Source organism: Cannabis sativa, chromosome 3 (genome assembly GCF_029168945.1).
Source record: "Cannabis sativa cultivar Pink pepper isolate KNU-18-1 chromosome 3, ASM2916894v1, whole genome shotgun sequence".
NCBI lineage: Eukaryota > Viridiplantae > Streptophyta > Magnoliopsida > Rosales > Cannabaceae > Cannabis > Cannabis sativa.
In genome coordinates, this window is record NC_083603.1 from 49,969,190 (window position 1) to 50,041,278 (window position 72,089).

The 72,089-nt window shown below is 35.4% G+C and overlaps 2 protein-coding genes and 1 non-coding gene across 3 annotated transcripts; all 3 read left to right on the plus strand.

Moving 5' to 3' along the window:
* Positions 1 to 8,085: 8,085 nt before the first annotated feature.
* LOC133036387 (small nucleolar RNA R71) lies at positions 8,086 to 8,192 on the plus strand. The gene has a single exon (XR_009687045.1). It is a non-coding gene; the product is annotated as a small nucleolar RNA R71 (small nucleolar RNA).
* Positions 8,193 to 30,526: 22,334 nt separating this feature from the next.
* Positions 30,527 to 31,816, plus strand: LOC115709646 (protein NUCLEAR FUSION DEFECTIVE 2). The gene is made up of 3 exons (XM_030637807.2): positions 30,527 to 30,903; positions 30,998 to 31,086; positions 31,227 to 31,816. Exons 1-3 carry the CDS (start codon positions 30,835 to 30,837, stop codon positions 31,627 to 31,629), a joined length of 561 nt encoding a protein of 186 aa, XP_030493667.2. The 5' UTR covers positions 30,527 to 30,834; the 3' UTR covers positions 31,630 to 31,816.
* Positions 31,817 to 46,534: 14,718 nt separating this feature from the next.
* On the plus strand, positions 46,535 to 52,817 carry LOC115704925 (uncharacterized). The gene is made up of 4 exons (XM_061112036.1): positions 46,535 to 47,115; positions 47,381 to 47,496; positions 52,297 to 52,365; positions 52,539 to 52,817. Exons 1-4 carry the CDS (start codon positions 46,963 to 46,965, stop codon positions 52,660 to 52,662), a joined length of 462 nt encoding a protein of 153 aa, XP_060968019.1. The 5' UTR covers positions 46,535 to 46,962; the 3' UTR covers positions 52,663 to 52,817.
* The last annotated feature ends 19,272 nt before the right edge of the window (positions 52,818 to 72,089 follow it).

The window sequence follows — 72,089 nt, forward strand, 5'->3', positions numbered from 1 at the left end:
TCCTTTGATAAATCAATTCCTAGTAGATTTGCCTTTTGGAATTTCAGATTCATCAACAATAGGTGCGAGTTAATGCAACTACCAGGATGCATTTTCACACTATTGAGTTCTTTTGCAAAGATACTAACTAGGAGTGGATCGGGATGAGGGTTATTCATATTGGCACTACAACATATCAATAAACAGAAGTAAGGTTTCGGTTCTATAAATTCATACACAGGTTCAGAAAACAAACAATCACTTATGTTATAAAAAATACTAAATCTAACATAGTTTATTTTCCAAGGTTTCCAACGAACTGATACAGTGTCCCGTTTAGGCGAGAGTCAAAGCATCATCCATTGAATAGAGTTGTCAATTCATCTAAAATATCAAACATTCTAGCAACCTTTTATTCGATCAAGATTGGAATTCAGCGTTGTCCCGTTTAGGCGAGAGTCAAGGCAATTCTATCTTATGAGCTTCTACCATTGTTTCGCATTCTTATAAGTCTTGCATAGTCGCCACCATTAGGGTGGTCATGAACCATGTAAATAAACCTATAAGAATACTTATCTTTCGAGATTAAACGGCGCTAACTTGCTAATGAACGTTCCTCCATTAGGGAGGATTACTCACTAAAACAATAGCTATGTAAAACCAACAATGGAGATCGAATTTCTCTTTGATTAAAGCTCATTATTTAAACATGTATTTTGTCTAATCATTTATATTCCATATCTCAATAATGAAATATTACAAATTAAAGTAAAAACTTTAATTAAATTTCAAAAATGGAATAATTTTGAAAAATATCTTATTTAAGTTGTTTAGAAAATCTAAATACCCAACTTAAAAATATTCCTCAAACAATGACTTAATTAAATATTACCAATTAAGTAGTAACCACTTAATTTAGAAGATATTCCACTTTTAAGTTCCCATATTTAGAAAATATCAACTTAAAAAATATCTAAAGAATCTTAATAACCAATTTCCAAAATTCCTCAACTTAATTTATAATAGGAAATTCAAAAATATTCAAATCTAAGTTGATTTGATAGATTTAACTAAATCTCAACTTAAATAGGAATATTTAATGAAATTATAAAATTAAGATTCTAAAAGAATTTATATGGTTATAATTCCATATTTAATTAAAACAAGAAAAATACATATAGCTTTCCAGAATATGACTATTCAAACTATGTTTTTCTTAAATTAATTTCAAGGAACAATGAAATTAATTATGTTGCTAATCAATCTTTTATTAGGTCAAACTAATATAATTAACCTATCACAGTTATCCAAATCAGGCAAATGGGCCTTCACAATTGGGGTTGTTCATGTGAGGGGGAGCTGGGTCCAGTATGTCGCACCCACTTCTAAGGCTCCCAACTCTCACACAAGGCCCAAAAGAGAGGAATTTAACCTTACAATGAATAACTGTTAGTAATTGAATAGGCTCACAACTAAATGAGCCTAAATAAAATCTATCAGTTATGATATTTTATTTAGCAACAACCACCTATATGTATCTATAATAGAAATTAAACATATAGGCTCACACAGGCATACACATTTGGATGGATCCTATCATGTTGCTAAGTCATACACAGATGAAAGAAGTTTGTAAAAATTACCTGTTACAAATTATTTACTTGATCTATCGTCAATTGAACCTTTGGTTAAAACTAGATCATCTGATCTATTATCAAGTTAACCAAGGCAATTTAGATCAAGCAATAATAGGTTTTAGAAAACTTACAAACAATCTAAAACACATACTCCTGCAACAAGGTTAGATTTGGATAGTTGGATGTAGGATTTATTTAATTTTAATCATTTATTTCGAAAAATAAAAATAAAATTAAACCTACCATTTTGAAAAATTAGGTTTTGGGTAACCTAAATGTCCTTTCAAAATAAATTGCTAACTTTCCTTTTAAATTTCATGTTATTTAATAAATTAAATAATAAAATAGAAAAAAAGTAAATACATACCCTTTTCTTGTTTTACAATTTAATTTAATTAAAAAATAACAAAATTTAAAAGTTAACAAAATTACCTTATTTCCTCTTTTAAAATTATCATGATTATTGTGATCTTATTTTAATTAAGGTCAAGTTACCAAAAAAATTAATATCTGACCTTAAAAAAAATAAAATAATCAAATTTTAAAGGAAATAAGAAAAAGGTAAGCAAAACTTGATTTTTTCTTATTTTCAAAATCAAATTACACTAATATCTAAAATTAATTTTAAAAAATAAAATTAATTTATTTCGGATAATTAGATTTGAAATTTGAAAAACAAAAATCAACATACAAAACTACACAAAAAATCGGAATTTAATTCCATGAAATAGCATGAAAAATCGAAAAAATTAGAAAATTGGATGAACTGTACGGATGTGTTGTGAAAATTATATACGCAAGTATACACAGTCACACCAGTAATAAAGTGATAAGTAAGATCGTCTCCACAGGGATTGCAAACAAAAATATCTTGTAAAACCAACTAATTACAACTTAAAATAAAAAGAAATAATATGCAAATGGTTGAGTAATGGTTCAAAATTAAAATTGACAAGAATTAAACCTGCTAAAATTAAAACTACTGCTGCTAGAAAAATTGTTTGCAAGATAAAAAAATATATATAATATGGCAAAAATGGCTTGAATAACTAATTCCTTCTAGTCAGGTTTTTTTACAGTCAGTACAGCATTGGTTCAGCATTACTCTAGCATTCTGCATAGAGATAACAACAAATTCCTCTAGGCTTGTGAGAATTTTCCAACACTCACAACTTTAATCCTACCATTAAGCTCAATATATTCCTATATCAAACCAGCAAGCAGGACACCATTCAAACATTCATTTGGTAAGTTATGCAAGGTAAATGAAATATTCCTATCCACTTACAAAGAAAAGCCTAAATCTAGGTTTTCACTTGCTTCATTCAAGTTGAACTACTAGATCTAGCCCTTCCAGTACAAGATCTAGCTTAGCAAATTGTTATTCATGGCCAAGAAACAACAATCAATTAAAATGAAACTCACTTGAATGAACAAAGGCAAACAAATGCTAAAGTAAGCTTAAAATTTAATCATACCCAACTTAGAAGTTCATAGTCATTCAAGCCTCAAAAGTTTAGCTCATATTCAAATAAGAAGATAAAATCCAAGCTAAAAACAAATCATCCATGGCTGCTGCCCAAATTTGCAATCTCAAGAAGTTTTTTTGATACTAAGTACAATCAACAATAAAAGAGAGTAAAGAAAGAAAACTAAAGAAAAGGGGTAAAAGAAAAGTCAAACACTAAGGCTTGGTCCCCTCTTCTTTCTTCTTTGTTGTACTTCCTGCTGCAATTAAAGCTCCTCCATAGAAAAAAATGGAAGCTGCCCCGTACTGTACATACAAGATGATGAAGATGACTCCCATGTACTTGCTCTTTTCTTTTCTTTTTGATGTTGGGTTTTTAGGGTACCAACCTCCTCACCCAAAATAGAAGCCCAAACTTTTCCACTTTGGCCCACTAGGGTGAGACCCCTTTCTTCCATGTCAGCTAGCTGATGCAATTTGAGTGATTGGACCGAAGTTGCTGAGGTGGATAAGTGAAATTCGTGTTTCCACGTCACTGCCAGGATGCTGAATTCACTTCAGCATTGCTTTAGCATTGCTTCAGCAACCAACCCAGTTCCAGCTTGTACTCCTTTTCTTCCTTGCTTCTTTTTCTTTTACCTATCAATTTAATTCCTCCTTTTTCAACAAAATAAGCACAGTTAATTGGAAAAACACACTCAACAATATCAATATTTACAAAACTTAAAGGTTAGATTACTAAATAGAAAATAACACTAAAACTAATTAAAATTAAGCAAAATAAACACATTTTCACTACTCTCCTCACAATACTTTAGTTTAAAAGCATAAAAATTAACTCTATAACATAGAGTTATCACACCCCAAACTTAGAGTATTGCTCGTCCTCGAGTAATGAAAAACACAAAGAACTAAACAATAAGAATAGAAAATGACAGCGACACTAACACGCTTGCAGTAGAGAAAATCTTGCTCTTTCACACTTGGTCTAGGGACGAAATTTGCTCTCAGAATTAGATGAAATGGAAGTGTAATTGGCAGTAGTGAATATGCCTCGAACTTGTGTGTTTCAACAGAATTTTGCATGCTATTTATGTCCTTAAAACTTATCAAGAGTAATTCGATCAAATAAGTGTGCAAATACTTCCCACCAACAACTTGAATTTCTATAACAACCACCTTTGATCCTCAAGTTTAAAGGTTTGCTTCCATAAGTTGAATTAGTGCAATCCTCTCCACTAATGTAGCTTAGCTTTACAACTTAGATCAAAAGGACTTGACTAGGCTTGAATGTTAGGCTTGGGTTATGGTATGGTATAGGATGTATTTAAGCTAGCTCAACACCTAACCACTTCACTTGTCAAAAACCGAGTCTCTTCCTTAAAAATTTTTTTTCTCTTGACCCTCTTCCCTAATTCAATACTCACAAGTACTTGATATTAAAATTGACTTCTCTTGCTATGTTTATTCTCTTCTTTTTTTTTTTTTGAACTAAAATGGGTGGAACACCCCAAACTTAGTTGCAAGCATATGTATTTTTTTGTTTTGTTTTTTTTTTTTCATATATTAGAAAGACATTTATTACTATATTATACTTATATAATAAATAGCAAGAGAAGGTTAATTGAAAGTTCATACTCATATACTTTGTGAGCTAATTCCCCCACCCCAAACTTACAACCCAACATTTTCCCCAATGTGGCTAAAAGTATAACCTTGAATTAGCTCGCCACAAGTTACACTCACCGCACTCACCCCAAACTTAATGTGAAACTTGGCTCTTGACAAGTGAGTAATTAAGTTAGGACATATGTGGAAATGCAAATTAAGATTGGCGTTAGATGTAGGATTGGGTTGCACAACAATAATAGGCTAAACGGCTCAAACTTGGGTGACTAGAGAAAAATTTATTTTATAGGGAAGGTTAGAAAGGCTCAAACGTCCAAAGATGGCCTAAATCATTTCTAAGTTATAAAGCTCGCTAGGATTTCGCCTCAAGGATTACACTAGCTAATTCTAGATGCTTAAACTCTCTCAAAGTGTTAGCTATTCCAAAAACTCAAGGTATGGTGGAATAACACAAGCACACAATTGTTGAAAGCATTCCTCATAGGCTAGCATTTGGACAAAAATAACACTTAAAATTAGCATTTTCAACACACAAACCAAGGCACTCCACAAATGGAGGGAAATGGATATTTTTCATCATCGAGCGCTACCCTAAATCAAGCTGAAAATACATGCAGTATTTTTCTCATTTGCAAGCTAAAACATAACATCACAAACATGACAAAACAACATGATTAATACACATCTAATCCACATAATATTTATTACTCACACAACTAAAGACGACAATAAAAGTAAACTAAGTAAACAATCAAACACAACCAGCAATAACAATTTAACTAAGGAGAAAAAGAAAACTCCCTCAAGATTTGAACTCTTCCCCACTAGAGTCTCTGCTTCAAAATGCTGAAGCGATGCTGATCCAATGCTGTACTGGGACCTACTGCTTCAACATACAAATTTGCTCACACCATATTGCAGCAGCCCCTTTTTTCTGTCATTCCTTGCTTTGCACCAGCAATAAAGATCACCACACTACAACAAAATCATTAGTAAATGTAGGAAATTAAAAGTTATATATATATATGTAATTATATAAGTATGTATACACTAATTTTTTTTTTTCTTTTTCTTCTTTTCCTCTTTTTTTTTTTCTTTTTTTCTTTTTTTTTCTTTCTTTTTCAAGGGGTGGCACACCCCAAACTTAATTGTAAATACATATATATTTTTTTCAAGGGGTGGCACACCCCAAACTTATTACATAGCATATATATAACTAAATATAATCATGTTCCTCCGCTCTTGGGTTGCCCAAATGTGATTCACTAAAGCCATGACAACCCGAGACCCTTCTTCCTCAACCCTCTTCCAATGTGATGGAGGTCTTTGCTCGATCAACCTCACCACTCCCAAACTTCACTCCTTGGCCTTTCACCAAAAATTTTCTTCTTGAAAGTGCATCACGTAGTTCTACCACCCCATCGGGGTACACTCTCACCACCAAGAAAGATCCATCACACCTTGAATCTAGTCGTCCATGAGTAGCCTTCGTTAAAGAGTTAGCAAAAATCACTTGTTGCCCAACTTCAAACATTTGAGACCAAAATTTTCTACTAAACTTCTTTTTCTTTCTCTTCTTTTTGGGTGGTTTTTTAGGGTCAAATGATGTTTTGTCTTTACTTTCTTGCGGCTCGTGATCCTTAGCAATTTCTTTAAGGGGAATCTTCTTTCTCACCTTCTTACTATTTTTGAATTTGGACTCCTCAACCATGTTAGGATCCATATCTCCAATTGCTAAGCATTCTCCTATTGCATCCGGAGCACGCATAGGATGAAAGACCTTGAATGTGGCTTGCTCATCTTGAGCTCTCATGGTAAGCTCTCCCTTTTCAACATCTATCAAAGTTCTTCCCGTGGCAAGAAATGGCCTCCCTAAAATGATTGGAACTTCCCTATCTTCCTCATAGTCAAGAATAATGAAATCGGCCGGAAAAATGAACTTATCCACTTGTACCAACACATCTTCAATTTTCCCTTCCGGATGAGCCATGGAACGATCCGCTAATTGCAAAGTGACGGTGGTTGGCCTTGCTTCTCCAATTCCCAACTTCCTAAAAATAGACATAGGCATGAGATTAATACTAGCTCCCAAGTCACAAAGAGCTCTTCCAACATCTCGACCCCCTATAGAAATAGGAATTGTAAAGCTGCCCGGATCTTTCAATTTGGGTGGAATTTTACTTTTCAACATAGCACTACATCCCTCCGTCAAAGCGACCGTTTCAAACTCGCCAAGCCTCCTTTTCTTTGTCAAAATATCCTTCAAAAACTTCACATAAGTTGGCATTTGCTCCAAAGCTTCCACTAAAGGTATATTGATGTGGAGCTGCTTTAGAACATCAAGAAATCTCCGGAATTGACCATCGTCTTGTTGCTTCTTGAACCGTTGAGGAAATGGTAGCGGTGGCTTTTGCAAAGACTTTTCTGCAGTAGAATGCTGAGTAGATGCTGTAACTACTGGGGGAATTTCAGCAGCTGAAGTTGCTGGTTTTTTCTTCATTTCCACCTCTTTTTGGATTGAAGAGGGCTCTTTACTGCCTGCTGCAGCCACATTTGACTCAATTATTTTTCCACTTCTCAAGGTTACCGCTTTGCAATGTTCTTTGCAATCTCTTCTTGGGTTTTCGGTGTCACTAGGCAAAGTGCCTTGTGGTCTATTCTTCAAATCATTGGCCAATTGCCCCAATTGAACTTCAAGATTCCGAAGAGATGCTGCTTGGCTTTGAATTACAGTGTCATTCTTGGCCATATAATCTCTCATTAAGCTCTCCAAAGAACTAGTTTGAGAGCCTTGAGGTTGGTGAGGTTGTTGAGGTCTTGGTTGTTGAGAAAAACCCGGTGGAAATGATTGCTTTCCTTGTGCTTGTTGTGCTCCACTTGAACTTTCCCCTTGACCTCCCCATGAAAAGTTCGGATGATGCTTCCATGCCGGATTGTAGGAGTTTGAGTATGGATTGTTGTTGCGGTTGAAGTTTTGATTACCCACATAGCAAACCGAAGCTGGATTTGAAGGGCAATTTTCAAAAGTATGCCCATCACCACAATACACACAAGAGATTTCTGCCCTTTGAATGGCAAATGGCTGGTTGTACACTTCCTCCCATATTCATATTCTTCAAAATGTTGGTCATTGAGGCCATTTGAGCGGTTAGAGCGGTCAAAGCATCTACTTCAAGGACACCCGCTACTTTTCGACTTGTCGGAGCTCTATTAGTTGACCATTGATAGTTGCTGCTAGCTATCCTTTCCAAAATCTCAAAAGCTTCATTGTAAGACTTGGAAAGAATGGCTCCATTAGCCGAAGTGTCCAACACCATCCTAGAAGCCGCATTGAGACCATTGTAAAAAGTCTCAAGTTGGATACAATGGGGAATACCATGGTGTGGGCACTTCCTCAACAACTCCTTGAATCTTTCCCATGCATCACTAGTAGTCTCATCTTCCAATTGTTGAAAGGACATGATCTCGCTTCGAAACTTTGCATTTCTTGTTGGAGGAAAGTACTTTCTCAAAAAATTTTCAGCCAAGTCATTCCAATTAGTCACCGAATCGGGAGGAAGAGTATTAAGCCATGCTCTAGCCCGATCCCTCAAGGAAAATGGGAACAACTTCAATCTTAAAGCCTCTTCACTTACTCCTTGTAGCTTGAAAGAATCACTCACCTCCAAAAATGAGCGAATATGGAGGTGAGGATCTTCCGTTGGCGACCCACCAAATTGACCAACCGTTTGGAGCATTTGAAACATGACGGGCTTGAGCTCAAAGTGAGGTGCTTGGAATTCGGATCTCACAATACCCGGATTTAGCTCATTGAACATAGGGGCTGCATACTCTCTTATTGCTCGGGCTCCATCATCGGCCAAAGCAATAGGATTGGCTTCATTATGAGCACCCCCAATTTCAAACCCATCGGCCATATTGCAGCGTTTTTTAGCCTTTTGTTCCTTCCTCCTTTGTCTAAAAGTGCGTTCAATTTCGGGGTCAATAGGAGCAAGTTCAAGGTCTTCTTCTTGCTCGTTCATGCACTAGATTAAATCTGAAAAAGAAAAAAAATTCAGCGCACCAGATAGGATTAAAACTTTAAACAAGAAAATAAATTGCACAATAGTTGATAATACACAATATTTAGTTTCAATCCCCGGCAACGGCACCAAAAACTTGTTGTGAAAATTATATACGCAAGTATACGCAGTCACACCAGTAATAAAGTGATAAGTAAGATCGTCTCCACAGGGATTGCAAACAAAAATATCTTGTAAAACCAACTAATTACAACTTAAAATAAAAAGAAATAATATGCAAATGGTTGAGTAATGGTTCAAAATTAAAATTGACAAGAATTAAACCTGCTAAAATTAAAACTACTGCTGCTAGAAAAATTGTTTGCAAGATAAAAATATATAATATGGCAAAAATGGCTTGAATAACTAATTCCTTCTAGTCAGGTTTTTTTACAGTCAGTACAGCATTGGTTCAGCATTACTCTAGCATTCTGCACAGAGATAACAACAAATTCCTCTAGGCTTGTGAGAATTTTCCAACACTCACAACTTTAATCCTACCATTAAGCTCAATATATTCCTATATCAAACCAGCAAGCAGGACACCATTCAAACATTCATTTGGTAAGTTATGCAAGGTAAATGAAATATTCCTATCCACTTACAAAGAAAAGCCTAAATCTAGGTTTTCACTTGCTTCATTCAAGTTGAACTACTAGATCTAGCCCTTCCAGTACAAGATCTAGCTTAGCAAATTGTTATTCATGGCCAAGAAACAACAATCAATTAAAATGAAACTCACTTGAATGAACAAAGGCAAACAAATGCTAAAGTAAGCTTAAAATTTAATCATACCCAACTTAGAAGTTCATAGTCATTCAAGCCTCAAAAGTTTAGCTCATATTCAAATAAGAAGATAAAATCCAAGCTAAAAACAAATCATCCATGGCTGCTGCCCAAATTTGCAATCTCAAGAAGTTTTTTTGATACTAAGTACAATCAACAATAAAAGAGAGTAAAGAAAGAAAACTAAAGAAAAGGGGTAAAAGAAAAGTCAAACACTAAGGCTTGGTCCCCTCTTCTTTCTTCTTTGTTGTACTTCCTGCTGCAATTAAAGCTCCTCCATAGAAAAAAATGGCAGCTGCCCCGTACTGTACATACAAGATGATGAAGATGACTCCCATGTACTTGCTCTTTTCTTTTCTTTTTGATGTTGGGTTTTTAGGGTACCAACCTCCTCACCCAAAATAGAAGCCCAAACTTTTCCACTTTGGCCCACTAGGGTGAGACCCCTTTCTTCCATGTCAGCTAGCTGATGCAATTTGAGTGATTGGACCGAAGTTGCTGAGGTGGATAAGTGAAATTCGTGTTTCCACGTCACTGCCAGGATGCTGAATTCACTTCAGCATTGCTTTAGCATTGCTTCAGCAACCAACCCAGTTCCAGCTTGTTGTGAAAATTATATACGCAAGTATACGCAGTCACACAAGTAATAAAGTGATAAGTAAGATCGTCTCCACAGGGATTGCAAACAAAGTTTGATATAAAATCAACTAATTACAACTTAAAATAAAAAGAAATAATATGTAAATGGTTGAGTAATTCAAAATTAAAATTGACAAGAATTAAACTTGCTAAAATTAAAACTACTGCTGCTAGAAAAATTGTTTGCAAGATAAAAAATATAATATGGCAAAAATGGCTTGAATAACTAATTCCTTCTAGTCAGGTTTTTTACAGTCAGTACAGCATTGGTTCAGCATTACTTTAGCATTCTGCACAGAGATAACAACAAATTCCTCTAGGCTTGTGAGAATTTTCCAACACTCACAACTTTAATCCTACCATTAAGCTCAATATATTCCTATATCAAACCAGTAAGCAGGACACCATTCAAGCATTCATTTGGTAAGTTATGCAAGGTAAATGAAATATTCCTATCCACTTACAAAGAAAAGCCTAAATCTAGGTTTTCACTTGCTTCATTCAAGTTGAACTACTAGATCTAGCCCTTCCAGTACAAGATCTAGCTTAGCAAATTGTTATTCATGGCCAAAAAATAACAATCAATTAAAATGAAACTCACTTGAATGAACAAAGGCAAACAAATACTAAAGTAAGCTTAAAATTTAATCATACCCAACTTAGAAGTTCATAGTCATTCAAGCCTCAAAAGCTTAGCTCATATTCAAATAAAAAGATAAAATCCAAGCTAAAAATACTTCATCCATGGCTGCTGCCCAAATTTACAATCTCAAGAAGTTTTGAATACTAAGTACAAACAACAATAACAAAGAGAAAAAATAAAGAAGACTATCAAGAAAGGGTAAAAGAAAATTCAAACACTAGGCTTGGTCCCCTCTTCTTTCTTCTTTGTTGTACTTCCTGCTGCAATTAAAGCTCCTCCATAGAAAAAATGGCAGCTGCCCCGTACTGTACATACAAGATGATGAAGATGATGATGTGTACTTCCCTTTCCTTCTCTTTTTGTTGTTGGGTTTTTAGGGTACCAACCTCCTCACCCAAAATAGAAGCCCTTACTTTTCCACTTTGGCCCACTAGGGTGAGACCCCTTTCTTCCATGTCAGCTAGCTGATGCAATTTGAGTGATTGGACCGAAGTTGCTGAGGTGGATAAGTGAAATTCGTGTTTCCACGTCACTGCCAGGATGCTGAATTCACTTCAGCATTGCTTTAGCATTGCTTCAGCAACCAACCCAGTTCCAGCTTGTACTCCTTTTCTTCCTTGCTTCTTTTTCTTTTACCTATCAATTTAATTCCTCCTTTTTCAACAAAATAAGCACAGTTAATTGGAAAAACACACTCAACAATCTCAATATTTACAAAACTTAAAGGTTAGATTACTAAATAGAAAATAACACTAAAACTAATTAAAATTAAGCAAAATAAACACATTTTCACTACTCTCCTCACAATACTTTAGTTTAAAAGCATAAAAATTAACTCTATAACATAGAGTTATCAGGATGGCATGCTGTGCATGGCCATCCGCGCGCAGATCTGGGTGCATGACCGAGAGATCACGGCGCAGGGAGGCTGCAAGCAGCCCTTCCGCGCGCGTGATCATGTTGCTCGTCACCCCGATTTTTCCAATTTTCAAAAATTCATAACTAGTTCAAATTAAATCGAAATCGAGTTCTGTAAAAAGGTAAATTGCTTAGAATTTTCCAAACTATCCAACAAAAATAATTACAGAATAAAAACAGTAACCATTTTTCCCAGAATTCACAAACAACATTCAAACATCAATATGACACTCAAAGCAACATGATACCATCCAAAAAACAAGCAAATCGTTTTAAGTCCAAATTTCTTGCAAGCAAATCAATTACTATGGCTCTGGTACCAGTTGTTGGAAGTTATTTTACCTGGAACTTAGATCTACTCACAAGTATGTTGATTTAACAATCTAAATATGAACTTCTAAAACGATATGAAATTAAACACATAAGAGTATGAGAAATCTTACAGTGATTGCAGCGGAATATATATGTCTCCTCCCACTCAGATCTCTAACCCTTGATTCCTTTCTGTAGCAGAGTATAATCAAGATCTGAGCCCGAAAGTCCTTCTTTGTTGTCTCTGAAATCTACACAGCCTTCCTCACTATGATTGAGGTATTACTTGATGTGTGTGGGCACTACTCTAGCACTCATACATTTTGAAACAGTGAAGGTATAGAGAGAGAGAGGGTGGGGGCTCAGAGAGAATTTTCTGAGAGAAAATTCTTTCAGAATAATGCTGTGAAAAGCTTGTACAGAGATATTAAAATCTGAAGCCTTTGCCTTCTATTTATAGAAGACCACCAAGGGCTATGATTGACATTTTGAACTGAGAAAATCAAGGGGAAAAGGAAGGTAAAGGGGCCGGCCTAGGCAATGTGGAAACAAGGCTTGCCTCTTTTCCAACTTTCCTTTTCCTACACTTGATAGTTTCCCTTTTTGTGAAATATTGCCAATTCCATTGTTCAACCATATTAATGATTAATCTAATTACTTAATAATTAAAAAATAATTATCAAATAATATATTATCATTTATTTTATTAATAATGAAACTAATTAAAGTTTCCTAATTAATAAATATGCCCTTCAAAATCTCTATTTACTGTTTTGCCCTTAATGAGTGCTAAATTCTCAAACTGACAAGTCTATCTTGAGAATTTTTAATTGATTAATTAAAATCAATTAAATGAGTCCTACAAGTAATATCATCTCAACTAGTGAGGGGACCATGGGTCTATATATCCGAGCTTCCAATAAGCAGATCTTGAATTTACCACTTAAATTCACTGACTTATTAATTCTTCGTTGAATCCACACATAGAACTCAGAATTGCACTCTCAGTATATAGAATGCTCTATATGTTCCACCATATAGACACATTATTAGTTATCCATTGTTATAATCCTAATGTGATCAATGATCCTCTATATGGATGATCTACACTGTAAAGGGACTTAGATTACCGTAACACCCTACAATGTATTTTATCCTTAAAACACTTAACCCTGTATAAATGATATTTCAACTAAGTGAAATGAGTACTCAATCATTTATCTCGTTTGGTTAAGCTCGAAGGAAATCACCCTTTGCTTACTATTCGCCAGATAGAAGCTATAGACTCCATATTTATGTTAGCGCTCCCACTCAATCGCACTACCGTGTTCCCAAAATGTATGTATTGCCCAGACTAAAGTTTTAGGCTTAACTAACAAATCAAAGAACACGAATAACACTCTTGAAATTAAGCCTAACCATATCAGGATTTAGATCATGTGATCTAGGATCAACTTCTGATATTGAATTGAATAGATGTTTACGGTAAGTTTCAAAATCTAATTCAAAGTTCAATATCGGTCCATTCCAATGCATACTCCATGCATCCAACCTGAGCTTTACTTTAACCTATGTTCTGGAAAGAACATAACATTTCTCCAAATGTAAGTAAACTCTGTTGTAGATTGTCATATCAGTGAAACCCAGTGTTCTAATAAATCTAGGAATACTTTATTCACATAGTCATGTTTATTTTCCACTGTGTTGACGACACAATAAACATGTTCAAGTATGTGAAAGGGGTTTGGATGAATTTATAAATCAAATAGACAAGCAATTGATTAAGTGAACCAAAACATACACAAGTGAATGAAAAATTACTTCTGTTACTTTATTGATATAGAATAATCTGGATTACATTGAAACAGAGTTTTATTTAGGGCATAAAACCCAACACAGGGTGATACGTACATTTTGGGAACATGATAGTATAATTGAGTGGGAGCGCTAACATAAATATGGAGTCTATAACTTCTATAGGAATTTAGAAGTGAAACGATGATATACTTCGAGCTTGGCTAAACAGAGATAAATGGTGGATATCTCATTTCACTTTGCTGAAATATCATTTATACGTAGCTAAGTGTTTTAAGGATAAAATACATTGAAGGTGTAATGGTAATTTAGTTCCTATTCAATGTAGATCATCTATTAGAGGGTCATTGATCAAATTAAGATTATAACAATGGATAACTAATGACGTATCTATATAGTGGAACATATAAAGCGTTCTATATGACGGAGAGTGCAATTCCAAGTTCTAAGTGTGGATTCAATAAGGAATTAATAAGTTAGGGAATTTACTTGGTAAATTCGGTTCGACTTATTGGAAGCTCAGTTTATATAGGCCCATGGTCCCCATACTAGTTGAGACCATACTGCTTGTAAGACTCAGTTAATTGATTTTAATTAATCAATTATAATTCTAAAGTTAGACTATGTCTAGTTTATGAATTTTCACTAAGCAAGGGCAAAATTGTAAGAAAAGAGATTCTAGGTTTTATTTATTAATTAAGAGACTTTATATGTCTAATTAATAAATATATTAAATGAAAATATTATTTAATAATTAATTTTCAGTTATTAAATAATTAGAATTGGCATTTAAATGGTTGAATTTGAAAATTGGCATTTTTGAGAAAATGAGATGCAGAAATGATAAAACAGCAAAATTGCCTAAGTGAGGCCCATTATCCAAAGCCCATGGCCGACCACTCTTATAGATTTTATCACTTATTTTTTCATTATTTTAATGTCAAATAATTCTAACTTAAACATAGGTGGTTACCTATAAATAGATAGTGATGGCTCACATTCACACTTAACTTTGTCAGATGAAATTTGAGCCTCCTATTCTTTCTATATAGCTGCCACTTCCTTTCTCTTTTCTTCTTCAATTTCAAAATCCTTGAGTGATAGAGTAGTGCCCACACACATCAAGTGGTATCTCAATCATAGTGTGTAAGACTGTAGGAGATTCCAAACAACAAGAAGGAGAATCAGCATCAAAGGAAGGAGAGAAAGAGATCCAGGTTCAGATCTTGATTATGTTCTGCTACAGAAAGGAATCAAGGGCTAGAGATCTGAACGGAAGGAGTCATTATATTCCGCTGCACCCAATGTAAGGTTTCCTGAACTTTATATGTGTTTATTTCATTGTTTTAGAATTCATATTAGGATGTTAATGAAACATACATGGTAGTAAATCTAGATCCTGGTAAAATATTTCCAACAATTTCCAGTTTCGAATTTAATAATTACGGTTCAAACTGCACCGCACTATATATTACAAAGTCACAAATTTTTACAATATGATTTTTATTCTTTTTTCATATAAGAATAAATATATATAATATATGTGTATATTACTTTATTATTTAGAGGCAATTTAATATAATGACTTGATGATTGTTGTACATGTTATGATGTTAAAACTCTAATAAGATTTTTTTGGTTTTGTATTGTTAAAGCTTTATTAGTTTGATTTTTAAATTTTTATTATAATATTTGATTATGATGATAATGTAAACTGCTCAAACTGTACCGCACCACAATGTATTTTTGTGGTGTGAATTTTGTGGTTTTAAGATCTCGCGGTTGCAGTTTGAGAAATTATAAAAATCACATATGCGGTTTGGTTTAAAATAATGGCTACAATCCGCATTACCCGCACTACGAACACTCCTAATAAAAAAGTTAATTAAAGAAAAATAAAAACCCTCATCACTTCTTCTCCTTCTCTCCTCTCGAGCAAGCCAAACCACCAACATAAACTTTTTTTTATTTCAATTTCTTATGTTCTAAATTAGTTTCCCAAGCCTTAGTAGCAGCTAGGAGTAAGCTACCTTGAAGAGGAAGCCTGAGGTAAGACTTTGGTTCTCTTTTATTTGAAAAGCTTAGGTTTTGAAAGTTGAGTTTTGGTTTTGTAGTGATTGGGGTACAAGTAAGCTTATGGTTTTGTTTTTGGGGTGTTTTGGGATTGGTTTTGATGTTCATTTGATAGTTTTGTTGCTGCTTTGAGGTGAGAGTCAAGTTTGAATTTTTAAGCTCAAAGCTGAAGCTCTCATGGCAAGTTTTGATTTAGGGCACATTTTGATTACTGCCATGTAGAGATTGTTGTATGATTGTTCTGGGAAGTTTAGAATCGATTAATTAGCTTTTGGTGGGGTTTGGAGAAGTTGAAACTCGGGATTTCACGTTTCCTATAAAAAATAGTAGACTATTTTTGGAAAAACGGTATACCATTTTCCCCGCCAAGAAACCCCAAAAATGGCTTACCATTTTGGTGATGTTTAGAACTCCCGTTTTTCATGTTTTCTAGATATTTAGGGTATTAGTAACCTAAGGACTGTTGGAAATTATAGGATCTAGATTTACTAACAAGTATATTGGATTAACAACCTAATATGAATTCTAAAACAATGAAAATAAACACATATAAAGTTAGAAAACCTTACAGTGGGTGCAGCGGAATAATATGACTCCTTCCGTTCAGATCTCTAGCCCTTGATTCCTTTCTGTAGCAGAGCATCACCAAGATCTGAACCTAGATCTTCTTTTCTCCTTCTTTGATGCAGAAATTCCATAGTCTTCCATACTATGATTGAGATACCACTTGATGTGTGTGGGCACTACTCATCTCACAAGGATTTCGAAATTTTCTCTCTTTTTCTCTCTTGAATTTCGTGGCTTATAGGCATCATATGATGTGCAAGAGAAGAGAACAAGGGCTGCTATATATAGGGAGAAGGGAGAGCACAACTTTCTAAATAAAACAGTTTCTTTAATTACTGTGTAATCAATTAACTGCCTTATTTAGTGTGATCAACCACTTTCCTATTTTTGCTAGGCTTTGATTAGCAATTACATGGCAATTAAAATTGAAAATAATAATTGGGAAACACACAAAGAGGTGCCGGCCATAGGGTGATATGGGCCTCACTTGGATTTTGCAGTTTCCTCAATTTTATTTCAATTTCTCCAAAAATGCCATTTTTCTAATTCTAATCATTTAAATGTCAAAACTAATTATTTAATAACTAAAATAGATTATTAAATAATATTGTCATTTAAAATAATTATTAATTAGACATACAAAGTCTCTTAATTAATAATTAAACCTAGAAACCCTTTTCTTTACGATTTCATCCTTAAACTTTGAGAATTCATAAAGTAGACATAGTCTAACTTTTAGAATTATAATTGATTAATTAAAATCAATTAACTGAGTCTTACAAGCAGTATGGTCTCAACTAGTATGGGGACCATGGGTCTATATAACCGAGCTTCCAATAAGTCGAACCGAATTTACCAAGTAAGTTCCCTAACTTATTAATTCCTCATTGAAACCACACTTAGAACTTGGAATTGCACTCTCAGTCATATAGAACGCTCTATATGTTCCACGATATAGACACGTCATTAGTTATCCATTGTTATAACCCTAATGTGATCAATGATCCTCTATATAGATGATCTACATTGAACAGGCACTACTGTTACCGCTACACCTTCAATGTATTTTATCCTTAAAACACTTAACCCTGTATAAATGATATTTCACCTAAGTGAAATGAGATCTCCACCATTTATCTTCGTTTGGTTAAGCTCGAAGGAAATCATCCTTTACTTCTATTTGCCAAATAGAAGCTATAGATTCCATATTTATGTTAGTGCTCCCACTCAATTGTACTACCGTGTTCCCAAAATGTAAGTATCACCCTAACCCAAAAGTAGGCTTAACTTACAAATCAAAGAACACGAATAACACTCTTGAGATTGAGCCTAACCATATCAGGATTTCGATCATGTGATCTAGGATCAACTTAGTGATATTGAATTGAATAGATATTACGGTAAATTTTAACATATCTAATCAAAGTTCAATATCGGTCCCTTCCGATGTATACTCCATACATCCGATACTACTAAACTTTGCCAATGTCCTGTAAAGGACATAACACTTTTCCAAGGTGTAAGAATACCTATCGCTGAATATACCATGTCAGTCTAAATCCAGTGTTCTGACAAATCAGGGAATAAAATTTTGAACATATAATAAAGATTATATTCCACTGTGCTGACAACTATAATCTTTAACAAACTCATATGTTCTGGACTTAAAAAAAATTCATACATTATGTACCTATAATCATGAAATAAATCATGTGAACCATGCAACATAAAATGTTATTTCTGATCTTTATTAATAAGTAAATCTGATTATATGAAATGAGTTTTATTTAGGGCATAAAACCCAACAAACTCCCACTTGCACTAATATAAAACAAAAAAGTGCATTTCAAATAATCATTAACACCTTGATACACAAATCAAGTGTAATAGTAGTAAACTCCTTGTAATTGGATCTGACAGGTTGAATTAAACACAATCTCTTCTCCACCATTACTCTTCCTTAATCACAAAATCCTTGATAATGTGAAATTCCTCTCTATATGTCTACTCTCTTGGGATACTGGATTCTATACTTTTGGGCAACTACTTCTTGGTTATTCAGGAAGTAACCCTAGTAGTTAAGGCAAGTTGGAACAGTGCCATAAATGTATAGAACTTTCCTTAGACTGAATAAGTATCTTTCCTGCAACTTTTATCATTCAGTCTCTTTCTGGTAGACCAAGAGATTTCAGATAGGTTTTTACACTTCTCCAAAATCGCTACTCCACCTCCAAAGTAATCACCATCTCATCAGCAGACTTTCTAGCACAAAGGCAAGTCTTGAAATCTGATGTGGTGTAGTCTAAGAGTTTTAAACAAACACCCTTATTGACTAACATATAGTTCCTCTTCTTAATATTAAGATTTACTTGATTGTCTTCCAATGTTCCTCTCCTGGATTAATCTGATACTTACCCATTACTCCCACTCAACAACAGGTGTCTGGTCTAAGGCATACTAAAGCATATCTGAGACCTTTCACTGTTGATTTAAGAAATTCTTTCATGGCTTTATCTTCTCTGGAATAGTTGAGACTTTTCCTTAGATAAATATAATCTATATCTAAGAAGTTGTGAAGCTTCTATAGATTACCATTGGAAAGAAAATGCATCAGCATCTTATGCTTGCATTAGAGTAAGCAATTTCCAGGTATACCATAAGCCATAGGTTTAGATAAACTCAAACCTACAATACTAGGAACAGGAAGTTTTGTTAAGTCCATTGAATAGACTTATTAACGAAAATTTCCTTTCATGTCCTTGTAATAGAAAACTTTAGGTTACTCCATGTGAATGGATCAAACCATAGTTCTATTGGCTTTCTTCTTAGTTTCTTATCTTGACAATCCATTACTTGTTTAAACTCACAATGGATTTTAATCACTAGTGTCTTCCAAGTCATGAGAAGGTGAGTTCCTAGAAACTCTCCCACTACGACAAGGTACCGTGAACTATGTCAAAGAAAACTAAATGGTATAGACCTCTTCAGTTGTGTTAAGACAACAGAGGCAGTGGGATCATCTTGTAAAATAAGATGATAGAACACTTTTGGAATCAAGAAAAAAAAATATCTCCTTTATTTGCTACTTTACTTTCAGACTTAGTCATTTTCTTAGAAAAGTAGTATTTGTTTATACAAACACTTTCTTATCTAATGACTATGGGATGCTCCACCCCTAATCACTTAGAATAGCTAAGAAACATGCAAACCAAGGTTAGCAGTTCTAGCTTTTCTTAAGATTTCAATTAGGTCATCCATGAATCTAGTAATGATTTACATAAAGTATACAACCATTATATCATTCTGAAATTATATTACCATGGAAGGATTAAGGCAATGACTAGTAACTAATCATCAATATGCAACTCGAATTTCTGGGGAGGTAAGTTTGGATATTATTCAAAATCAAATTAATGATCTTTGAACTGCATATATACTAACTTTTTCTCCACCCCTATCAGTTCACAAGATCTTTAACCACTTACCTTCACCATTGCTAGAAATTCATGAAATTTTTCAAACATTTCAAATTTCTTTTGCATAAGGTAAAATCTAGAGTGATCGTTTTAAGAATACAACGAAAACTCATATCCACCCCTGAATGTACATCCATCTGCGAATGAGATGAAATTACTTTCAGTGGATATAGGCATATTAACTCTTTGCAGAGAATGATGTTGTCAAAACCACTATGAACAAGATACAAATGCCATAGATTTATAAAATATGTGGTTGTATCTTTTTATGACTTAAGCTTAGTTACATCAAAGAGTTCTTAGAATAGTGCAAGTGGATTCTGGTCACAGAATACTAAACTCATACAGTTTGAATCCATTGAAAGAAAATGGTTATTAAACACTTGTGAAAGTGTAACTGTATAATTAGTAACTCTTTCTTGGACCACCACTACTAATCTAACTCTATGATTTGCCTATACAAGTAGGAGATATCTAAGATTGAGGATTTATATCATTTTGGGATAGAATTCTGGGAATATAATCATATGCGTCATCTAATTTCTTAAGAGAAAATAAGACTTTATATGATTTATAGACCATTCATCAAATGATATGTCATTAAGCTAATTCGAAATGAATAAGCTAAGAGGAATTAGGATAATTTCGTTTTAAATAAGAATCCAACGATGCTCCGATTAGCGAGAGTCAAAGTAATCTTATTTATACAATCTTCTTGTTTCATACTGTAAAATACTAGTCTAAGGTGTCATCAATTGATGAACAACTAGATGTTGCATATACAATATTTATCTTTCGAGATCTAACACTATTATGTTAGTCTAATGGTGAAAATCCATTAGGGATTTATCTCATTAGAAAAACAAATCAAGTTAGACCAACAATCAAGATTCGAAATTAAACTACAATTTAATAACAGAAAATAACATGGTTCAATACAAATTCATACACAATTCAGAAATTATGAAGCACATAGCAAGTAGGAATGACAAGTGAAAATACTAAAACATACAATCCTAAATAATTTCCAAGGTTTTCAACAAACTGATATCAGTGTCCCGTTTAGGCGAGAGTCAAAGCTACCATTCATTGAACAGAGTTGTCAGCTCATCTAAAATGTCAAACATTCTAGCAACCTTTTATTCGATCAAGATGTGAATCCGCGTTGTCCCGTTTAGGCGAGAGTCAAGGCTATTCTATCTTATGAGCTTCCACCATTGTTTCATATTCTTGCAAGTCTTATACAGTCGCCACCATTAGGGTGAGCATAAACTATATAAAAAACTTACAAGATTACTTATCTTTCGAGATCAAACGGTGCTAACTTGCTAATGAACGTTCCTCCATTAGGGAGGATTACTCACTAAAACAATAGCTATGTAAAACCAACAATGGAGATCGAATATCCTTATAATAATAAAGCTCATTATTTAATGAAGGGTTGTATTTTCTTCTAATATTTATTTTAATCCATTTATTTTAAATATATATTTATTTAATTAAAATTTCCAATTTAGAATGAAAAATTTCCAAATATAAATTTTAATTTAATATTTATAAATTATACTTAGATGGATATGAAAATAACATGAATTATTTCCATCTTAGTAATAATTTCCATAAATATTTAGAAAATTATTCAATTTAAGTTGTTTCAAAATTAATTTAAATTAATTTACAACTCAAATTTAATTTTCTATAAATATATATTGCATTTCAAAAATACTTTAAAATAAAATAAAATAAATCCTGGAAAATTACTCTAATTTTATGTTGGCCCAAAATTAATAAAAATTAATTTTCAACAAAAAATATAATTTTCCTACTTAATTAAATATCTAAGAAAAATTTCAAATATTTAAGTATCATGATTAAAAATCAACTTAAATATTAATTTTCTATTTAATTAAATACACTAGAAAAATACTTCAACCAAAACAGATAATATCTATCTAGACTTTCATAGACTAATTAATCCAATTTCTAATTATAATATATTTTAGTTCATTTATTTTAATCAATCATTAAATGAAAAAATTATTGATTTAAGTTGGTCCAAAATTAAATAAATAATTTTCAACTTTAATCTATTTTTCAAATAAAATTCGAAATTTCTACATTAAAGAAATGTAATTTCGAAATTTTGGGAAATGATTAATAAAATAAAATAAAATATATTTTGAAAATTATTCAGCTTTAAGTTATTCTGAATAAAATTCCAAACTTAAAATAATTTTCAACTTTAATTAAATAACATGAAAATAACAATATTTAAGTATCATGATGAAAATCAACTTAGATATGGAAATTTTCAATTTAATTAAATGTATTAAATTCAAGAAATAAATAATTAAGTAAAGAGGAAACTTAATTATTAATTCTAGTTTAATACTAGGAAAATATACTAAACTTAGATTGTACCAAAATTAATTAGGAAACAATTAATTTCACAATCAATGATATTTTCCTATTTGATATTAGAAATAATAACTAGTACTAGAAATAACTATCTAGAATATATCATTGACTAAGTATTTTTCTAAAATTAACTTTAAAATATTACATGAAAAATAAATTTCATATATTTTAAAAGTTAATTATGTTGCTAATTCAATTTTAATTAGGTTAGACTAATATAATTAACCTAATACAATTATTTAAATAAGGCAAATGGGCCTTCACAATTGGGGTAGTTCATGTGAGGGGGAGTTGGGTTCAGTATGTCGTACCCACTTCTACGGCCCCCAACTCTCACACAAGGCCCAAAAGAAAGGAATTTAACCTTAAAATAAACAATTGTTATTCATTGAATAAGCCCAAATCTAATTGGACCTAAATAAATTTCCTTATGTCAAAATTTATTTTAGCAACCTAGTCCATTTACTTAGTAAAAACTTAAATGGGCTTCCTATATGCATCTAAGCCCAAAAGCAAACATATAGGCTCACACAGGTCAAATGATTTGGATGGACCCTATCATGTTACTAGGTTTACACAGATGAAAGAAGTACAAAATTTACCTGTTACAAATTATTTATAAGATCTATCGTCAATTGGACTATGATTAAAATCAGATCATTGGATCATGATCTGTCAACAAGTTAATCATAGCAATTTAGATCAGATAAATAATAGGTTTGTTAAAAAGTTTTGAATAAACAATATAAATAAACAAACATTGTCCATGTAACAGATGTGAAATAAGATATTAATATAATTAAATTATTATTCTTAAACTAACCAAATAAAGGAAACTAATTTTAAAATATCTAGGTTTATTTGAATCAAATTAAATATCTAATAAGATCAATGATTTGAAAGGAAAGAATCTCCAATATCACTTTCAGATCTTATAATTTAATAAAATAAACCAATTCTAAAATAGATTTGGTTAGATAATTATTATTTTAGGAATAAAATAATAAATAAATAATAATTACCATAATTATATGTCAAAATATCTCAAATTAATCAATATTCAAATCTCTACAAAAATATCTATGTTATTTAAATATTTAAGATATGATTTATAAATTTCTAATAAGGAAAAAATGATATATATAGAAAAAATATCATTTTTAAACTTATAATTTATAAATAATTAAATATTTAACAAAATAACAAATTTTTGAATTTGAACAACATTATGGTAAGTATATCTATAAAAATATCTATGTTAATTTCAAATTTATTAATTATTTAATTTGTCATATAAGATAATTTTAATATAATATTTTAAATAAAAAGACAAAGTTATCTTTTAATTTAAAATATCTTAAATATCAAAATATCTAATCTTATAATTAAATAATAAATAAATATTAAAGAAGTTAACAAATTTTTAAATCTGACCATAATAGGAAATATTTAAAATTGAAAACATTCCAAAATAGAAATATTTAAAATTGGAAAAAATAAATTTTGGGAAACAATCCCATGAAAAAATTGGATTTTTGGGAAAAAACCTCAAAAATTCGCAATTTGTGGGGAACTGCCAGGAAAGGCTCCATAGAGCAACCATGATTTCCAATCTTCCAAAATTCATATCTTTCTCAATTTTTATCGGAATCGAGTTCCGTACAAAACAAAATTGCTTAATTTTTCACAAGGAATCCAAATAAAATATTTTCAAAAATTGAAAAAATATTTTTCATGGAAAACGAAACTGTACAACATCAACATTCATCAAACAACACATAAACCAACATGAAACCATCCAAATCAACAAAGAAACATGCAAATCATCGTTTTAATTCATATTACATGAAAGTAAATCATTACCATGGCTCTGATACCAGTTGTTAGAAATTATTTTACCAGGATCTAGATTTACTAACAAGTATGTTGGATTAACAACCTAATAAATTCTAAAACAATGAAAATAAACACATATAAAGTTAGAAAACCTTACAGTGGGTGCAGCGGAATAATATGACTCCTTCCGTTCAGATCTCTAGCCCTTGATTCCTTTCTGTAGCAGAGCATCACCAAGATCTGAACCTGGATCTTCTTTTCTCCTTCTTTGATGCAGAAATTCCATAGTCTTCCATACTATGATTGAGATACCACTTGATGTGTGTGGGCACTACTCATCTCACAAGGATTTCGAAATTTTCTCTTTTTTCTCTCTTGAATTTCGTGGCTTATAGGCATCATATGATGTGCAAGAGAAGAGAACAAGGGCTGCTATATATAGGGAGAAGGGAGAGCACAACTTTCCAAATAAAACAGTTTCTTTAATTACTGTGTAATCAATTAACTGCCTTATTTAGTGTGATCAACCACTTTCCTATTTTTGCTAGGCTTTGATTAGAAATTACATGGCAATTAAAATTGAAAATAATAATTGGGAAACACACAAAGAGGTGCCGGCCATAGGGTGATATGGGCCTCACTTGGATTTTGCAGTTTCCTCAATTTTATTTCAATTTCTCCAAAAATGCCATTTTTCCAATTCTAATCATTTAAATGCCAAAACTAATTATTTAATAACTAAAATAGATTATTAAATAATATTGTCATTTAAAATAATTATTAATTAGACATACAAAGTCTCTTAATTAATAATTAAACCTAGAAACCCTTTTCTTTACGATTTCATCCTTAAACTGTGAGAATTCATAAAGTAGACATAGTCTAACTTTTAGAATTATAATTGATTAATTAAAATCAATTAACTGAGTCTTACAAGCAGTATGGTCTCAACTAGTATGGGGACCATGGGTCTATATAACCGAGCTTCCAATAAGTCGAACCGAATTTACCAAGTAAATTCCCTAACTTATTAATTCCTCATTGAATCCACACTTAGAACTTCGAATTGCACTCTCAGTCATATAGAACGCTCTATATGTTCCACGATATAGACACGTCATTAGTTATCCATTGTTATAACCCTAATGTGATCAATGATCCTCTATATAGATGATCTACATTGAATAGGCACTACTGTTACCGCTACACCTTCAATGTATTTTATCCTTAAAACACTTAACCCTGTATAAATGATATTTCACCTAAGTGAAATGAGATCTCCACCATTTATCTTCGTTTGGTTAAGCTCGAAGGAAATCATCCTTTACTTCTATTTGCCAAATAGAAGCTATAGATTCGATATTTATGTTAGCGCTCCCACTCAATTGCACTACCGTGTTCCCAAAATGTAAGTATCACCCTAACCCAAAAGTAGGCTTAACTTACAAATCAAAGAACACGAATAACACTCTTGAGATTGAGCCTAACCATATCAGGATTTCGATCATGTGATCTAGGATCAACTTAGTGATATTGAATTGAATAGATATTACGGTAAATTTTAACATATCTAATCAAAGTTCAATATCGGTCCCTTCCGATGTATACTCCATACATCCGATACTAGTAAACTTTGCCAATGTCCTGGAAAGGACATAACACTTTTCCAAGGTGTAAGAATACCTATCGCTGAATATACCATGTCAGTCTAAATCCAATGTTCTGACAAATCAGGGAGTAAACTTTTGAACATATAATAAAGATTATATTCCACTGTGCTGACAACACTATAATCTTTAACAAACTCATATGTTCTGGACTTAAAAAAAATTCATACATTATGTACCTATAATCATGAAATAAATCATGTGAACCATGCAACATAAAATGTTATTTCTGATCTTTATTAATAAGTAAATCTGATTATATGAAATGAGTTTTATTTAGGGCATAAAACCCAACAGGGACCTATAGGGGAACTTACAATGATGAATTAAGGACCTATAACGGGTTAGGTCAAGTGATTAATTTTTTTTTTTTAATGTTGTGACATAGGGCCAAGGATCGTTGATCTTTCCCCATTCAGGTTGATCGATACACTTGAATCAAAAATTCAAGGTAAGAGAAGTACACCCGCACCACACAGCATGTTAAGATACGATTATTATCATTATGACTCGATTATGATTGAGGTAATGGAACGATGATTATCATTGAGTGGATTAAAGTCATGATATCAAGTGAAACTGTTGTTAGCTTTCATACTTGTCGATTGTCTTATTAAACAATGACAGAGATATATGGATGTCGAGTTAGGGCATCAGATTTTACTTATTAGGCAATGAGATATTTAGATGTCAGGTTAGGGCATCAGCTTTGTCTTATTAGACAATGAGATATTTAGATGTCAGGTTATGGCATCGACTTTACCTTATTAGGCAATGAGATATATAAATGTCAGAATAGGGTATCGACTTTGCCTTATTAGGTAATGAGACATGTGGATGTCGGGTTAGATCATTAAGGTTGTCTTATTGGGCAACAACAAAAATGGTTACTTTATGAAGTAACAAATATGGCTTGTCTTATTATTCTGATTGTTAAATACTTCCATTGTCTACTTTTCTTGCTGAGTCTTTATGACTCACCGGTACTTTATGGTGCAAGTAAGGGTAAGGGAAAACTAGGGCAGCCATGAGGCGACAGTCTTCTTCGACAAATGTACATATCAACTTATCCTACTTGTATGGTTTAGTTGTTAGGAGTTGTTTTGGATTGTTCCTGATGTGTATTTTGACTAATTGTTGTATATAGTCCTCTTTATAAAAATTTTGTAACAGGGGATCCCTGAAACAAGTTTTTAGTGATGTTATCTTGTTCATTGCTATGGTTTTATTTTGGTAAAATTTTTATTATTATCACAGATTTTATTATATAATTAATCTACTATTACTAGGGGTGTTCATCAAACCACCCAAACCGCTCAAACCGCCCGCACCGCACCACACCGCAAAAAAAATACGGTTTGAAATTCTTTGCGGTGCGGTCGCGGTTTGAATTTTTCCTAAACCGCGCGGTGCAGTGCGGTTTGCGGTTTCGAATTGTTAATATGCGGTTCAAACCACACCACCGCATATTATAAAAATACCAATTTTTATATTTATTTAGGTCCAATATGTGAATATTCAACTTAAAGTGTACTATTCTTTCAAAATAAAAAAAAAAAAACTTAAAGTCTACTAATTGTTGTATTGTTGATACTTATTTTTTTTTTCATATTTATTTTCAAGTCTTATGGTATTTTGACAAGTTTTGCTCAAAGTTTGTTGTGTTTGTGATAGTTTAATTATTTAGTGATAGTCCAAACCGCATAAACCACAAAAACCGCACCGCACCGCACTATTTTTTGCGGTGCAGTTTTTACGGGTTTTTAATTTTGCGGTGCGGGTGCGGTTTGGGAAATTTGAAAAACCGCATGTGCGGGTTGGTTTGAAAAAATAGTCAAAAACTGCACCACCGGCATCGCGAACACCCCAAACTATTACTAAACTGTTCCAAAAGCACACACTTGTGTCCCCATGAGATAAGGCGTTACATCCTGGGTGCTAGAAGCAAGGCCTAGTGCCCAGGTTGACATTTTGTCAACTTGGACCGATTTCGATGATGTTTTTTGAGAATTCTTTTGAGCATCTTCTCTGTTTTCAGCAAAGATTAATGTTCAACTATTTTTGGAGACTAAATGAAGCTTTCGAAGGGCCATAAAGGGGACCCAACGCGCAGGTTGACACTGGCACTGGGGCCAGTGCTCAGGTTGACAAGTATTTCAGGCACTTTTTCTGTCATAAAAAATAATGAAGATTCAAGCAAACTTAGTGAGAAAACCCTGGAAGCAGATCCTAGCATAGGTTGACCTGGTGCTGGGCCCAACGCCCATGTTGAAAATCAACCTGGTGCGTTGGTTTCAATTATTCAACTGGCAAATCTGATTTGACATTCAATTCAGAATGGTCAAAAATGGGGTAGGAGACCTTGTCCTCAAGTTTAAGAACCTTAGAAGTATCAAAACGACAACTCGGGAGCCTAGAAATGAGGTACCCAGTGCCCATGTTGACAAATGGTCTGGTGCACTGGGTTCTGCTTATCCGATTATGATTCTATTTGATTGTTCGTCTAGTTTTTCATAATAACTAAGATCCATGAAGTCAAAGAAGTCATATTCACAACTTTGCATTTCTCATTTCTGACATGGGAAGAACACTCGAAAATGAAGAATTTCGAGTCTCTCATTTTTGCAGAACAACATCTTCGAGAATTGGTGACCAGCTTCGCCAGAACACAGAATCAGACTAAGTAATGTCAAAATATCAATTAGACATCATAAAGTACACCCCTGGACGTTTTTTCACTTACCTATCGTCCAGGTTGACGTCATACGTCAACCTGGGCGCTGGGTCACGAACAACCTTCAGTAAAATGACCATAACTCACTCAATATTGATCTGATTGACGTGATTCAATTTGCGTTTCGAAGCTAATTCATTGCTCTATCAAATCATGTATGACACTTAAATCGAAATTTTGAAGTGATTGACTCCAAATTTCACCCCCAAGGGTATCACGAAAATAACTCCAGCTTACTTGAAGCGGGTCCCGTCATCACGACCTGGGCTCCAAAAATTGACGATCATCCGCAGAAGTTAATTTTCACCGTTAGATCATCATTTACAGTCAAAAATATCCAACTTTTATTTTTTAATTATTTTATTCCTATTTTTAAGAGCCTCTTTCACCTATAAAAGGAGAACTCCCTTACTTCATTTTTCACAGTTAGAAAACTACCCACAATGTCAAAGTATCTCTCTCTAGAATCTAGAGCTTAAACATTTAGCCTTTTTCTGTAATCACCATCTTGTGAGAAATAAAAACTTGAAGTTGACATCCTTATAAAAAAAACTCAAAGTAAACGTACCTCCATTACTATTGCGACATGCGAAATGAACTACTATAAATTGTGTGTGTCTCTAATTTTTTACTTAAACTCATTATTTATCTCGTCAATCTAGCGAGTTGGTGTTGACCACTTTTCAGCGTCAACACTAGGTATCGTATTATTAAAGGGTATCTTAGTAAAAGTATACCCATTTTATTAAAATAGAGGTTATTTTATTCAAAATTATTAGAAGTGAGTTAGAATGCAAAATGCACTTATAAAAAAGGCCCATTCTGCCAATTATTTCTAAAAACAATAACACTAATGTTGATTTTCATATAAAATAGAAACATGCCATTTTGTTCGATCTTTTCCCAACCAATTCCTCTAGGTGTCTCGGTTTTGGCTATGGTGTCTCTCGGTTTAGTGTTAGTGCAAACTATTGCTATGTACTTAAAAGTAGGGTTGAGCATAAAATTCAAAAAAACTGTTTAAACTGTTCAAACCGGCCTACCAAACATCACTATAACCGAAACCATTCAAACCGAAAATTAAAAAAAATTGTTAACGATTAAAACTACCCTTAAATGGTCGGTTCTTATTTCGGTAACAAATCGACCGAAAAAACTAAAACCGACTGAATTTATATAAAACATAAATAAATTTATATATGTATACTATTTAATTTAAATTTATGTATATATATAAGGTATCTTATAATTATATTAATATTATTAATATTAATAAATAAAAAAATAGTTTACATATATATACTCTCCAACTGCTCTCTCTGTCTCTCTCTTGCTCACTGGTTTTCTCTCTTTGTCTCTGTCAATTTTTCATTTCAAAAGCCAAAATGTCTCATCTCATCTCATTCCAGTCTCATAAATCATAATAATAGATCATATTTTCAAAAATCTTAAGCCTCCATTCTATGAATAAATCTCAGAGTGTCTTTTTCAATATTTATCATCTTTCTCTATCTTTTATATTCATACAAAATTTTATATTTTCTCATACATTCTCTCAATTTTACAAATGTTAAACTATTAGAGTATAGGAAATCGGCAAGAAGAAACCAGCCAAAAAATAAATTCCAACTATCCTTTAAATTTGATAACACTTTACAGAGACAAAAAAAAAAAAAAATCAGTTTCAGCAGTTTGAACTAATCAAACTGCAATTTACATTGATCGGTTCTAAGGAGTTTTTTATATTAGTCTGTTAGTTTTCAGATTACACCAATCCACCAAAAATCAAAATCTGAATTTTCAAATAAAAAAAATTAATTCTCAAACTTTATTTAAAATTGAATAGTGGGTTTTGGTCGGTTCCACAGTTATACTCCTATTACATTGTATTGGGGTTTGATACTTTGATCATTACTAAATTAAAAAATAAAAAAAATCAAGAAATGCAAACCCAATTTCGCACTAAAAAAGAGAAAAGGAAAAAAAGAAGAGGAAAAACCAAAAGTTGAAAGAAAGAGTATGCGAAAGAACCATTTTCCTTCAATTGAGTCAATATACAAGGAATAACTCTCCTTCTCCAACAAGGAACGGAAAGAAATAAAAAAGCGATCCTGGGTTAGGTTTTCCTCAGTCCTCACTCACTCAGTCCCAGACCTCCATTGAATAACACTCAAAAATGTTGCTTTCCCGTTTCTCCATCCTCACCACCACCATTGTCTTTTTGGCCATCTTCCCTCGGTTCCGGGTATGCTTTATTTTTTTGTAGTTTCACTCCCAATTTCGAATTCTTTCTTCCTTTTCTTTCTGATGTGATCATCGTCTTTCTTTACATTTTTCAGGGAGACCCAGATTTTATACTCCGCTATCACAAGTTCGAAGCCTCGTCTTCGTTCTCAAAAGCTCTCGAATTCCTCCAGGGCCAAATTGGGTATGTTTACTTTCGACTTTTTTTTTCACCAATTCTTTTGTTTTCAGTATCTGTAATTTTCTGCTTTTATTGCATCACTATCTCTGTTTGGTTTCTGGGAAACTGTTGGAAAGTAAAATATAAATATTTTTTTTTCGTAGGTACAATTTCAAGAGTGTTGGTCTGCTCAGGCGGGCTATGACCCACTCGTCCTATTCGGAAGAGAACAACAGGGCATTGAGCATTTTTGGTGCCAGTATCATTGAAACATCAACCTCTCTGTATTATCTGAAAAACGACATTGATATTTCCCCTGAAGAGTTGAACACTCGGATCACTGATGTCTCCAAGGTTGAAACTTCTTGTGCCAAAGATGGGACTCGTCTGGGGTTGCATAAGGTGGTTAGAGTTTCTCACAAGAGCACGACCAATTCTTCCACTCCTTCTGTCGTTTGTGGAGCTTTCCGGGCAATTTTCGGGGCGATTGCTATCGATGCTGGAAACTGTGATGATGCCGGAAAAGTGTTTTTGGTTGTTCATGGTGGAAAAGCTCTTGCTTTTTAATGGTGTGAACACAGTTGATTTTAGTTTCTTGTTAAGTTGTTTGATGTCGTTTGTTCTTGTGAATGTTGTTTGTGTGAAACTTGTGTACTTACCTTTGTTTAGATATGATGTTTTGAAAAATATTTTATAGGAATGTATGTAATGTATCTTTAGTCTTTATCTATGCTACGCATTATGCAGCTTTGTTGTTAATACTCATGATATGGTTTAAACTTCCATTTTTTCTTTGGCATGTTTATACTTGATGATGAAAAGTTGCTACAATGTAGTGTTGTACTGGCTGCATTAGTCTGTTATCTTCTACCATAGAGAAATTGTTGTTGGTATGTAAATATGCTCAGCGCCTCAATGGCAATGTTGGTACATGAAAGAACAAATGAATCCCAAGTCAAGTTAACACTAGCAAACCAAAGTCTAGAATCTGTAGCGCCTCCGCTATGGAGCAAAAGTCACTGTGGCCATCCTTGAAGTTGTTGGGAACTTCTAAGTCTTCAAAGGAAAAAGTCACATCATTTGCAGCGACCATACTAGGGACAGGGACCTGCAATCAATGTTTCATTCTTCAACAACAAAACGGGAATGAGCACATCATGAACGATTTCTTTCTCAATTTCTTTTTTCTTTTTTTTTTTTGAATAAAAGTGTACTTGTTATAAGAAAAATATAGTTAGACCTCATGGTCATTACATAAAAGGTTCTCCGGGATAGAAGAGACCGGGATATCACCAAATCTCATTTGAGCAAACGCCCAGTTGGCTACGTTATGGGGCGCAAAATTACATGTTCTACTAACATAAGAAAAATTACAGTTGAAAAATGAAGGAGAAGATCTAATACAAAATGAGTGGTAGTTCTCAAGAGCCCAATGAGGATCCTTCCCACTAAGCGCATTGATTACTACACTCGAGTCGTTCTCCACAATAACAAACTTAGCACCAATGTCTAGCGCCACTGTAATAGCCGAGCAGCAGGTCGCCGCTTCTCCACACAAAGCATCAGAAAACTCCAACCGATTCGTATGAATCTAGATCACTCTGCCCAGGTGATCCCTAGCCATAACTGCAGAACACATGCTATCTAACCCCACTTTGATATCACAGTTCAGCTTAATTCAATCTTAAGGAGAGGGGCTCCAGGCCTCCATGCAGGAAGGGGTAGGAGGAGGAAAAAGAGAAGCATGCAAATCTGCAAAAGAAGTACAAATAGCGTTAATACACTTCTTCATATTAACCGAACAGTTGTTGTGTATCTTATCATTACTGGTCCGCCAGATAGTGTCAACCACGATCGAAGCATAGAGAAAGACATCCTCAGCATTAATACCCTTCTGTTTCAAATTCCAAATAAATTTCACCCAATCCCAAAGACGAATACCAGAATTGCAAACATGATAGATACCCCAAGGAGAAGATCGCCACAAGTGAAACGTCACATCACAAGAAAGAAACAAGTGTTCAAACGATTCCTCCCCCAACCCACAGAGAGGGCAGCAAGAATCCTCAATAGAAAACCTTTTACTTATTACCGACCTAACACGAAGAGCCCTATATAGGATACACCACCAAAGGACCTTATGACGCTCCAAGATTCTACTATTCCAAAGCTTATTCCAGAGAGAAAGAGCGACATCACAGTGAGGAGACCTTTCCTTGACCTGGGTAAGGTAAGCAGACTTACACGAAAATTGGCCACTACTTTCTAGAGTCCAAATCCACCTATCCTTGCCAAGGCTGGAGGGATTACCACCCTTTAAGATTGCAGCAACCGTCTCAGGATCAAAGAGACTGTTGAGCCTACGGATATCCCAATTACCATTGTTTATCAACATATCACCAACCTTAGTAACACCACCATCAGGGACACCAACAGGCGTAGGGGAAAATCCTTTGTAATGAGGGATCCAAGGGTCCCCCCAAATGTCTGTATCCCTACCATCCCCAACCACCATACAAGCACCTTTCTTCAAGATAGAGTTGGCTTTAACCACATTCTTCTAGAACTAAGAATCCGAATTCTTATAACGACAACTAAGGAAGTCCTTCCCTTTAAGATATTTCGCTTCCAGAATTTGGCAACACAAAGATTTGCACCATATTAGCATGTTCCACCCCCATTTAGCCAAAAAGGCATGGTTCATTTCCTTAGTCTTCCGGAAACCCAGACCCCCAAGAGATTTAGGAAGGCATAACTTATCCCAAGCTCTTAAGTGAAGACCATGATTTCCTCTTTCAAATCCCAAGTTATTTCTCAATTTCAAGTAAGTTGTTTTAACACCGTAAACCTTTTATTTAAGAATATTGTTTTGAAGAATAACTAACTAATGAGTGACTACTCAATCTTATATTTTTATTGTAATTTTGATGGTTACATATTTTTTACTATAATATAAATAAAATAATTAATTTTTAATTTATACATTTAACAAGAGTTTTTAATAAAATAATTAATGATGGCATTTAATGCAGCGATTCACTTTTTGCAGGGGTCGATTCGTTTCACGCCCATTGATTGATACGGCGCATTAATGGTGTCAGACGGACACTCAAGCGTTTCCACCGCCTTTATTGTAAATCAATCTGGTCCGTTGATCTTTGAGCATTTGAATCATGCACTTCCCTCACCTTTCGATTGGTAGGTGATGACGCCTGTTCCTCATGCATTTTTGCCTATAAAAGCCACCATCTTTTCTTCATTTCGGTTACTTCCCATTTTTTGCCAACTTTGCTCGAATTTCCTAGAGAGAGAATTCTCAGACCTAGAACAAGGCCTTCAAACACTTTGCGATTTTCCCAGTTCTTCTTTGCTCGTTGCTACCAGTCCTTCTCGTCTTTACTCGACTTGCAGCAGGACCCTTAGTTCAACACTTCATCGTAAGTTTCTTGCATCCTTTGCTTTATTACTGAATGGCATGCTGTTACTTATTCTGTTTGTTCTTTTTCTGGGTTTGCATTTGAAATTTCTGGGCATGCAAGTGTTTAAATCCTTCATGTAGTCTGTTTGAATTTACTGCTCTAGTGATAGGATTGCCATTGTCACGCCTCCGTTGTTATTGTGTATTTTCTTTGTAGAAAGTCATACGTTCTTCGTATAATGGTTGTTTATGGCACAAGATAGACCCTTTTTTTTTCTTTCTTTTTTCCTTATCGCGTAAAGCCGTCTTCTGTGAATTTTACTGCACCCGACACTTGTCCAGGGAATCCTTCCAGGGTTCCCTGTGTGACACGTGTCCGGAGGGGGGCTCTTTCCAGCGGTTAGGGGACCCCCATTCCCTTTTTCTTAATTTAGGGTTTGGTACGGGGCCTAACTGCTGGAATTTTACGCTTTTTTACAGAATAGAAAAATGTCTGCTTCTGGCTCGAAGTCATCAAAGAAAAGTGGTAAGCGCATGGCTACCCTTGAGGAGGTCTCCCTGGGACCCGTTGCCGAGGAGGGGTATAACTCCCGGGCGACCGGATGGGAAGCGGCCGAGCTTTATTCCACCCTGACCTGTCCCCACCAACTGGAGAACATTGTGGAGGTTGCTGGAATCAAGCCTTCCACCTCAGGAACCTACCATCGGCCACCTCGCGACGCGGAGACGCCCAACCACAATTACGGCGGCTTCGGAGCCTGGAGCCAAACGCACCTGATGGCCGGTTCCATGCTTCCTCTTCAGGATTACTTTGTTAATTTTCTAGTTTTTGTCAGCCTTGCGCCATACCAACTTATTCCCCAAGCATACCGCCTGCTTTCACGCTTATTTATTTTTTATGCCACCCGAGGATGGGGATCTCCCCGTCCGGCGGAAATTTTGTATTTTTATGAACTTGTTTCCGTCCCCAAGAAGGGGGACAAACTTAAGGACGGTTTTTATGGGTTGCGGGCCCACCCTGCTAACGAAGGGGTGGTCCCGTATAACAGGCAGACTCACGTTAAGGAGTATCGCCATCGCTTTTTCTTCTCCTCCTGATTTAGGACAGTGGACCACCCGGAGCTCCTCACTGAGTGGGCGAGGATCCCTCCATACGAACGGACTGCACCTACCCAGGCCTTTCTCCGGAGAGCCCAGGCCTTTGCCTCTTACGACCGGGCCGATCTTGACGTCGGAGGTCTGGTCACTACGGAGAACTGCAGGAAGGCCAAACTTATCCTTCCGCATCAATCCGTGGAGGACTCTAACCTTTCCCGGGTCATCTGTCCCAATGTAAGGGCACCGGTCGCGGAGAAGACCTTCCGGGACGAGATCATCGCCACGGCAGAGAAGAAATACCAGGAGTATCTCTACCGAAAGGCCCAGGAGAAGGCGTACTCTAAGGCCCAGGTGGCTTCCGGGAGGACGCTCCGTGTGGGGAGCCCGGTGGAGAGAAGGAGTCAGGCGATTGCCGGGAAGCCCCTTCACATTGGGGATTCAACGGAGAGAAGGGCTCCCAGGCCACAGCCTTTGGTTCCAGAGCCGAACACTGGGGCTCCTGGTGCCAGCACTTCCGGCGCCGGCGGTAAGTCTCCTTTGGTAATTCATTATGTTCCTTCTGTTGGCGAGTATGCCAGTCGTAGGCCCGTAGGGTTCGACGAGCGTCTGTATAGGTTTAGGATGCCCTCGACCCGATGGGGAGACCATTTGAAGGAATTTTATTTTTCGAACTTAGGAGATTTCCTAGGTCGGTCCCGAATGGGTTCTGGTCCTCCGGAGCCCGTTCCCTTAGGTCCTTCAGCTTACATTACATCCAGCTGGTTCCGACCTTCGGACAGCTATCTCGGAGATGATGCTGCCAGCATAAAAATTCGGAACTTTGCTAGGGCCGAATTAGGAAGTCCGGGTAGGACTAGCTTATTTGCCACATCTTGTGTTGGTGGTTTCCCACGGATGTTCTAACACTTGCTTACTTTTGTTATAGCAGGTATCTCCATGGACGCCATCTTGGATCAGCTTGCTGGGGTTCACACTCCTGAGGCTCCTCCTGCCTTTACTTCTTCCCCAATGGCCCCTGCTCTAAAGATTTCTTCCAGCGCTCCCCCCGACACTATTGATTTAGTGGATGACGAGGAGGTACTGCCGGGAGAAAGTCAAGAAAAGCAATGGGGCTTTTCTGAGGAAGTTAAAGAAGGTGCAGGGGGGCTCCGGGCTCTTCCTGAGGAAGTTGAAGAAGGTGAAGAAGAGCGAGAAATTGCTCTGATTCGCAAGCGTAAGGGCAAAATGATTGCCCAGGGAAGAGCCCAAGCGGCCTCGGAGAGCTGATACTCCGGCCCATGGTCTTGATGGTGGGGTCTCTCCCATGGAAGAACATACTGCCCCTCCCAACATTGTGCTGACTCCGGTTCCTGCAGACGAGGCGAGGCAGGAGCTCCGGATAGCCAAGCATAACTATGCCATGGATGAATACTCCCGGGGGTTTGCCGAGGTGGAAGCCCTTAGGAGGGTTCTGCGGGTTGAGGTGCAAGAAACCATCAACAACCCGGAGTACCAGGATCCGTGGGACTTAAACTTGGACCCCCTATCGGACTGGTTCCGTCGCTTCCTTGGGCCCACCTTGGCTCCCTTCGCCGCGGAGATGACTGGCGAATTTACTTCTCAGCTTACCCGGTGCGCGCCTAAGCGGTTCGCAAGTTGCGCCTTCCTGAACTCTATCTTCCAGGTCCAGGACCTCAGCCACTCCCTCACTGTGGTAAGTGCTTTGTAATTTTGTTTTTCCCTTTATTTTTCTTTTTTGGGGATTCTTTCTCACACTTGCATTGTCGTTCAGCTTGCTGCTGAGGCTGGCCGCCTCTCCAAGAACATAATTAACCATGGCTTCGTTCTGTCTGATTTTGGGGACATGAACGAAGTCAGGAAGGTTCTTCAGGACCTCACTGCGGAGAGGCAGCTTTACTAGGAGGCGGCTGAGCGCCGGGAGGCTGTTGCCAAGGCCAATGAGGAGGAGGCCAAGCGGAGGGAAGCCCAGGCGGAGGCCATGATCCGGGATGAGGCCCTGCGGAGAGACAGGCTGGAGGCCAAGCATCCAGAGGAGCTGAGGGCGGAAGGTGAGGCTGCTGCAAAGGCCAAGCGGGAGCTCCGGGAGGCCAGGGAAGCCTTGGACAAGATGGTTGCCAAGGTGAGATCCTTAGAGGAAACTCACCAAGCAGACTTAGAGTCCCGGGCCGCTCTAGCTGCGGAGATGAAGGAGCTCAGGGACTTCAAGGAACAAGCCTCCAAGAAGGCAAAAAGAGCCGAGCTTCTTTCTCCCGTTTCATGCGGCCGGTGCCCTAAGCGCTTCGATGATGGGGTCTTCATGGCTTGGTCTACCAACGACCAAAATATCAAGCTTACCTTCTACCCCAAACCTGAGGAAATGATTGCCAAATTTTGGGAGAAGAAGAAGAAGCTTGATGCCATGGTAAAGGCACGCATCGGACCTCGCCTTCCTCCGCGCATTGACTAGGCTGCTCCAAATTAACCCAGTACAACCAGGATTCCACTCACTTCTTTTATTAATTTTTTTTTTCTTTTTATATATATTTGCTTACATACAGCTACCTTGAGACAATATATTTATGTAGCTGTTTTTTATTTGAAGGGGAGACAATTTTTAAGGCCTGTCCCCGGGCCATTTGTATATATTTGACCTGCCCTGTGGGCTAGGATATTTATATGTGATCTCTTTTGCCTCATATTTCTCTTTTTTGACCTGTCCTTTGGATCAGGATTTTTATACTTATGCTTTTTATTTTTGTGCATACTCTTTTTTTTTTTACCTGCCCTTTGGGTCAGGATATTTTACTTAATTTGTTTTATGTCTGTCCGTGCGGTATACCCTAGTACCCCCCTGAGTGGCATAGAAACTTTGTTTTTAAGGCACTCAGTTTTATTCAACATGTGGAGGAGGTATACATTTGGACGGTACAAACTCTTTGAACAAAGTCTAAGCTATATTTTGGCTATTGGTAATATTTTCTGAGGTGATCGGCATTCCAGGCTCTTCGCACAATGGTTCCATCCATTCTTTTTAGCTTGTAAGTGCCGGAGCCGATTTCGTCCTCGATTTCATATGGTCCTTCCCAATTCGGTCCAAGTACCCCCACTCCGGGTTCCTGGGTGGCTGGGAAGACTCTTCTTAAGACCATATCCCCAATAGCAAATTTTCTGTTTTTAACCTTAGAGTTAAAATACTTGGTCACCTTCTTCTAATAAGCTGCCATCCGTATTTGAGACTCATCCCGGAGTTCTTCGACTTGATCCAAAGCCTCTTGAAGCAAAGCTTGATTCGTGGCTGGATCATAAGTCGTCCTCCTGAGGGATGGGAATAACGTTTCTACCTGGACCATCGCTTCACAACCGTACGCCATTGAAAAAGGCGAGTGACCGGTCGTGGTTTTGGGGGTCGTCCGATAGGCCCATAACACTCTTGGCAACTCTTCAGGCCAGTTGTTTTTGCAGGCCAGCAGCTTTTTCTTCAAGGTGACCTTTAGGATTTTATTGACTGCTTCCGCTTGACCGTTTGTTTGAGGTCTGGCCACCGCGAAGAAGCTTTTCACTACTCCGTGTTGGTTGCAGAAGTCAGTAAATTCCTCACAATCGAATTGCTTTCCATTGTCAGAGACTATTTTGTGAGGCAAGCCATATCGACACACTATGTTTTTAATAACAAAGTCCAGTGCTTTTTTAGCAGTTATTGTCTTCATAGGCTCAGCCTCCGTCCATTTGGTGAAGTAGTCTACTGCTACTATTGCATACTTTACTCCTCCTTTTCCTGTTGGCAAGGACCCAATAAGATCTATTCCCCATACCGCGAAGGGCCAGGGACTAGTCATCAGGGTGATTTCATTTGGAGGAGCTCTCGGTATGTTCGCGTACCTTTGGCACGAGTCACACTTTTGGACATAGTCTATACAATCTTTTTTCATTGTCGGCTAGAAGTACCCTTGTCTCAATATTTTCTTTGAGAGGCTGGGTCCTCCCGTATGATCTCCACAGAACCCTTCGTGGACCTCCAGCATGATTTGTCTAGCTTCAGGATCCGATACACACCTTAAATAAGGCATGATTAGTCCTCTTCGGTAGAGAATTTGATCCATCATTACATAACGATGAGCCTGATACTGAATCTTCCGAGACAGTGCCCTTTCTTGGGGCAACTCACCTTTTGTTATGTATTTTATGATGGGGACCATCCACCTGGGTTCTTGCCCAACCGTTATTGTGGTCTCTTTTATTTTGATGCTTGGCTCTGCCAAGCGTTCCACTGGTACTACCCCCAGCTCTTCGATTTCGCTATCCGAGGCTAATTTAGCCAGACAGTCCGCGTGAGCGTTCTTTTCCCGGGGGATTCTTTTTATTTTGTAGTCCGTGAACTCGTGGAGCAGCTCTCGAACTATTACTACGTACGCGGCCATTCGCTCGCCGCGTGTTTGGTATTCTCCGGATACCTGGTTTACGACCAGTTGGGAATCACTATAGACTTCCACTCTTTTGGCTCCTACGACTTTTGCTAATTTCAGCCCTGCTATCAGGGCTTCATATTCGGCCGCATTGTATGAAGCTGCGAAGTCAAACCGTAGGGCCGCCTGGAGTCGTAGTCCAGTTGGTGATATCATTGCCACCCCAGCTCCGGAACCATTTTCATTGGAGGCTCCGTCTACAAATACTCTCCATGTGGGGATTGGTGGTACCGGCGTATTCGCAGTTGCCTCGGCTTCGTTGCATTCAGTAATGAAGTCCGCCAAGGCTTGGCCTTTTATAGAAATTCGGGGCATGTAGTGCAAGTTGAATTGACTTAGCTCCATTGCCCACTTGAGGAGCCTTCCGGACGCTTCAGGTTTTTGGAGGACTTGTCGGAGCGGGTGATTGGTCAGAATTTTGATCGGATGTGCTTGGAAGTATGGCCTCAACTTTCTTGATGCCATCAGGAGGCAAAACACTAGTTTTTCAATGACTGGGTATCTTGTTTCGGCCCCTACCATGCGCTTGCTAACATAGTACACGGGATGCTGAGTTTTCTCTTCTTCCCGGACTAGGGCAGCGCTGACCGCGTGTTCGGAGACAGGCAAATAAAGAAATAGGTCTTCTCCGAGGACGGGTTTTGATAAGATAGGAGGCTTGGCCATGTGCTCTTTTAGCTTTTTGAATGCCTCCTCGCACTCGTCCGACCATTCGAACTTTTGGCACTTCTTTAGCACGTTGAAGAAGGGTATGCACTTGTCCGTGGACCGTGAGATGAAGCGGCTTAAAGCAGCTACCTTTCCGGTCAGGCTCTGCACATCTTTATGCTTTTTGGGGGATGGCATGCTCAGGAGAGCCTGGATTTTTTCCGGATTTGCCTCAACCCCCCTTTGACTGACGATGAAGCCCAGGGACTTTCCTGATTTGACCCCAAAGGTGCATTTCTTTGGGTTGAGCTTCATGCCGTATCTCCGGACCACTTTGAAGCATTCTTCTAAGTCGCTTGCATGGCTGTTGCATGCTTTGGATTTGACGAGCATGTCGTCTACGTAAACCTCTATGTTTCGCCCCAGGAGGCCTTTAAACATCCGGTTAACCATTCTTTGATAGGTTGCTCCGGCATTTTTTAGTCCGAAGGGCATGACTAAGTAACAGTATACCCCCTTATCGGTCCTGAAGCTAGTGCACTCCTGGTCTGCCGTATGCATTTTTATTTGATTGTACCCAGCATAGGCGTCCATGAAGATAGTAATTTGAATCCAGAAGTGGCATCCACCATCTGGTCGATCCTGGGCAGCGGGAAGCAGTCCTTTGGACAAGCTTTGTTTAGATCGGTGAAATCTATACAAACTCGCCAAGTTCCGTTCGGCTTGGGCACCAGGACCGGGTTGGCCAACCACTCCGGATAGTATACGTCGCGGATCATGCCGTTAGTCAGAAGTTTGTCCACCTCTTTCTCTAGAGCTTCGGCTTTCATCGAGTAGAGCGGGCGTCGCTTTTGCTGGACGGGGGGCATGTCCGGATTGATGTTGAGTATGTGGGTGATGACATGAGGGCTTATGCCAGTCATGTCTTCTTGGCGCCATGCAAAGATGTCGATGGCGCCCTTCCGTGTTTTTATTATTTTTTCTTTTTCCTCCGGATCTAGGTTCTTCCCTAGCCGGAGTACTTTGGTGGGGTCGAGGTCGCACACTAATACTTCTTCGACGTCCTCCATTGGTTCCACAATTCTTTCGAACCCCACACGGGGGTCCAACTCGTCCTCTTCAGCCACTTCTGGCTCAGCTGACTCCCGGACCATTAGCACGGGCAGGTGGGTTGCGACATTGTAACATTGTCTTGCTTCCCCCTGGTTTCCCCTCACAGTTCCGATTCCAGCCTCCCGGGTAGGGAACTTTAGGCACAGGTGCCGAATCGATGTGACTGCGCCAAAATCCACCAAGGCCGGTCGGCCGAGGATCGCGTTGTAGGCTGTCGGACAGTCCACCACTACGAAGGTGCAGTATTTGAATGTGCTCTGGGGGGTGTCCGGGCACAAGGTGACTGGGAGCCTTACTTTTCCCATTGGGATAAGTGTCGTCCCGTTAAACCCTGTGAGCTGGGACCCACTGGGTGAGAGGTCCCGGTCCGTCAAGCCTATTGCGGTGAAGGCTTCTTTGAAGAGTAGGTTCACTGAACTCCCGTTGTCAATTAAGACTCTGGCCACCACTTTATTCGCGATGGGGGTCTCTATGACCAATGGGTCATGATGAGGGAAGCGCACCGTCTTGGCATCTTCTTCCGTGAACGTGATTGGTTGGTCCATCAACCGAGGCCTTTGAGCTGGGAGTTGAGTAACTTCCCACACCTCATTATGCTTCGCAGCCCCTGCGTATCGTTTAAGCTCCTTGCGAGTAGTTCCTCCGATATGGGGACCTCCGGAGATCATGGCTACCCTCCCATTAGGCCGGGGCGGCAGACCGGGGATATGCTGGGCGTCGCCCGTGGGAGCAGCTGGAGCCAATGCCCCTGCTGTACCCCCCGGTGTTCCCTGAGGCATACCCACGGTCGCCTGACCCGGATTGAGGTGGGGCAACCTATTCTTGATCAACTCGTAGAGGTGGCCTAATCAGATTAGGTTTTCGATCTCGTCCTTGAGATTCTTACATTCATTGGTGTTATGACCGATGTCGTTGTGGTACTCGCATCTCTTGCTCGGATCTCTCTGGGAGCTATCTTTGTACAACGGTTGTGGTCTCCGGTAGTGTGTATTTTGCCTAGTAGCAAAGTACACACGCTCTTGGGAGTCCGACAACTCCGTGTATTGAGTATACAGGGGGGTGTACCCCCTTTTCTGGCGCTTCTCTCCCGTCCGGGTACTGCCTTTGGAGGATCTTTTACTCCTCGAACCCTGGGAAGGGCCTGTCAGGCTAGCAGCCGGAGCAGAGTGTGAAGGAGCTTGTCCATTCACTCCGGACGGGTTGCCAAAATGGGATGATGCTGGTGCCAAGGCTTGGCCCTGGCTGTATCCGGGGGTAGCAGAGAATTGTATGCCACTTGCTTGTGGAGTTGCGGTCGGGGGAGTACCCGAGGGCGATACTCCGGGCATGTACCCTGCTATCCCGGTGGGATAGTAGCCTCCGTAAGCCACGATTTGGGCTTCTTCGAGGTTGATATATTTTTGGACTCTCTTCTGGAAGTCCTGGAGGCTAGCAGCTCCCTCTTGCTGCAGCTCATTCCAGAAAGGAGTCCCAGTGCGGATTCCTGCATGGAGAAGTGCAAGCTGTTGTCCGTCGTCAACCTTCTTGGTTTTCGAGGCTTCCTCTCGGAACCTCTTTATATAATTCTTCAAGGTCTCGGTGGGCAGTTGCTTGATATTAGTCAAGGCACTGACCTCCAGATTGACCTTTCTTGCGGCGACAAATTGTCTCCGGAAGTTGGTCTGTAGTTTGTTCCAACAGCCCACGGATCCTGGTTCTAGTTTTTTGAACCATTCCTCCGCGGACCCACTTAGGGTAAGTGGGAAGCACAGACATTTGGCGTCATTGCTGACCCTCATGACCGTCATGACACGGTTGAACCGTGACAAGTGGTCGCTAGGATCGGAGTTCCCGGTATAAGCTGCCATTTCAGGCATCTTGAAGTTCTTAGGGAGCTCTGCCTCTAAGATGTGCTTAGCAAAAGGCTCTCGATCCTCGCTGTCCGAGTCGGAATCATCTCCTTTCTGTCTCCGGGAGACTCGGGCAATGTCTTTTCGAAGTATGGCAAGTTCTGCCATAATTCCTTCATTTAACGTACCCGTGGAGACCGCGGGTCCGTATCTTTTTTGGTCAAGGTGATCTCGGAGATCACCTTGGTTCCCATTGATTTGATTTCTCAGATCAACGGGAGGACACCTCTGTCCTCTTCTCCCTCTACCCCCGGGTTCTTGGTGCACGAAAACGCTTTTTCGGTCCCCTCGATCATGAGGGCCAAAGCTCCCTTTTCGGGGCTTGCCCCTCTGCGGACCTTTCCCTTTAGGGAAATCTGAGCGGACCTTTCGCGGATCCTGCGCTTTTTTCTTTTGCCCTGGGGTAGAAGTAGGGTTTTTTGTTTGATTCCCTTCAGCAGGGTATCTTATAGGGCTAGGCTCCCTAGATTTCTGCTGTTGGGAACTAGGCGAAGATGTCGCTGGCTCCTTGTCAAGTCCAGCGGTCATTGCCTTGGGGTGCACGTGAATGCCAGCTGCCTCCATGGCTTTTTGCATGGCCAGCATCACTTCCTGCATTTTCTGGTTTTGCGCTTTCTGAGCTTCGATCTCGGCTTCGTGATCGATAGCTTTTTGTCTGAGAAGCACCAGTTCTGAGTAACTACCTTCGTCATAGGCATACTCGTCGAGGTTTCCCTTGTAGTCATCATCGGGGATTATTTCTTCTTCCTCAGACTCCTCTGCTGCTCTTGAGGCTACATCTTCCTCATTCGGGTCTTGAGCGTCTTCAAGAGGGCGAGGCTGACGGGTACTTCTAGTCTCCACCATGTTTGTGGAGTCAAATGTTTGTTTACAGTAGCTTTCTTCAGCTCTCAATGAAAGCACCAAAATGTTGACCGAGATTTTCAGCAACTAATAGAATATTATAAAATTATTGAGCTGTAAGAAAGTAAGAGAAGGATTTTTACGTGGTTGGGGCGTTAATGAGCCTTAGTCCACGAGTCTTTGTTATTTATGGATGTATTTAATACAGAGAATATACTTGGGAGAATTTCACCCTTATAAATACAGAGAATGTTCTTGGTGAGTATTTACTCTACTTGCTCATATGCAGCCCAAGATTCTCGATCCCATTTAATGAGCTTTGAGGGGGTATTTATAGTGTTTTTGGTGGGGTAATCCCTAGAATTGTCCTTACAAGTATATCTGTAAGTATCCATAAAGTTGGGTATTCCCAATGAATATACCATGGGTGATGCATGGTCAAATCCCTAGGTGCTGTAGGGTTTTTATGTGGAATGTCCTTATTGCCTTTTGATTGACGTGACTCTTCACAGTGTAGCCGTCGCTAGACTTAAATGATCATTACTGTGGCGCTTCTGGTTGGAGGTTGTGCTGTCAGACTTTATTGCGTGTAGCAGTCCCAACACGCTTCCTCCCATGCGGCATTTAATGCGACTTGATTGCTCAGGAGAAACCTGACACCTCGCGGAGACGCCTTAGCGTTATATGAGCTTCCGAGAGCACCTTGAGTTCCATGTGCCTTCTCTGGGACCTACGTCCGGGACGTTTCCTTATGGCATAAAGGCTTAGCAAATATTGTGAATTGCTTGATCCACGTGTCCCTGTCTGATTGGTCCACATATATTGGGCAAAATTAGGGGCAACAACAGTAATAATACTTAAGCTATATTTTTGGAACTCTGTAGGTACATGACAGTTAAATATTAAATCATTATCCACGTGTCATTTTCTTATTGGTATATTTAAATTAATTTTTTTAAAAAAATAAAAAATTAATGACTTTGACCAATCAGGAATTGCCACGTGATAATTTACTTAACACATAACAGTCAGGTGCCTACAAAAGTTCTATAATTATAATTTAGGTATTATTACCGCCAAAAATTAAACTTAAGTATTTATTTACAACATGGAGTTAAATTTAAGTATTTATGCCGCAAATTATTCTTTATTTTAAAAGTTTCTAAATTATTGTGACAATAAACATAAAGTATTATTATTATCATGTCAAACATGGATCACTATAATATATAATGCACATTTTATTATTTTTTAAAACTTTAAATAAACACACTTAAAATTTATATACATTAATATTTATAATTTTAATTTTATGTTTCAATAAAAAAAAATTAAAATTATAATTAATCAAAATAAAATGAATAATAAATATTTATTTCTTAATAAATAATTACGGGCTTTTTATTTCTAAATAATAAAACTATTTAATATTTATTTATTTAAATTTTACTTCTATAGTTTATTTTGTGTTTTTATAAATATGTTATATTGTTAAATATTTTAAAACCACTTATAATAAACATAAAACATTATTAATATCATTTCAAACATGAATTAGAATATCATATAATAAATAATAATAACATTATTGTTTAACTAAAAAATTAATAATAATGATTTTAAACAAATAATTGAGTTATAGAAATCAAATATATTTTTATTTCTCTATTTAAATTGCAATACTTTTTGTATTTTACGATTTTAAAATTATTACCTAATTTATATCTTTATCTTTATATATTAAAAGTGTCTATATAACGACAATTCTTGGTTTAACAGAATATACCTTAAAAATAAAAGAATATTATGTTAAAATTAACGATGTTAATAGTTTGATCTTCCATTAATAAATAAACCCAATAATTAAACCCAAAAAATTAAACAATCTTTTATTAAATTAAATTATTGAGATTTTTGTTAGTTTAAATAATTAATATTATTTTATTACTCATCAAAAATAACCAATTATGCTAAAAATTAGGAAAAGAAATGAAACAAATTGTTAGACTTATTAGCATCTCAATCGGTTCCATTTAGTCTTAAATATTTTCTATTCTGAAGAGAGGCGACGATTTCTTCGTTCAAATCCATCTCCGTGAATGGAGCTTCAGAGATCAGTGATGATGAGGCTCTTTCTAGGGTTTCTGCTACTGTCTTTCGCACCTATCTCTATTCATGGAAGATTCGTGGTGGAGAAGAACAGCTTGAGGGTAACATCATCAGACCGAATCAGCAGAACAAATGACAGCACCATTGGAAACTTTGGAATACCTCAATATAGTGGTAGCATGGCTGGGAATGTTTTGTACCCAAAAGATAATCAAAAGGGTTGTAAGGAGTTTTCTGACTTTGGGATTTCGTTCCAATCCAAGCCTGGAGCTCTTCCGACCTTCGTTTTGCTGGATCGTGGAGGTAATCTTCTCCATTTCACTCTCCCAATCCCAAAACGATGAATAGCTACTTCCACCGATTTGGCTTCTTAATAGTGTTTCGCCAACCTTGTTGGAACACAATTGGAATTTCTCTTGGCATGCGCTGCTTTGAAATTACACGGGCTGCTTTGAAATTTCTCTTGGTGACACAATTAGAGTTGGAACACCTGGTAACTCTTTTTTTTTTTTTTGGTGCTTACACTGACATTGGTTAATTTATTTTGCATGTAATTATATAAGAGCTCAAATTGTGGATGCATAGTTGAATCAATTAGAATATAAACTTGAGTTTTGACTTGTGCAATGATTCTTTAAAATTTTGGTAATTATTCTTGAATCGCAGATGGAAAATATCAAAATATTTATTCCCCATATACACAGTTGTCTTCTATTAGGCGAAGTGCTATCTAATTTTCTCTGTTCTGACGTACACAGGTTCTGTTGTTCCAATGCTTGAGGCTGTCATGGCTGTCGTTCCTGTTGAGAAGTTGGCTGTCCACTTTCATGACACTTATGGGCAATCTCTGCCAAACATTTTACTGTCCCTTCAAGTAAGCCTTCTCAAACTCCAAACTTATACTGGATTTAAAGTCAACGCTTCCTAATTTTTATATGCATATGTATGAACTTTAGCCAATATGTCATTGCTGTTTTCACCTTCTGCCTTGGGAGTAAAAAACTTAGTTTGTTTGTCTTGATATAATAAGTTGGTGGTGCTATCTTAACAAAGTGCAATTAAGAAGAATAAGCTGTTATATTATTTTATAATATAATAAGTGTAGATTAAAATGTAGTAATATATATTATTATGTGAATAATATGTATTAGGTGTTTGGTAAATAAATTGTGTAACATATAATTTATTTAACCTGAAATTGTAACCTACACTTTATAACATGGAGAAGAGTTACAAAGTTAATTGCTTTTGTAACTTCTTTTGGTTGATCATAATATTGTGTAATAAAAGAGATGTTACACAATTTGATGATAGGATTCAAATGGTTTGAAATATAGTACAAACTATATTAATGCTCATTTTATGAGAGAAATGAGATGGTGTGTTTGAATCCTAAGAGTGATCACCTAAACACTATATAAAGGAGTCTAATGTGCTCATTGAGAGAAGAAGTTTTCTATCAAGAAAGCACTTTGCTAGAAAACCCTAAGGCTTGATAATTCCCAAAGCTATTTCCTAGAGAGTTCCCTTAGTGCTTAGAGATAGGGGGAAATAAGCTTTTGGACAAAGGTGTAATACCTTGTTCAAGCCATGGTGATCCCCACTAATCTACACTCAAGGTTGTGAGTGAGTGATCTTCTTTTTCTTCTTCATATTATATATATGTATGTGTTATATAATATTGTGTAATATATCTTCTCTTCTACTTTTCATATATATATAATATCTATATATTGTATATTATGTATTGTAACATTTATTTAATCTCTTTGTTGGTCCTTGTATTGTATTACAATAGAGTTGTAATATCTTGATTTTCTTCCATTGTTATAAAATCTCTAACAATCAAAAGCTTACTCCTTTTCAATGGAAGAGGTGATAAATCAAAATTGTGAGAATACAAGGATAAGAGATTTTATGTAAAAACCATTCATGGGTGAGCATGATGGTGTATATTATGTGATTTACTATATTTTATATAATAGTAATATATATTATATATATGAGTTATATATATGTGATCATGTGTTTATATCATATTATATATATGATATTTGAAATTTATATCATGTTATTTTATGTATATATGTGAGATATATAATATATAACATGTATATATATGAGTAATATATATTATATATATGTAGAGCGCATGTGATATAATATATATTAGTGAGATTAAATATGTAGAAATAATTATTTTTATGTATTTATATGAGACATGCATACATAATATATGTTATATATGTGTATATAATATATATCATGTATATTAATGTGTATACATATGTTATATATGTGTGAGGTATGTAACATATATAGTTGTGTAATTAATGTATATATTATGTGTATATGATATATATGTATATTATAGTATATATGTTATATATATATGAGATATGTAACATATATATTGTGAATTTAATATTGATATTATGTGTATGTTACATATAAGATGTTGATTAGTAACATACATATTATATTAATGTATGAGTTATATAGTATGATAATAATGTTGATAGTAATATAATAGTGTTTATTACTATTGATGTGAAAATTATTATCATCTATTTTGTGAATAAAGAATAGATTTGAATTCTTATTCAATTTGGTGGTGAACATCTCACTTTATGAGATAATAAAAGATGGCTTTTGAGAAGTGACATCTTTTATTGGGTTATAAGAGATAAGCATCTCATATTTGAGATAAGAAAAATGAGAGTTACACTTTTATTATATTGGACTTGCATTGTCATAAGCAAGAACAAATGGATTAAAAGTGGATTCAAACTTGTGAAATGAGCCATAAATTGGAAGAGCGATTTTGGACTCACAAGTAAATGAATCAATGTGGATTCAAAAAAATAGTGAAGCAATTTTGAATCTTAAATAATCAAAGTTGTAAACAAAATTGATGAGAATTTTGTTAACCTTGGTATAATTTTGGGCTAATCTCAATGAGGAGATAACCTTAAAATTATGAGTAAAGGTAATCACATTATTTTGTGAGTAGTAATGTGAGTTTAGTTTTTAGTTTTGTGAGAAAACTAAAAATGTCAATTGATATTTTTTAAGGTGACCTTAAAAAGTCATTTCAAGAGGAAATACACAAAAGTGATATTTTGTATACACTTAATGGTAGAAATGTGGGGGTGAGCCACAAATTTAATCAAAATGTGTTGAGACATTGTTGATTAATTAATTTGATTTTGAATTCAAATTCTAAATCAAGTTTGGTTATGTGCATAAGTAAAAATATTGACATATTTGGTGTCAAATTTTTGGTAAAAATAATTTCAAGAAGGAAATTAAATTTAAGAAAAATTAGAGGGACAAAGTGGTCTTCTATATTTTAAAATCAAGATATTGTCTTGATAATGAAATGTGAAAGTCTGGGGGTGATACTCTAATGTGAAAAGTTTAAGATATGTTTGGTGTCTTAAAATAAAGTGCAATTTAGACATATTTGGTGTCTAAATTAGTGTTTAATTTTGATATGCTTGGTATCAAAATTATTGAGAATTTGAGTTGTGTGAAAATTAATCTTTTATGATTAAATTTTCAAAGCTTAAGTACTTAAGGAGAAAAGTGGTCACAAAGTGAACACTATATTTTGGCATGCATGATTCACATGGAATCAATAGTGAGAAGTTATAACAAATCGCTTAATCTCCGTACAAGATTAAAGCATGAATTTTCGAGGGATGGGACCTAAACTCCCTTAGTGTTTTGCTCATTGATGGTAACCTATCTTAACACTAGTAAAAATCTAGTCTTAAGTTCAATAGGTAATAACAAGTCAATAGAGTGAATATGGTACTCAATTGTCCCATCTATGGATGAGTACATGTTGTAAAATTGAGGGTTAAAACCAAAAGGTTTTTTTAATGGACCTTAAGCTTAAGAAAACTCACTTAAGCTTAAGAAGTGTCTAACGAGTGGTGAGACACTAAAACTCCACCTATATGGACTAGAGGTGGTGCCGCCTCTTATGAGAATTGGGAGTATTCTCTAGAGAGTCTATGAATTGGAATTTTGCACATGGCCATTAACGGTGCAAGAGCGAGACAAGCGGTCTCAAGTGAGCATTAGCGAGGGTGTGTGTGTTATCACCGGTTTGTACTAAAGAAATAGTGGTTCAATGCTACGGAAACCAAAATTTCATCAAACTTTGTGGTAACTACACTAAGGTAAAATTCAAGTCGAAAGACATTTTACCTAATGCACCTAAGCAAGACTTCTTTGAAAGTGTGTATTTATTCAATCAAAGTGGGGGAATGTTATATTTTGATATAATATTTTGATTGATTAAATAAATGTTACAAGTGTGTTACACATTTTAATCTAGTGGGGGATTGTTATATTATTTTATAATATAATAAGTGTAGATTAAAATGTAGTAATATATATTATTATGTGAATAATATGTATTAGGTGTTTGGTAAATAAATTGTGTAACATATAATTTATTTAACCTGAAATTGTAACCTACACTTTATAACATGGAGAAGAGTTACAAAGTTAATTGCTTTTGTAACTTCTTTTGGTTGATCATAATATTGTGTAATAAAAGAGATGTTACACAATTTGATGATAGGATTCAAATGGTTTGAAATATAGTACAAACTATATTAATGCTCATTTTATGAGAGAAATGAGATGGTGTGTTTGAATCCTAAGAGTGATCACCTAAACACTATATAAAGGAGTCTAATGTGCTCATTGAGAGAAGAAGTTTTCTATCAAGAAAGCACTTTGCTAGAAAACCCTAAGGCTTGATAATTCCCAAAGCTATTTCCTAGAGAGTTCCCTTAGTGCTTAGAGATAGGGGGAAATAAGCTTTTGGACAAAGGTGTAATACCTTGTTCAAGCCATGGTGATCCCCACTAATCTACACTCAAGGTTGTGAGTGAGTGATCTTCTTTTTCTTCTTCATATTATATATATGTATGTGTTATATAATATTGTGTAATATATCTTCTCTTCTACTTTTCATATATATATAATATCTATATATTGTATATTATGTATTGTAACATTTATTTAATCTCTTTGTTGGTCCTTGTATTGTATTACAATAGAGTTGTAATATCTTGATTTTCTTCCATTGTTATAAAATCTCTAACATAAGCTGCCACTGAAATTATATTTTTGAAGTTGTGAAGCAATTAATTTAATTAATAGAATCGAGTTTCTTAAATAACAGATGGGAATTAGCAATGTCGATTCCTCCATATCGGGCTTAGGTGGCTGTCCTTATGCTAAAGGAGCTTCGGGAAATGTTGCCACCGAGAATGTTGTATACATGCTCAATGGACTTTGAGTGAAGACAAATGTGGATCTTCCGAAGCTCATGAAGGCTGGGATTTCATAAGCAAGCAGCTGAGTCGCCCATCAGGTTCAAAGACTGCCATTGCCTTGAGCCGAGTCACGGCTGATGCCTCTAAAATATAAGAAATTACAGCTAGATTAATACATATTGTTTTATAGCGATGAAAAAGAAATAGTTCTATATTGTTCGCCTGGACCACGGTCTCATAATCAATGCACTTCCAGAACTGTACTTAATTGTTGTTGATATTTAATTCTTAAATTAAATTTCATTAGTGCTCCTATACTGATACCCTTTTTTGATGTTTTACACTTTTCTTATACGGAAATTTAATATGAGCAGTAAGGATTTGGATTATTTCATTGGAGGTCCTTCATTCCGAGCATGGTGTTGTACGGGAAATTTTCATGGGTGAGTTAACAAGTAGCTGAATTAAGTGAACTCATTTATAATTTATGATATAGTGAGTATATAATGTGTGTATATTTTTTTTTACAGAGGTTACACAAGATTGTTGCAAAAATCGAATAATGAATCTTATCTTAATCATCATAAAAATGATATTAATAATTATTTTTTTACAGAGGTTGTTTATCCAAAAAAAATTATGGAGAAATTATCGGTCAAAACATGGAAAATTCAGTTGTATGTAGATCTAAAACGAACAATGAGTGCAAAGTACTATCAATTCACCATTCAAGCAGCTGAGTCGATAAAAGATTAAGAAGAAGTTTCACTACTCTTTTTAGTTTTTCTAATAATATTCTATATTAAGACTTTATTTAATAATTTTTTTTCTATTTTAAGATTGCACATTTTTTTTTTAATTTTCATTAAATAATATTTGCTTTAAATTTTGCAAACCCTCTAAATTTTTATAAATAAATATTATTTTCATATATTGTTATGACTTATATATACACAATTATATTTTCAAAATCAAATATAATATTACAACTATTACTCTAATAAAATAAATCATTCACATAATCATTACCTTTAGTTACAGAAATCTAAATAAAAATAAAGAACTAAACTTTAAATAAAATTAATATTTACGTGCTTTGGCACGTAACTTCTACCTAGTATGTCTTGTAAATATATATATATACTAGGTGAATGTACGTGCCGAGCCACGTATTGCTAGTTTCATTTAAGATTTTGGTCTTTTTAAGATTTTGAATTTATTTTATTTTTAAAGATTACAAATTTTTTGTTTAAAAAAATTAAATATTTGTATTTGAAAGATTATTTAATAATGTATTAAAAATAATATTAGTGTAATTATAAAATTGTAAATAAATTTATTATTGGAGTAGTATATTATTCTATTTAGTTCTTTTTTTAACATAACATTGTAATGTAAGTTTATATCTATAAATATTCTGTAAAGTGTTAATATTATATGAACATCTCCATTTATAAAGCTAAAAAGTGGGTCAATGACAGAAGTGGTATATCTGCAATCACACAAAGATAGAAGTGGTATTTCTGCTTACTATGCTTATCCGGAGAAAACATTAGATAACGTGAGGTTAACTTTAATATATAAAGATTTTTTTTAAAAAAAAATAAATGAAAAAAATTATTAATATTCTCCCAAGATAGGTTTGTTAGAGAGATATGTGGTTAAGATGATTTTTTTAATTTAAAAAGAGATTATTAATATTTAAAAGATTGTTTAATTTTTTAGTTTAATTATTGGGTTTATTTGTTAACAGGAGATCAAACCTAATCGTTAAATTTAACAGAATATTCTTTTATTTTTAAGTATATTCTGTTAAACCAAGAAATGTCGTTAGATAGACACTTTTAATATATAAAGATATATCATATATCTTATTACTAAAATAATAATTAAAATACTAAAAAAATTAAACAACTAGTTATTTTTCATATACGATTCTAACCTATTGTTACCGAACATTATGTATGGTAATTTACGATTTGAGATTTGTTGCTTTATTTATTGTTCTGTTGTGACGCAAACAATGGTGAGATGCTGCAAAAAATAAATTTCTATAACCAATGAGATTCATATAGTTTGAATAGTTTTCTTTTCTTATCTTAATGTCATTCTAATGACATTAAGGTATTTTGATGAAAAATTAGTTTTGTGTGTATACAGGTGGTATATATATAAGAGTTTGATACAAAAATTTTAAATTACCACTAATTATACCTAAAGATCATGATAATGTGTTGATTTTTTTGAACATAAATATCATGATCATATATTGATTTTTAAAGATCTACCCTATAATGATATTGGTCATATTTTAATTAAAAGATCATGATTATATATGTATAAAATTTAAAAAATATGCCATATAATTATATTAGATCATGTTTATGATCGTGAGTGTGTCTTCTTAATAGAAATTTTGTTATTTATTGATTGTATCTTAATAATGATCATGTCCATATTAATTGCCATGCTAAATTATAATAAAAATTATTACATGAAAAATACAAATTGACACTTTATTTACAAAAATATCTCTATAAGGTGTGGACAACATTTATAAGATAGATTTAGAATGATTTAATGCTTTGTAAATACTGTTACTCATAAAAAAGCTAATTTTAGGAATTTTGTAAAAATGTGTTGTATATAAGCTGTAAAAGTTATTGGAGTAATGAAAAATACTGCTGATTTTTTAAAATAAAATTACCAAAATACCTCTGACATCACTTACACAATCAGACGATGGTTGGTGGGTGGTTGGCCGAAGGTTGCATCAGACAAAGGTTTCAATCAGACGAAGGTTGCTGGATGGTTGGCCGAAGGTTGCATCAAACGAAGGTTGGTAGGTGGTTGGCCGAAGGTTGCATCAGACGAAATAATTGTTTGCAAAATATTCATGCAACTGTAGTGCAACTATTATGAAACATTAATAGTTAGAACACTATTGTCTTTCATGATTTAATATGAATAAATTCGCCATTACAAATTTGAAAAATAAGAAAATACACCAAGATAAATATTTAACTACAGTATTGATGTAATTTTTTTCAGATTATACTTGAGTTGGATTGTTTGGGAACTCCAGTTCAACTTTTTGAGATCTACATTTCATGGATTTGAAAACTTAAGTCAGGACATTAGTTTTACGCAAATTAAACTAGATTTTCGGGTGAATTTTAGTTTTGTAGTAGTTTTTCTATACTTTTTTTTTCATGAATTCAAAACAGCCCCTACTTTGATTGATTCTGGTCATCTTCTCAGGTTGTTGTGATTGTTGTTCCTTCGGTTCATGATGAAAGAGATCAGAAAGAGAATCAAAGATGAACAAGAACAAAGGAAAGAAAAGACAGAGAGAATGAAAAGAAAAGAGAATTGAAAGAGAGTCTTTCCATTATTGTTGATTTTAGTACAGAGTACAAAGTGACATATATATCACTGGAGAGAATGAAAAGAGCCAACTGAATTACTGAAAAAACCAGTTAAGACAGCTCTGCAATAACAGAAAATAACAAACAATCACAGACTAATAACCACTCCCTAATACTAGGGGTGTTCGCGGTGCGGGTGGTGCGGTTTTTAACCATTTTTTCAAACCAACCCGCACAAGCGGTTTTTCCAATTTTCCAAACCGCACCCGCACCGCGACACTAAAAAACCGCAAAAACCGCACCGCAAAAAATGGTGCGGTGCGGTGCGGTTTCTGCGGTTTTTGCGGTTTGGACTATTACAAATTCTTTTTTTCTAAATCATCACAAAATAATTAAACTATCAGAAATACAATTATTCTAAAACACTTAAGAAGATACAACAAACTTAAGAGTAATAAAGTTATAACAACAACAATAAGTCAATAATCTTTTTAAAGTTTCAACAACACACCTAAATCAAAATAACAAACTTGAAACTAATTAAATTCTAACAACAATATAAAGTACAACTAACATAAATAGATTAAAAATAAAACAAACACAAACTTCCAATTCCAACTCCAACTTTTAGCAAGCTATTCAAGATCCGCAATTTCAGATGAAGTAGTTGAGATTGAGAATGAGATATCTACAAAATAAAATAAAATATTATTAGACACTAGATGAATAATTTAAAAAAAGTATATGCATATAAGAATTCACAATCATTAATTAATTATTTACCTGAATCACAAGATTGATACGTTTCTATGTCCTCTAATATTGAACTCATATCTAATGGCATAGGAGAAGATCTCAACCAATTTTGGCAACATATTAAAGCTTGTACCATTTTGGGACTCAAAGAACTTCGAAAAGGATCAAGCACTCTCCCTCCAGTGCTAAAAGCAGACTCGGATGCTACTGTTGAAACTTGGATGGCAAGAACATCACGAGCCATCTCTGACAAGATAGGATATTTTGATGAATTCATTTTCCACCATACCAAGATATCAAAGTCCTTTTGTTTCCTATCCTCATTTCGATCCATAAAGTACCTATCAAGCTCATTTTTCATGTCTAAAGCATCATCTTCATCACACTCTTTATCAAATTCAGACTCAAACATGTTAGCAGAATCATCATCATCTGAGTCTATCATTGAAACTTTTTCTTGAATAGATGACCCACTTTGAGTACTATTAACTTCTGGAGGATTTTTGATCTTGACTTCATCAGAATAGTGACTAATCAACTTTGACAAACAACTCTTCACTAAAAAAGTGATGGCATGAACTTCATCCTCACTATAAAGTTTCTTCAAACAACATGTTACAAATTTCAACTTGTACCTAGGATCAAGAATAATAGCCACATAAAGAAGCATGTTTTGTTTTTCAATATTGCCCCAATACTTGTCAAATTTGATCTTCATCTTAGTAGCCATATCCTTTAAGATTGATTTGTCACTAGAACACCATTTGATTAGTTTTCCACGAACAGAACACACTTCATGGAAATATGAATTCGAAGTAACAAATAAAGAGGCACTAAACTTTAGGGTGGCTTCATAAAATACTCTCAAAAATCTACAAAAAGTGACACAATTTTCCCAATCCTTAGAATTCGGTGGCCACACTAATGTTCTCCCATTCCTATCTTTATCACTAAAATATTGCATATAATACACATTTTCTTCTTCTAACAATTTGAAAGCATCGACATATTTTAATGCACGATCTAACATCATAAAAGTTGAGTTCCACCTTGTTGCCACATCCAAGCAAACAAGAGCCCTCTCCTCTTTAGAAGTATTCTTCACACAACTTTGAAATCTTGCCAACCTAGAAGGAGAAGCTCTAACATATCTAACTGCATTACGAACAGCTGCAATAGAATCATCCATATCTTTCAATCCATCACTGACAATTAAATTAAGAATATGAGCTGAACACCTCATATGTAAAAATTCTCCATCACAAACAGCACTCTTCCAAATTCGCAATCTCTTCTTAATGTGGATAATAGCCACATTATTAGAGGATGCATTATCAACAGTGATTGCAAACACCTTTTCAATACCCCAATCTTTTAAGCATGTCTCAATAGCTTTGCCTATTGTCTCTCCTTTGTGATTAGCAATTTGACAAAAATTCAAAATTCTCTTTTGCATTTTCCACTCATGATCTATAAAGTGTGATGTCAACACCATATAGCAAACATTTTGAATGGAAGTCCATGTGTCAGTGGTGAGAGAAACTCTTTGTGAATTCTTAACAAAATAATCTCTCAGTTTTTTCTTCTCATCATTATACAACTTCATAATATCTCTAGCAATTGTAACACGTGAAGGAATATCAAACTTAGGGCAAGAAACACTACAAAATAACTTGAATCCCTCTTGCTCCACAAACCTAAAAGCCAACTCATCAATGATTATCATTTTTGCACATGCAAGCCTATAAGCATTTTGACTAAATCCCGCGGCCACCAAATTACTACCTCCAACACTTTCACACCCAACAATATTTTTCTTTTGAAATATTAAAGTTTTTTGCTTTTTATCCTCCAATCTAAAAGGATATTTCTGACACAAATTCATCAAATGATTCCTAAGGGTACTAGTTCCATGTTTTCTATGACCCGCAGCATAGTTTTGCTGACAATAATTACAAATAGCTCTAGGATCATTTGGGTTATCTTTAATTCTAGTAAAATGGTCCCAAACATCAGATACTTGCCTACTTGTTTTTTTAGAAAAGTTAGTAGGCAAAGGAGGTTTAGAAGCATTACTAGAGTCAACGGATTGATTTTGGCTCGTTGGTGTGATTGGAGTACCAATGGATGGGGATTGTGAGCTTTGCTCCATCTAAAAAAATAATTAAAATGAAAACAATCATAAATTATGGCACATATATAGTATGCTATAACAATATAAAACAAGTAAGCTTAATGTATACATAGAGGAGCCAAGAAGAGATATCATTCTACCTTAACAATATTGATTTTTTGTTATTTTCACACAAAATACTTAAATAATGTTATATATATTTTACATTTGTACTGAAAAATACCATTCTTCACGTTTTTATGGACTATAATTTACTTTTTTTTATTTACATTTTTATGGAAAGCAACATAAAAACAATGTAACGTAGTGTAAATATAGTAGCAATATACAAACTAATACTTGTTAAAACAACACAAACAACATAGTACATACTATAGATCTATATTGTTGTAAACTTTTTTGTATTTTTGGGGTAATTATGAAAAAAATTACATTTATTTTTTTTCTATGGTTTCATCGTAATTGATAGAGCAATTGTCCAAATGGGCTTTCAGATAAAAGAAAAGAAAAATTTATACAAAATACCTAAATTGCTCATTATTTATATTTTTTATTTTTTTAAAGAGGAAAAATTACGTTATTTTTATGTGCTTCAACCTTATAAAATATTTTTCGTAAAATAAAAATAAAAAATTCTATAAAATCATAAATTTTTTATGCTTAATTTCAATGACAAAAAAATATGTCATAGTTTTTTTTTAATGTCCAATTCTCCTTTGGATTTGAATGTTTGATTTGATACATACTGTTCATTGTCTATTTCACTTTGTAGGTATCGTATACAAAGTGATAAAAAAGTTGCCTTATGTAGTATATGTCCATTCGAACAAGCCAAAGTTTATTATATTTTTATATTTCATTTGCAAACTCAACACCTATAATGTACTTCAATTGTATTCTTGTAAGACAAACTCAAGTACTGCAATGAATATTGTCACCAAATTCCCACTGCATTGGTAAATAGTACAATGCCAAAACATTCATATTTACTCAACCAATTCACAAATGCCATATTAGAGCCTTAAACAACTAAACAAACCAAATCTCACTTAGCATTGACCAAATCACACAAAACCCACATCTTTGAACCCCAAATTAAATACTGACACGACTACCCAAAAAAAAAAAAGTAAACTTTCTTTCTCATCAAGATAACAAAAGGGCTCAAACCCAGAAACCATAACAGGAAATCAAACACATATTCAAGTGCAGGGCTTTACTTATTTATTAAATTTTAATTTTTTTGAAAAAAAAAAAACACATTTAAACAAGAGGGTGGTGGAGAAAAACCTGAATAGGGAGAACAGAGATCTAAAAGTAAGCAAAGGTTGTAAATCAAACTTGGAACAGGAACACAGAGTGAAGTCCTAGGAAAACAGGAACACAGCCATTATTGAAAGCATCCTAATATAGCATTTGTGCAAAGACATATAAAGAGGCAAATAGAGATTTAAATAAGAGGGACAGTAGTATAAACAATACCTATATCAAGTTATCAACAATCAGCAGAAGAACGGAGAAGAAGGGTGGCCAATCGTGAAGGCGCCGACGACCAGCAGATTTGTCTTTTGTCGATGGTGTTGTTGGCTGTAAGAGAGAGAAGACAAGAATTCCTTTTCTTTTTGTTGCTGAGGCGAAGAGAAGGCAGACAGGGAATCAGGGATATGTGAGTGAGGTTAAGGGTTTTGCCTTAATAGTTATGGGCTGGGCTGGGCTCACATGGGCTTAATTAAATATATGTATGAATTAATTAAATAAAAATAAAAATTGAATTTTAAAACATGCGGTGCGGTTTGAACCGCGGTTTAAAAATTTGAAACCGCAAACCGCACCGCACCGCGCGGTTTAGGAAAAATTCAAACCGCAACCGCACCGTGAAGAATTTCAAGCCGCATATTTTTTGCGGTGCGGTGCGGGCGGTTTGAGCGGTTTGATGAACACCCCTACCTAATACCTCCCCGCAAACTCATAATTGGAAGGACTGGAAATTGTGAGTTTGGTTCGAAATCGAGGAAAATTTTGGCAAGAGATGGATTTGGTGAGACCATCAGCCAGTTGATCCGTAGCAGGCACATGTTTAACTTCAACTTGGTGACGATGAACTTTTTCTCTCACAAAGTAAAGATCTTATTCGATGTGCTTAGTTCTGGCGTGCAACACAGGGTTGGCAGCAAGAAGAACAGTACTCAGGTTGTCACACCAGACAATAGGGGTCTTTGGTTGAGAGAGATGAAGTTCAGTGAACAATGATTGCAACCATGTGAGTTTAGAGACAACATTGGCCAAGCTGCGGTATTCTGCTTCTATGCTAGACCGTGAAATGGTTAGTTGCTTCTTGCACTGCCATGTGATGAAATTTCTGTTGGAAATACCAGGATCTTAGATCTACTCACAAGTATGTTGATTAACACCCTAAATATGAACTTCTAAAACGATTATGAAATAAACACATATAAAGTATTAGAAACCTTACATTGGGTGCAGCGAAATAATATGACTCCTTTCGTTCAGATCTCTAACCCTTGTATCCTTTCTGTCGCAGAGTATTATCAAGATCTGAACCTGAATCTCTTTCTCTCCTTCTTTAGTGCTGAAATTCCTTCTTGTTGAATGTCTTTCTTCACGATCTTCCTCACTATGATTGAGGTATCACTTGCTGTGTGTGGGCACTACTCTAATCACTAAGTGGTTCGAAATTTCAAGGAAGAAGAAAGAGAAGAAGGTGGCGGCTAGGTATAGAGAGAGAAGGCTCAGGTTTTTCTCTGAAGGAAATCAGAAGTAAAAGTGTAATTTTCCTGAAGCCTTCACTATCTATTTATAGCATTCCACTAGGGTTAGGTTTGAATTATTTGGCATTAAAATAATGAAAATATCAAATGATAAACCTATAAAAGTGGCCGGCCTAGGCAATGTGGATTTGGGCTTCACTTTTTGCAATTTTGTAGTTTTATCATTTCTGCATCTCATTTTCTCAAAAACGCCAATTTTTAAATTCAACCATTTAAATGTCAATTCTAATTATTTAATAACTATAAATAATTATTAAATAATATTGTCATTTATCATATTTATTAATTGAAATATACAAAGTATCATAATTAACAAATATACCCTAAAAACTCTTTCTTTACAATTTCGCCCTTACTTAGTGAAAAATTCACAAATAGACATAGTCTAATTTGAGAATTATAATTGATTAATCAAAACCAATTATATGAGTCTTACAAGCAATATTATCTCAACTAGTGGGGGGACCATGAGTCTATATAACCGAGCTTCCAATAAGCAGATCAAGAATTTATAACCTAAATTCACTGACTTATTAATTCTTCGTTGAATCCACGCATAGAACTTGGAATTGCACTCTCAGTATATAGAATGCTCTATATGTTCCACCATATAGACACATCATTAGTTATCCATTGTTATAATCCTAATTTGATCAATGATCCTCTATATGAATGATCTACACTGTAAAGGGATTAGATTACTGTTACACCCTACAATGTATTTTATCCTTAAAACACTTAACCCCGTATAAATGATATTTCAGCTTATGTGAAATGAGTACTCCACCATTTATTTTCGTTTGGTCAAGCTCGAAGGAGATCATCCTTTACTTACTATTCGCCAGATAGAAGCTATAGATTCTATGTTTATGTTAGCGCTCCCACTCAATTGCACTACCGTGTTCCCAAAATGTACGTATCACCCTGACCCAAAAGTAGGCTTAACTAACAAATCAAAGAACATGAATAACCTCTTGAGATTGAGCCTAATCATAACAGGATTAAGATCATTTGATCTAGGATCAACTAGGCGATATTGACTTGAATAGATATTACGGTAAGTTTAATAAATCTAAGTCAAAGTTCAATATCGGTCCCTTCCGATGCATACTCCATGCACCCAACCTGGGTTTTACTTTAACCAATGCTCTGGAAAGAACATAGCATTTCTCCAAATGCAAGTAAACTCTGTTGTAGATTATCATATCAGTAAAACCCTATGTCTGATAAATCTAGGAAACTTTATTCTCATAGTCATGTTTACTTTCCAACGTGTTGACAACACAATAAACAGGATCAAGTATGTGAAAAGGGTTTGAGATGAATTTATAAATCAAATAGACAAGCAATTGATAACATGAACCAAAACATACACAAATGAATGAAAAATACTTCTGTTTCTTTATTGATGTTGAATAAAATGGATTATATTGAAATGGAGTTTTATTTAGGGCATAAAACCCAACAAACTCCCACTTGCACTAATATAAAACAAAAAGTGCATTTCAAATAATCTCAACACCTTGATATACAAATCAAGTGTAGTAGTAGTAAACTCCTCGTTATAGGATCTAAAAGGTTGAATTAAACACAACCTTTTCTCCACCATTACTCTTCCTTAATCACAAAATCATTGATAATGTGAAATTCCTCTCTATATGTCTACTCTCTTTAGGATACTGGATTCTATACCTTTGGCAACTACTTTTGGTTAATCAGGAAATAACACTAGTAGTTAAGGCAATTTGGAATGGTGCCAAAAATGTATAGAACTTTCCTTAGACTGAATAAGTACCTTTCCTGCAACTTTAACATTCAGTCCCTTTCTGGTAGACCTAGAGACCTCAGATAGGTTTTTACACTTCTCCAAAATCACTATTCCACCCCTAGAGTAATCACCATCTTATCAAAAAGATTTTCTAGCACAAAGGCAAATCTCGAAATCTGATGTGGTGTAGTCTAAGAGTTTTAAATACACCCTTATTGACTAACATATAGTTTCTCTTCTTAATCTTAAGATTTACTTGATTGTCTTCCAATGTTCTTCTCCTGGATTAATCTGATACCTACTCATTACTCCCACTCAACAGCAGGTGTCTGGTCTAAGGCATACTAAAGCATATATGAGACCTCTCACTGTTGATTTAAGAAATTCTTTCATGACTTTATCTTTTCTGGAATAGTTGAGACTTTTCCTTAGATAAATAAAATCTATGCCTAGAAGTCGAGAAGCTTCTATAGATTGCCATTAGAAAGAAAATGCTTCAGCATCTTACTAAAGTAAGTTGCTTGCATTAGAGTAAGTAATTACCAGGTATACCACAAGCCATAGGTTTAGATAAACTCAAACCTATAATACTAGGAACAGGAAGTTTTGTTAAGTCCATTGAATAGACTTATACACGAAATTTCCTTTTATGTCCTTGTAATAGAAAGTTTAGGTTACTCCATGTGAATGGATTAAACCATAGTTCTATTGGCTTTTCTTCTTAGTTTCTTATCTTGACAATCCATTACATGTTTAAACTCACAGTGGATTTTAATCACTAGTGTCTTCCAAGTCATAAGAAGGTGAGTTCCTAGAAACTCTCCCACTACGACAAGGTACCGTGAATTATGTCTAAGAAAACTAAATTGTATTAATCTCTTAGGTTGTGACAAGACAACAGAGGCAGTGGGATCATCATATGTCAAATAAGATGATAGAACACTTTTGGAATCAAGAAAAAATATCTCCTTTATCTTCTACTTTATTTTCAGACTTAGTCATTATCTTAGAAAAGTAGTATTTGTTTAAACAAACACTTTCTTATCTATTGACTATGGGATGGTCCACCCCTAATCACTTAGAATAGCTAACAAACCATGGTTAACAATTCTAGTTTTTCTTAAGATTTTGATTAGGTCATCAATGAATCTAGTAATGATTTACATTAAGTATACAACCATTACATCATTATGAAATTATATTACCATAGAAGGATTTAGGCAACGACTAGTAACTAATCATCAATATGCAAATCAAAATTTCTGGGGAGGTAAGTTTGGATATAATTCAAAAATCAATTTAATGATCTTTGAACTGCATATCTACTAACTATTTTTCCACCCCTATCAGTTCGCAAGATCTTTAACCACTTACCTTAATGGTTTTAACCAGTGCTAGAAATTTATGAAATTTTTCAAACATTTCAAATTTCTTTGCATAAGGTATAATCTAGAGAGATCGTTTTAAGAATACAACGAAAAGCTCATATTCACCCCTGAATGTACATCCATCTACGAATGAGATGAACAACTTTCAGTGGATATAGGCATATTAACTCTTTGCAGAGATTGATCTTGTCAAAACCACTATGAACAAGATACAAATGCCATAGATTAATAAAAATGTGGTTGTGTCTTATTGAAGACTTAGGTTTAGTTACTTCAATGAGTTCATAGAATAATGCAAGTGGATCCTGGTCACAGAATATTAAACTCATATTCCATACAGTTTGAAACCAATGATAGAAAATGGATGTTAAACACTTGTGAAAGTGTAACTGTATTGTATCCTGGAATTAGAAATATAAGAAAATTTCTGTTTGGAATCTAAAATTAAAGTCAAAGACTTAAATTTATACCAAATATAATGAGTAATTCTTCTTAGACCACCACTACTAATTTAAACTCTAAGTTAGATTTGCCCATACAAGTAGGAGATTTCTAAGATTGAGGACTTATATCATTGTGGAATAGAATTTTGGGATTATAATCATATGCGCCATTTATTTTCTGAAGAGAAAAAATAGAATGACATGAAATGATATATAGACCATTCATCCAATGATATATCATTGAGCTAATTCGAAATGAATAAGCTAAGAGGAATTAGGATAATTTCGTTTATAAATAAGAATCCAACGATGCCCTAAAAACGCTTTCTTTACAATTTCGCCCTTACTTAGTGAAAAATTCACAAATAGACATAGTCTAATTTGAGAATTATAATTGATTAATCAAAACCAATTATATGAGTCTTACAAGCAATATTATCTCAACTAGTGGGGGGACCATGAGTCTATATAACCGAGCTTCCAATAAGCAGATCAAGAATTTATAACCTAAATTCACTGACTTATTAATTCTTCGTTGAATCCACGCATAGAACTTAGAATTGCACTCTCAGTATATAGAATGCTCTATATGTTCCACCATATAGACACATCATTAGTTATCCATTGTTATAATCCTAATTTGATCAATGATCCTCTATATGAATGATCTACACTGTAAAGGGATTAGATTACTGTTACACCCTACAATGTATTTTATCCTTAAAACACTTAACCCCTTATAAATGATATTTCAGCTTATGTGAAATGAGTACTCCACCATTTATTTTCGTTTGGTCAAGCTCAAAGAAGATCATCCTTTACTTACTATTCGTCATATAGAAGCCATAGATTCCATGTTTATGTTAGCGCTCCCACTCAATTGCACTATCGTATTCCCAAAATGTACGTATCACCATGACCCAAAAGTAGGCTTAACTAACAAATCAAAGAACACGAATAACCTCCTGAGATTGAGCCTAATCATAACAGGATTAAGATCATTTGATCTAAGATCAACTAGGCGATATTGACTTGAATAGATATTACGGTAAGTTTAATAAATCTAAGTCAAAGTTCAATATCGGTCCCTTCCGATGCATACTCCATGCACCCAACCTGAGCTTTACTTTAACCAATGCTCTGGAAAGAACATAGCATTTTTCCAAATGCAAGTACACTCTGTTGTAGATTATCATATCAGTAAAACCCTATGTTTGATAAATCTAAGAAACTTTATTCACATAGTCATGTTTACTTTCCAACGTGTTGACAACACAATAAACATGATCAAGTATGTGAAAAGGGTTTCAGATGAATTTTTAAATCAAATAGACAAGCAATTGATAACATGAACCAAAACATACACAAATGAATGAAAAATACTTCTGTTTCTTTATTGATGTTGAATAAAATGGATTATATTGAAATGGAGTTTTATTTAGGGCATAAAGCCCAACAATTTCCACCAAGAACAATAAGAAAACCAGATGTAGAGTGCCTGTCATCGAGATCAGAAGCCCAGTCAGCATTACAAAATGCAACAAGGTCTGTCGATTTTGTTGTGTGGAGATGCAAGCCGTGATCAGCAGTGCCACTTAGATATCGAAGAATTCATTTTACAGCTTGCCAATGTGATTGAAGGGTGTTCTTCATAAATTGACAGACTTTGTTAATGCTGAAAGCCAACTCAGGTCGAGTGATTGGAAGGTATTGCAATGTGCCAACGATAGACCTATAGAGTTGTGGATCATCGAATGGTTCATGGCCATAAGCTGAGAGTTTTAAACCTGTCACCATAGGTGTAGGAAGAGGTTTTGCTTCAATCATTTTGGCTTTTAACAGTAGGTCTTTAATGTATTTTGCTTGAGATAAGTGAAGCCCTGCTGGTGTACTTTGAACTTCAATACCAAGAAAGTAGCTTAGATTTCCAAGATCCTTAAGAGAGAACTTGGAATTTAGCAATTTGATAATGTTGGCAATGACCTGAGAGTTGCTGCCTGTGATGACAATGTCATCAAAATAAACCAATATCATGGTTGTTGAGGAGGTTGTGCACTGAATGAATAATGACCTATCTGATTTGTATGATGAAAAACAAAGATCAGTGAGGGTGTTGTTCAATTTCTCAAACCAAGCCCGAGGGGATTGTTTGAGGCCATATAAGGCTTTGTTGAGTTTACACACTAGATGGGGAGCATCGGGCAAGACAAAACCAGGGGGTTGTGTCATATACACCTCCTCTTGTAAGTAACCATTGAGAAATGCATTGTTTACATCGAGTTGTTTGATATCCCAACCATTTGAGAGAGCCATAGAAAGAACAACATGAATTGTAACCGGTTTGACAACTGGGCTGAAAGTTTCAGTGAAGCCAAACCCAGGTTGTTGATGAAAACCTTTTGCAACAAGCCTTGCTTTAAGTGTGGATATAGTACCATCAGGATTCTCTTTAATCCTATACACCTATTTGCACCCAATAGCCTCTCTTCCAGGTGGTAGAACAACATAAGTCCAAGTCTTATTCTTCTTTAGAGCACACATTTCAGTTGACATTGCTCCATTCCATTGTGCACTTTTCATTGCTTGCTTCACACTTGTTGGTTCTTTTAGAGCTAAATAAGCTTTTGGCTTTCTTATTCCTGACTTGGAACGAGTCTGCATGTTGTCAGAGTTGATAACATTTGGAATATCAGTCGTTGTGGCAGCAGTTGTATTGGTCTCATTAGGCACAGAAGCAGTATTTTCATTGTTGACTGCTGAGCATTTGTGATCTCAACAGTGTTAGGAAATGAAGAGGAGGCTATATGAGTAGTGGTAATGTTGGATACTCCAGATATAGGCAATTGTGGAGTATGAGCTGCTGTAGCAGTGGTATTTGCTGGTGCTGTACTGTAGGGATAGCAGAGATGTTACAAGGTGTTGCTGGTATCAATTGTGGTGCCTGCACAGGGTTAGAAGAACTAGAGATAGCATGTGTATGAGGTAAAATAGATGCAGCATGTTGAGATAAACCAGATGAGGAGTTTGTAATAGTGGGAATAGCAACAGATGGGTAAAAAGAGGCAACCATTTCTGGTATTATATGAGATTGTTGATGTGAAGCATAAGGAAATTGAGATTCATTAAAAATGACATCTCTTGAGATGTACACACGGCCAGAAGTGTCAAGACACTTATAACCTTTGTGGTTAATGCTATATCCAATAAAAGTCCATGGAGTAGATCTAAATTGCATTTTGTGCTTATTATATGGTCTTATATTGGGATAGCAGGAACAACCAAAGGTTTTTAAGCTAGTGTAATCAGGTGGGATTTTTTTGTTTAGAACAGGTGTAGGAAAACTATTATGAATATAGACAGCTGTTCTAAAGGCCTCATCCCAAAATTTTAAGGGCATTGATGCTTGAGCAAGAAGAGTGAGACCATTTTCAACAATATGTCTATGTTTGCGCTCAACTAGACCATTTTGCTCATGTGTAGTGGGACATGGATGTCTATGAATGATACCAGCCTCTTTTAAGTTATTAGTGAAAGACCTATACTCACCCCTCCAATCTGTTTGTAGAACTTTGATTTTGGTGCCAAGTTGTAACTCAGCTTTAGCTTTGAAGTGCTGAAATGTTTTTAATGCTTCATCTTTGATTTTAAGCATATATATCCAAGTGATTCTAGAATATGCATCAACAAAATGAATATAATACATATAACCATTAAGAGAAGGGGTGTGAGAGGGACCCCAAAGATCAGAAACAACCAATTGAAGTGGGATAGTATATGTAGTACTAGAAGTCTTTGGAAAAGGAAATTTGTGTATTTTTCCCAAACAACATGCTTGACAAACAAAATCTGTAGTTTTATTTGGACAAAGTATATTACATGAGTTAAGAACAGACTTGACCACTTTCTCAGAAGGGTGGCCAAGTCGATTATGCCAAACATCAAAAGGGGAAATACAAGCATTATTATTAGAAATATGAGAACTAGTACAATGTGAGGGCTGACAAACAGTGGCAATAAGAGTGTGTGGAGAGTTGACATGTTGTTGTGAGATGTTGCCATTGACACTAGTATGCAAATGAGAGGGCATCAAGTGTAGCTGAGAGGATTTAAAGGAATACAGACCATTTTGGTATGTCCCAGTCATCAAAACTTTGTGAGAAACCTGATCCTTAACAAGACAAACATCAAGGTGAAACTCAAAAAATACATTGTTATCTCTAGCAAACTTAGAAACACTGATTAGGTTTTTGGTAATCTCAGGAACATGAAGCATGTTATTTAAAATAAGAGGAGAAGCATTGTGAGTAGTAGGCAAAATAGTAGAATGACCAATGTGTTTAATTAACAAACCTGTGCCATCACCTACAACCAGCTGCTCAGATCCTTCATATGGTGAGTTTGAGGCCAGATTGTGGATATTTGGTGTACAATGGTTTGTTGCCCCAGAGTTCGGATACCAATTGGTATCATTTTATCTTGAAGTTTGAGCCAAATTTGCCTGAGGAGATGGAGCAGAAGGATTCGATTGCACTCCAGTGAAACTTTTATCGAATCTGTAAAAGCAATCCACAACAGTGTGCCCAATCTTGAGACACAGTTGGCATTGGGGTCTGTTGGAAGAGTTGCTTGATTGACCTCCTCTATTAAAGCCTCCTCGATTAACCTGAGTGAAGTGAGGTACAGAATATTGTGGAACTCCATATCCATTTTCCCTGGGATGATAAAAATAAACACCCCGATTGGAAGGAGAACCCCTTGCTACAGAATACTGAGGAGAAAAGGTTCCAAATTGCAGAGGAGGTCTTGCAGGATAGTTGGTTTTGTTAAACCGATTTTGATAAGCGAGATTCACTTCAGGCTGTTGTTCAGTTTCAGAAGTGGCAAGATTGGCTATGGGTTCAAGTTCTTGTTCTGTCTTTTTGATTCTTGATTCAGAAACAAGCAATAAGGCCTCAATTTCTCCAATAGAGTATCCTTTGATTTGAGTGTTTGTCGATATGACAAAAGTGTCATAGTTACTGGGAAGTCCTTTGAATATTGCTGTTATATGATCATGATCACTAAGGACTTCACCAACCGAGGCAAGGAGATCAACATGCTGTTTAACCTGTTGGGTTTTATGCCCTAAATAAAACTCCATTTCAATGTAATCTATTTTATTCAACATCAATAAAGAAACAAAAGTATTTTTCATTCATTTGTGTATGTTTTGGTTCACTTTATCAATTGCTTGTCTATTTGATTTATAAATTCATCTTAAACCCTTTTCACATACTTGATCCTATTTATTGTGTTGTCATCACATTGGAAAGTAAACATGACTATGTGAATAAAGTTTCCTAGATTTATCAGACACAAGGTTTTACTGATATGATAATCTACAACAAGAGTTTACTTGCATTTGGAGAAATTCTATGTTCTTTCCAGAACATTGGTTAAAATAAAGCTCAGGTTGGATGCATGGAGTATGCATCGGAAGGGACCGATATTGAACTTTGACTTAGATTTAATTAAACTTACCGTAAAATCTATTCAAGTCAATATCGCCAAGTTGATCTTAGATCAAATGTTCTTAATCCGGTTATGATTAGGCTCAATCTTGAAAGGCTATTCGTGTTCTTTGATTTGTTAGTTAAGCCTACTTTTAGGTCAGGGTGATACGTACATTTTGGGAACACGGTAGTGCAATTGAGTGGGAGCGCTAACATAAACATGGAATCTATAGCTTCTATCTGGCGAATAGTAAGCAAAGGATGATCTCCTTCGAGCTTGACCAAACGAATATAAATGGTGGAGTACTCATTTCACATAAGTTGAAATATCATTTATACCGGGTCAAGTGTTTTAAGGATAAAATACATAGTAGGGTGTTACGGTAATCTAATCCCTTTACAGTGTAGATCATTCATATAGAGGATCATTGATCACATTAGGATTATAACAATGGATAACTAATGATGCGTCTATATGGTGGAACATATAGAGCATTCTATATACTGAGAGTGCAATTCTAAGTTCTATGCGTGGATTCAACGAAGAATTAATAAGTTAGTGAATTTTAGTGCTAAATTCTTGATCTACTTATTGGAAGCTCGGTTATATAGACCCATGGTCCCCGCACTATTTGAGATAATATTGTTTGTAAGACTCATGTAATTGGTTTTGATTAATCAATTATAATTCTCAAATTAGACTATGTCTATTTGTGAAATTTTCACCAAGTAAGGGCGAAATTGTAAAGAAAGAGTTGTTAGGGGCATATTTGTTAATTATGATACTTTGTATGTTTCAATTAATAAATATGATAAATGATAATATTATTTAATAATTATTTATAGTTATTAAATAGTTAGAATTGGCATTTAAATGGTTGAATTAGAGAATTGGCGTTTTTGAGAAAATCAGATACAAAAGTGTTAAAAGTGCAAAATTGCAAAAAGCAAGGCCCAAACCCAATAAGCCATGGCCGGCCACTTTTGTACGCAATTTAAACTGATATTTTCATTATTTTAATGCCAAATAATTCAAACCTAACCCTAGTGGAATGCTATAAATAGATAGTGAAGGCTTCAGGAAAATTACGCTTCTGATTCAGAAAACCTGAGCCTTTCTCTCTCTATCTTGGCCGCCGCCCTCTCTCTCTCTTCTTCCTTGATTATTTCGAAACCCTTTAGTGATTAGAGTAGTGCCCACACACAGCAAGCAATACCCCAATCATAGTGAGGAAGATCGTGAAGAAAGATCATCAGCAAAGGAGTTTCAGCATCAAAGATTCAGAGAAAGAGATCCAGGTTCAGATCTTCATAATACTCTGCTACAGAAAGGATACAAGGGCTAGAGATCTGAACGGAAGGAGTCATTTAATTCTGCTGCACCCAATGTAAGGTTTTCTAAACTTTATATGTGTTTATTTCATCGTTTTAGAAAGTTCATATTTAGGGTGTTAATCAACATACTTGTGAGTAGATCTAAGATCCTGGTTAATAATTTCCAACATAACCTTCAACAGATAATCATTGAGTGACAGTGTCCCTTTCTTTAAGTTCTGAAGCTTGGTTCTGAATTCCAAGATTTTGGAGGAGACTTTTAGCGTGAAGTGTTTCTCCAAATTGGCCCAGATTTGACGAGCTGTGTGGCACCCAACCATTCGAGTGAGAAGGCTCTCAGTCATAGATGATAGCAGCCATGAAACTAACAATTGATCTTGCACATCCCAATCAAGAAACTCAGGGTTGTAGGTTGAAGAAGCACGATCGGCATCACTGAGGAATTGCGGTGGAGGAGCTTCATCTTGAATGAATTTCAGCAAACGATTTCCACGAATCGCAGCAAGGACCGGCTGTTTCCAAAGAAGAAAATTGTGATCATTTAATTTTACAGAAAGATTATGAGTAAAGTGAACAGGGGAGAACTCATCGGCATCACGATTTTGACTTCTCTACAAATTGGGATGTGTGTTTGTGGAATTTCCAAGATTCTAAGGGTTGGCTAGGTTTTGAGCTGCCACAATCGCCATGTTCG

What these genes read in the sequence shown, in the direction of transcription:
- LOC115709646 (XM_030637807.2), top strand. Translation starts at nt 30,835, where the DNA reads ATGTTGCTTTCCCGTTTCTCCATCCTCACCACCACCATTGTCTTTTTG. An exon ending in CCATCTTCCCTCGGTTCCGG is followed by an intron (nt 30,904 to 30,997) that starts GTATGCTTTATT and finishes TACATTTTTCAG; the next exon opens with GGAGACCCAGATTTTATACT. An exon ending in TTCCTCCAGGGCCAAATTGG is followed by an intron (nt 31,087 to 31,226) that starts GTATGTTTACTT and finishes TTTTTTTCGTAG; the next exon opens with GTACAATTTCAAGAGTGTTG.
- LOC115704925 (XM_061112036.1), top strand. Translation starts at nt 46,963, where the DNA reads ATGAATAGCTACTTCCACCGATTTGGCTTCTTAATAGTGTTTCGCCAA. An exon ending in AATTAGAGTTGGAACACCTG is followed by an intron (nt 47,116 to 47,380) that starts GTAACTCTTTTT and finishes TGACGTACACAG; the next exon opens with GTTCTGTTGTTCCAATGCTT. An exon ending in TGTACGGGAAATTTTCATGG is followed by an intron (nt 52,366 to 52,538) that starts GTGAGTTAACAA and finishes ATTTTTTTACAG; the next exon opens with AGGTTGTTTATCCAAAAAAA.